This window comes from Gigantopelta aegis, chromosome 14 (genome assembly GCF_016097555.1).
Source record: "Gigantopelta aegis isolate Gae_Host chromosome 14, Gae_host_genome, whole genome shotgun sequence".
NCBI classification, from domain to species: Eukaryota; Metazoa; Mollusca; class Gastropoda; order Neomphalida; family Peltospiridae; genus Gigantopelta; species Gigantopelta aegis.
The window spans coordinates 1017478-1079722 of record NC_054712.1 but is presented as its reverse complement, the minus strand read 5'-3'; the positions used below and the strand labels follow the sequence as shown (position 1 = coordinate 1079722).

The 62245-nt window shown below is 38.1% G+C and overlaps 3 protein-coding genes and 1 non-coding gene across 4 annotated transcripts in view; 2 read left to right on the top strand and 2 right to left on the bottom strand.

Moving 5' to 3' along the window:
* Positions 1–5347: 5347 nt before the first annotated feature.
* Positions 5348–12157, bottom strand: LOC121388597 (transmembrane protein 42-like). Its single transcript, XM_041520000.1, has 3 exons — positions 11870–12157; positions 8363–8509; positions 5348–6257 (listed from the first exon to the last, which is right to left on the bottom strand). Exons 1-3 carry the CDS (start codon positions 12059–12061, stop codon positions 6114–6116), a joined length of 483 nt encoding a protein of 160 aa, XP_041375934.1. The 5' UTR covers positions 12062–12157; the 3' UTR covers positions 5348–6113.
* Positions 12158–12166: 9 nt separating this feature from the next.
* Trnak-uuu lies at positions 12167–12239 on the top strand. Its single transcript has one exon. It is a non-coding gene; the product is annotated as a tRNA-Lys (tRNA).
* Positions 12240–13651: 1412 nt separating this feature from the next.
* Positions 13652–30022, top strand: LOC121389537 (ER membrane protein complex subunit 8-like). Its single transcript, XM_041521203.1, has 5 exons — positions 13652–13855; positions 22021–22097; positions 22953–23022; positions 24103–24194; positions 27400–30022. Exons 1-5 carry the CDS (start codon positions 13652–13654, stop codon positions 27551–27553), a joined length of 597 nt encoding a protein of 198 aa, XP_041377137.1. The 3' UTR covers positions 27554–30022.
* Positions 30023–43916: 13894 nt separating this feature from the next.
* Positions 43917–62245, bottom strand: part of LOC121388356 — a 25455-nt gene continuing 7126 nt past the window's right edge. Inside the window, exons 3-9 of the mRNA XM_041519653.1 lie at positions 59531–59710; positions 56708–56905; positions 55079–55312; positions 53909–54154; positions 52825–53076; positions 52061–52282; positions 43917–46957 (exon numbers count right to left, since the gene is read on the bottom strand). Coding sequence (XP_041375587.1) covers positions 46173–46957; positions 52061–52282; positions 52825–53076; positions 53909–54154; positions 55079–55312; positions 56708–56905; positions 59531–59710 — 2117 coding nt within the window. The 3' untranslated portion in view covers positions 43917–46172. The remainder of the gene's footprint in view (positions 46958–52060; positions 52283–52824; positions 53077–53908; positions 54155–55078; positions 55313–56707; positions 56906–59530; positions 59711–62245) is intronic.

Sequence of the window (62245 nt, the reverse complement as noted above, 5' to 3'; positions counted from 1 at the left end):
TTTCATTGGTTTTCTTAACCACGTTCAAACATGTGATAAAAAGAAAAGAAGGATCAAACTTTAGCTATAGTATACCAAAGTAAACATGATTTAAAAACATAAACTTTAATCATATATTTTATTTTGTTACATGCCTCTCTTTTGAGAGTCTGACTCCTACGAATACTTATATACCCCCTTCCCCCCATACACACCACTCCCCACCCCCCCCCCACCCCCCACCCCCCAATATTCTATATTTGCCCGTCACTCCATAACACAACTCATAGACAGTTGGATTTTCCCACTCCGATGTGAATGGTTCTCCAATATAAAACCTGGGCACTCCAATACCGTAAGCCCCACCTCCTAGTTCAACGGTACTGATAAAAAAAAAAAAAAAAAACCCGAACAAAAAACACTTACCTCTATTGATAGAGACCCTGTCTTCTCAACTCTTGCAGACACCAATGCAACAGAACAGTTGCCTTTAGGTAGCATTATATCCATTGACAGTTTACATTTATACACATTTAAAACTAATATACTTATAAATATATCAAATATATCACATAGCGATTCTGTTCGCACAATTCTGAAGTATATCCAGAAGAACGTACTATCGCTTTGATATCAGTAAGCATATTAAAACGACGTCAAACCATTGTTGACGTCACGACAAAGGAATGTCGAAATTAACAGGCCCAAAACATACGTCGAATGTGGTTTGTATCTAGCGACTCTGGCGCTGGCAAAATATGTTAGTGAGGTAGAGTTATGGTATAATAGTGAAACATTTGATACTAACATGCCACTTCGCATACAATTAGGCCATCACGTGTAGAGTAAAACTTGATATTGGACCAACCTGGCAGTGACCCCTATTGGCCAGGTGACGTTACAATTCAAAATGGCCGCCAACTCACTATTTCTCACTCTGTATCACATTTCAAAGTGTAAGGTATAAAATATTAGCTCCAATGACACATTTCAGACAATATTATTACTCTTTGTGTTGCTATTGTATATTGGGGCTTTTTGAAAAAAATATGAATATGCTGAACAATAAAAGAAACGCGTCTGATAAAAAAAAGAAAAACAATTATGGCTAAAGCCTAAATATCACTTTTTAGAAAAGTATCAAACTTAACACAAATCTTCTATTGCTTAGTGGTGTCAATTAAAAAAACCTCACAGATATTAATATTTCCCCCTGTGACTGCCATTTTGAATTACAATTTGTACTGAAAATCTCGGATTCTAAGGCACGTAGAACCATGATTCCAAAACCTTTTCTCATGTTTTAATGAGCTGCGAATCAACTAGTGGATGTAAAAAGTAGGTAATGTGTTCGTCATATTGGATTTTATATTTTAAAGATGGCCGCCATATGTAAAAGTTTTCAGTGAAAATCTCGAAGTCTAAAGCAGATAGGACTGTGATTCTAAAGCATATATACATATTCTACAAACCATAAATCTGCTAATGCATGTAAATATTTGCATACATATTTATGAACATAAAATTACAATAAAGCAAAATTGATGAAGATGCATCATGTTGAAATTATATTCAACTGTCACCTTTTTTCAGGTGTTGAAAGTGTGCTTATAGCAAGACGCCAAAGTATTTCAAATTGAGATTTATGTATACTGTAAACTCATGTTTGGTTGTGGTGGTCAACTGTTCGTGTAATCCCCACTAGTGCAGTCAACGAATTTACAATGACATTTACAAGAACACAATGAAAATATAATACACCTATTAATATAATACGAACTTACCTTTTACATCCACAAATTTAAGTACTCGACTAAATGTGTGTGTGTGTGTGTGCGCGCGCGCGCGCGCGCGTGTGTGTGTGTGTGTGTGTGTGTGTTTAGGAACATCATGAACGTTTAAACCAACTGAAATAAAGGATATCACAGTTGTTTATTAAAAGAACTCATCTGAATCATAATTGGTAAAGGGTGAAATGTGTTTAATGTGCATGCATCCGATTAAGTTTGACGCACACCGACCCTGCACATGGCCTCTGATATTGCCAACGACTCGTTCTAGTACAAACGTGTCTGTGTATTTGACTAAAGTTGTTGGACCAGGACTACATACTAGAGTTTTGGACCCAATGAATCAGTTTGTCTCTTACTACTACACGTATCTACTGCACTTATGTCATAAACCTTTTTTGAGTTTTTGCATTGCACCATTCACAGCTGCACATGCTGACACAGAAACGGCCATTGTTTGTTGCATTTAGGACATATCTCGATCTCCTGATGATCTTCTTATAACCTACACTCACCAACAAACCCTGTTTATTGCCTTTAATATATACATGTGTACTATGCTTTAAAAACAGTCAAATGTACACGTGTACTATAATCTGAAAGCAGTCAAAAGGACATTGGATATGGTTATACTGCCACCATGAAGCAGTCATGTGCATTGTCTATAGGTAGTCTGCCACTCACGAGGACGATGTATCCTTCTTGACTGGTTAAACCTGCACAAGACAGAACTCCGCGGGTATATTTATAGACAGTTCTGATAGCATGCACTTGTAATATCTTCACGTATGTTTTTTCCTATGCCAATTAAAGGATTAGTTTTAAGAACAAAGGGAGTAATATAATGTTGAATTATATGGTCGATGACAGGTATTCAAGTAAATGTTTTTTTTCATTTTCAGTCATGCTTACTCTCATTGTAATTCTTGATTCATATATTGTATGTGTTAATGGCAAATCATTGAATTGACATTTTGTCCACAAGATGGTTTATAGGATTATGCCATCATTTTTCAATAGTAAAGAGGTAAATTCGTGTTTTGATATTACACATGACGTAAAAATTGTTCACACAAGTTGCATGCTGACATAATAGTGAAATACCATGATAACCTATATAGGAAAAATCATATTTTAGAGCACAAAATGTAGGGAAGACCTCTTTATGATGTCTATGCTATCTAAAAGTGTCATTGTCGTCCTGTGCGATCCACAGAACCCATACATTGATATATTACATGAGAGTGTTTGATCTAAAAGCGACAAAACGTGGACGCCATTTTGTAAATTAAAGTTCCTGTCTTAAACAGTGGTCGTAAACAAAACATTCCACCAGATTCGTGTTTATTGATCACAAATGCCATAAAATAAAACTGACGGGGCATAATTATCTAATGTAAAACAACATATTTATTTACCCAAACTTTTCATCAGTGGGACAACTTAAGTTGATACAATCCAAAGCTAATGGTGGACTTAATATATCATTTATTTCACTTTTGTAACTAAATAATTAGTTTATATTTACAGCCTTCTTTGGCAATATTAGTAACACTAACAAAAGTACACTGTTTGTATATATTTACATTTATGTGCGATTTGGGGAATATTGGTACCCATTTTCAACAAAGGCGGCCATTTTGAATATCCTTTTCATCCATATGTCTCTGAATGAATTTTAAAGAATATGTGTGAATACATTTAAGTCATCTCACTGATAATTCCATGTATTTGTACCATAGTGTGCCATTGTGTTTGCATATATGAGTTATGGCGGCCATTTTGAAATTATGCAAATTAAAATATTTGCCCCACCTACATCAATGTACATTTTTGATATGTTGTTCAGGTATGGTTCAGGGAACACTTGCAATAAAAAATAATTTCTGTTGCAATTTGTTCAAACCTTATTTTGACTGGACTATTTACAATATGTTGTTCAAAGTACACGTACATCAAAAAATAGATCATAAATAGCACAAGGCCGTGTGTTTCCCTTAGATCTCCCTCGAGGCTAGAAACCTTTAATCACAGCGACAAGTAAACTGGTTCTGTGCTCGGCAGTAGTACATCTGTCATAATGATCGCTGTAGGGAGAAAACAAGTAAACATTAACCGTGTTATTCCTGCTGAAGCATTTTACTTCGGACTTCGTTTTGGGGGTCATCAAAATTACAAGTCAAAAAACCAAAAACACCTTTTAGCTTTAAAAAAAACATGAATGAATGAATGAATGAATTTATTTATCTATTTATTTTAAACATCTGGTCGTGTACTTTCTGAGTGTATAATCACTTCACATTTCATTTTAACTTACTTTCGTGCTTATATCCAATTAAGGTTCAAGCATGCTAGTTGGTTAGTGGTTAGTGAGAGAGAAGAGGATGTAATGGCCTTACACCTACCCACTGAGCCCTTAAGAACTCGCTCCGGGTTGGAGCCGGTATTGGGCTGCGAACCCTGTACCTACCAGCCTGTAGTCCGATGGCTTAACCACTGCGCCACCGAGGCCGGTTCACTCCACAAGTTAAAATATTCAAACATTATCTAGTATCGAATGAATATTTACGTCCTTAATCAATTGAAAAGTTCTTAACTGTCGTACATCCCTACCAGTCGCTAAAATGGTTTCTAAAAGATAAGTTACAAACACACAATGTTGTCAAAATTGTGCCGCGCGCCAGGCACAGAGCGATCCAGTCTTGAGTTTAGTTCCTGTAGACGTCAAAAGAACAAAGAACATACCGAGTACACAGACATTATTATCATAAGTATGAAACTGTAAAATATAACCATAAATAAAAGTATTGGGAATCGATTGGTTACAGTTTCATGATCGATCATCGGTTATAATCGATTTGCACCAACCGATCAAATTTTGATTACAAAATCGTTTAGAATTATATTGGAATAGCAAGGACGATGCGCATATTGTCCAGAGTCCCGCTCCATGAACCGATCTTAGCGCTAACATTACATAGCGCATAGGCTAGTTATAGCCCGAGTATTCTTCCATTCGAGGGCTGGACAGACTTTTTGTATTGTTATGATCGCGCTCTGCCGTCAGAGATCACTCTATAGCGGAAATGCGGAATCGCTGACTACCACACGGTAGACAAAGATTCCTGCTCTAATACAACAAAAATTCTAACTTTGACACTAAGTACATTTAAACTAATAATTTTCAAGTTCGCCGATAACAAATATTTTACATAGTAACCACTAATACACACACAGCAGGAAGAAACCCGACAGCACCCCCTTTCAATAATGTTCCGGTTAAATATGTACTCGGGCTAGGTAGTTAGGTACTTAAGGTGATCTCAGCAGGCCTGTAGGAACCTGGAGACCGAGTGGGGTGGGAGGTCTGTGACCCATAAGCGAGGACGAAAATGTACGTGTTTGTTCCTACTCTATACAAATAAAGGTAAAAGTATTGATTGTGCCCCCTTACTTTAGAGGCTGTGACCCGCCACTAGAGGTTGTTCCCCCACCTCCACCCCTCCAGGTACCGTTCTTATTGGCCCGTTTCGTGGAACGGGAGCCTGTTCTGCGGGATAGACTCTACAAATAGTTAATTATTCTTTAATACTTCTTTTTATTGCATTATGTACACCTGGAAATAAACATCAATCACAACACAGTTACAGCATCCCGGAGACTAAACTGGATAAAACATTACATGTAGTTATAATGTTCCGTGACAATCGGTTATGGAGTTTTAAGAATCAATTATCACATTGGTCGATCCCAATCGATTAATATTTGATTATACTCCATCAGTGGAACATCTCCAAGACGTACCATACAATACAGTGTCTTTTAGAGGAGTTTCACTTTGGTGTCGATAAACACACAAACTTCAACTATTAAGCGCATGGTACATTTATGACAGAGACGTCTTGATTGGTCGAAACTGGAATGTCGTCTGGGCACGGAACAGCGTTGTTTTAGTTCAGATCTAGTAACGGAAACACGGTGGAAAAAAACAACTTCTCTGGCTTCCACACTTTAACGTTGGCCTCCATGTCTTTTTGATGTTCTTAACAGCTTACAACAGTGGTGTCGTAGGATCGAAACCTGCTTTTGTGTTTTTGTTGTTGGGTTTTTAAAATTATTTGTAGTTTTTTTGGTGGGTTGTGTTGTTTTTTTTTGTGTTTTTTTTTTGGGGGGGTCTTCTTTTTTGTTGGTGTTTTTTGTTTGTTTATTTTTTGTAGTTTTTTTTGTAGTTTTTTTTTTACTGTTTTTGTTATTGTTGTTGCTTGTTTGTTTGTTGTTTTGTTTTTCACTTTCATTTCACTTTCAGAGTATGAACTCATTTGAAGCAGATTTTTTCTCGTCCTGTTATGACACCTTCTCTCTGGTCTGTTCAGCCTGAGCCCGGTTACCTCCCCTGTGTATAAAGACTAATCCGGTGAGGATGAGGGACGCACCCAGCCACCATAGAAGAGGCAGACGATCTCCAAACAGCGCCAGACTCGCCACGGCCTGTAAATAAAACACAATACACATGTAACATACACGTCGATACCCAGCCACCACACCTGAAAATAAAACACAATACACAATGTAACATACACGTCGATACCCAGCCTCCACACCTGAAAATAAAACACAATACACAATGTGACAAACACGTCGATACCCAGCCACCAGACCTATAAATAAAACACAATACACAATGTGACATATACGTCGACACCCAGCCTCCACACCTGTAAATAAAACACAATACACAATGTAACATATACGTCGACACCCAGCCTCCACACCTGTAAATAAAACACAATACACAATGTGACATACACGTCGATACCCAGCCTCCACACCTATAAATAAAACACAATACACAATGTAACATACACGTCGACACCCAGCCTCCACACCTGTAAATAAAACACAATACACAATGTAACATACACGTCGATACCCAGCCTCCACACCTGTAAATAAAACACAATACACAATGTGACATACACGTCGATACCCAGCCTCCACACCTGTAAATAAAACACAATACACAATGTAACATACACGTCGACACCCAGCCTCCACACCTGTAAATAAAACACAATACACAATGTAACATACACGTCGATACCCAGCCACCTCACCTGTAAATAAAACACAATACACAATGTAACATACACGTCGATACCCAGCCTCCACACCTATAAATAAAACACAATACACAATGTAACATACACGTCGATACCCAGCCACCTCACAAATTGTATTTTAGACACAGTAGCTTGCGACCATTTGGTTATCGACAATTGCCAAAGCTGGAGTGGCTCTAGCTACGGTGCAGCATGCATCAGCATTCAGTAACAAGTATCAAAAGGCATTTCCAGCAGAAGTCGGAGACGATATTGATCAATAACGGGCCATCCCTTACATGGGTGGGTAAGACATCGGAGCGTTAAACAGCTTCAACCGTTACACCTTACAACATCTTGCATACATTATCACTACTGACAAATTCAACGAGTTTCTGATCGCACTGGTGTTTGCAGAAGATCCAAATAGCATTTTATGCGAAACAAAATTAGGTATAGGCCTACCGTACGTGGGCTAATAAAGACTTTAGGACATCCAGAAACACACTGAATATACGGATTCTGATATATCACTGAATGTTATTAACCTCGATTTTGAAGCGTTTACAATCATATTTAAAAAGAAAGAAAGAAATGTTTTATTTAACGACGCACTCAACACATTGTATTTACGGTTATATGGCGCCAGACATAGGTTAAGGACCACACAGATATTGAGAGAGGAAACCCGCTGTCGCCACTTCATGGGCTACTGTTTTCGATTAGCAGCAAGGGATCTTTTATATGCACCACCCCACAGACAGGGTAGTACATACTACGGCCTTTGATATACCAGTCGTGGTGCACTGGCTGGAACGAGAAGTAGCCCAATGGGCCCACCGACGGGGATCTATCCCACACCGACCGCGCATCGATTTCACTGGGCTACGTCCCGCCTCTCAGTCATATTCAACGTTTGTTCTAAAGCTCACTTTGTGGATAATAAATAAATTATAACATTCGCGGGAGTACCATACGAGATTTATGAAGCTCGTTTGAAAACCGTTTTATACCCCTGGCTCGCTCGAGGAATGTATTTATAATGTAATATGGGAGGTTAAAATTACTTTAAAGACACTGTCCCGAGTTTGTTGTTACCAAGTAACCAGCCTCTTTAATGGCTAAAATTACTTGCTAATACGCTGCCTTGTTTAGATCAGTGTATGTGTATATATCCAGTATCCAGTGATCCAGATATACGTCCCAGTAATTCTACATGTACCCAAACGCACGGGGTATTCATACACACGCACTGATATTCTAAACAAGATAATGCATTTAATGTGTACTTTTAGCCATTAAAAAGGCTGTATTAGTCTGAAACATCGTTCAGTAACAGCGAGCTCAAAACTGTCTCACTAAAGACGACGCCATACGGTACGAGTGCCGACTGTCAGAGGAGAACATTACGGTTTCACCGGTTGCTGTACGTTCGGCTGTTCTCGTACGAGAAACTCGTGTCGTGTAGTGTTGCCTTAAAAGCTTGTTGCTCACCGTGACGATGAAGTTGGCTGCAGTGTTGGTGACTGTCGCCTCTACGGACGACGGACACAGCTGGAGAGACTTGGAGAACAGAGTCAGCATGAGCCCGTTACAGAGGAACATAGAACACACACCGCAAACCCGCACAGCCGTGATAACCTGGAAATATTACACATTGAAAACAATAACTGTAGAACAGTCAGCATGAGCCCATTACAGAGGAACATAGAACACACACCGCAAAAAGACAGACAGACAGACAGACAGACACAGAAAAGAAAAAAAACTACAGAAAAAACAACAACCAAGTGTTACATTTCAAAATAGGATATTAGTTATCTAAGGGCAATAACTCCAAGGGCAATATTAAAATATACAGGATATATCGAGTTATTCACCATTTTAGAATGATTTTTTTTTTTTTTTTTTTTAATATGTAACAAAAATATCCCTCAGCATTAACAGGGCCGTAGCTAGCGGGGGGAGGGGGGGGGGGGGCAAGAGGTGAAATCCCCCCCCCCCGAAAAAATCCGGAAAGCATTATAGAAACTTAAAGAAAATTATCTTCTTAACTGTTTAAGGAGTTTTAGACTATTAACTACTCAGTTGCCCCCACCCCCACCCCAACAAAAAATCCTAGCTACGGCCCTGATTAACAAGTAATAATAATAATAATAATAATAATAGCAATAAAATAAAATGAAATTAAAAATAAAATAACAGCAAAAAATAAAATATAAAACGTATCAATAAAAAGCAGTGACAATACGAAATAAATAAATATAATTATAGAAATAGAAATAATAAATCGGAAATTAATTATATAAGGGCAATAACTCTTAAACATTGATACCCACCATTTTACAATAGCAAGATTTACCGTTGACCATGCAGCAAATTGCCCTGCAAATCAAACAGTCTGACGGCCGAACAGGTCGTGTCTTAGTTTGAATAGTCATCATACTCACCCACGACTCATGAAAATTGTTTTGTGCAGAAAATTAAATTTTTCAAACTTTTCATTTTAAATCTCTCTCTCTCTCTCTCTCTCTCTCTCTCTCTCTCTCTCTCTCTCTCTCTCTCTCTCTCTCTCTCTCTCTCTCTCTCTCTCTCTCTCTCTCTCTCTCTCTCTCTCTCTCTCTCTCTCTCTCTTGCTCATCTTAACATTTCAAATAAGCTATTTCTTTGAAGTAATGTATTCGTGTCTGTAGGGCTATATTGCAATTGCCGCTTGTAGTAACTGAAACTAGCGGTGTGTGTGTGTGTGTGTGTGTGTGTGTCTGCCCTCTCTCTCTCTCTCTCTCTCTCTCTCTCTCTCTCTCTCTCTCTCTCTCTCTCTCTCTCTCTCTCTCTCTCTCTCTCTCTCTCTCTCTCTCTCTCTCTCTCTCTTGCTCATCTTAACATTTCAAATAAGCTATTTCTTTGAAGTAATGTATTCGTGTCTGTAGGCCTATATTGCAAGTGTCGCTTGTAGTAACTCAAACTAGCGGGTTTCCTCTAAGACTATACATATGTTAAAAATGATCGGACATGAATAAATTAATTGGCTCTGGTAGTGGCGTTAAACAAAACATAAATAAATGCTTTACATCCCTTGCGCTTGCGGTTAGTTATAACTTATGCGTCACAGAGTAGTCGGTTCAGTCTAACTTGCTCATCGTAGAGCAATTAATTTCGATGTTTCATCACCTACGATTACATATCAAAATTACCAAATGTTTGACATCCAATAGCCGATGATAAATAAATGAATGTGCTCTAGTGGTATCGTTAGACAAAACAAACTAACCACTTACGAGCTATCAGTTGAATGTATTATTATCAACGGGTGGGTAAATATGTGTGCAGTTATTTACGGTTATATGGCTTCGGACATATGGTTACTAGTAAGGACCACACAGATATTAAGAAAGGAAACCCGCTGTCGCCACTTCGTGGGCTACTCTTTTCGATTAGCAGGAAGGGCTCTTTTATATGCACCATTCCAACAGGATAACACATACCACAGCCTTTAATATACCAGTCGTGGTGCACTGGCTGGAACGAGAAACAGCCCAATGGCTACAGGTGGGTAAGAAAAATATGTTGTATTTATATAATTAAACACGTGACAGCAAACTCAGTATATTTAATTGTTTTGGGGGTGATGGTGGTGGAATGATGGTGGTGGTGGTGGTGGGGGGGGGGGTGGTCAGTGATCAGTGACATTTATATATCCAATACAACCAAGGATCGGCGATTTCAAAAATGATGGACATACCACAGGAATATGTCTGCATGGTCACAAAACACATTTTATTATTATTATTAGGTTCCTGGTAACTTATTGTCTGTGCTGGGATTACTATTAGTATTTATTTTTATTTTATGCTGGCTATTTTGTCATTTTCTGAGAAATGTTCCGGACCGATTTCGTGGAAATGTGGCAGGTAATTAGTAGGGCCACGACACTTACACTAGATGATAATGAGACTAAGGAATAAAGTAAAATAATATTATGTATCTTAATTTCAACGCTGAACATGGATGCCAAATCATGCCACTGTATTGCATTGCACACATTCTCATAGCACTGTGATGTAACCGGCTCCATATATGGCAAAATGACGTAAAAAAATTAATTAAATGAGAATGCTCTTCCTTGCACGGTACTTAAACCTTAATTGGAAATAGGTACGTTAAAATGTTATCCAGTCCTATTCCTTGCACGGGTACTCGAGTCCTGTGAACGGACTCGAGTCTTGCTAGACTCGACCCGTGCCCGAGTACCCGTGTGTGTGTGTGTGTGTGTGTGTGTGTTGAATGTATTAAAACATTGTGTATATAGGTTATGTGTATTGGCCTCTTTCGCGAATTATTTGAAATTATTTATTTAAAACATTCTTCAGCCGTCTGTTGTCATTTTGTAAAGAAACAAAAACGTTCTAGGCCCATATAGCTGAAATTTGGTACGTAGTAAGGCCCACCATGGTGTATTGATTGCAATGAAATATATTTATAGGATATGTGTATTGGCCTCTATCGCGAATTTTGTATCGTATATCAGTTTCAATGAAACTTACAGGTAAAATTTCTTGAAATGAATTAATCCTCAGCTTCCTTCCGGGGCAATTGGAATTTCTAATGTCAAGTCCGGCCCCGTTCAGGCGGTTTTTCATTATTAATTATTATTATTAATTATTATTATTATTATTATTATTATTATTATTACTACTACTACGGTACGGTACTATAATAATAATTATTATTACCATTACTACTACTACTACTACTACTAGGCCCTTACTACTACTACTACTACTACTACTACTACTACTACTACTACTACTACTACTACTACTACTAGGCTACTACTACTACTACTAGTCTAGGGCCTACTACTATTATTATTATTATTACTACTACTATATAATATTAATTTTAATTTGGTACCTAAAATAATGTAAAATAGTAATTTTAAACAAACAAACAGACAAGCATAAACACTAAAAATAAAAATTTAAAAGGAGAAGTATTTACCGTAGACATAAATGGTGAGCCTTCTTCGAAAATGGACCATAACAACAGGGACTGCAAAAATCTTTGACACCGGTAGCATATTGACGACGTGTCCTCATAACTTGTAGCAATTTTGGCGCTGATAGAAGCTAATGCCGCCATACATCCGGCTAAAGCAGCAAACGTTAAACCTTTTCTAGTCGAAAAAAACATCGCACAAGTCGGAACTCTACTTTATCCATGAAAAAAGTGCGCGATTACGTTGAAGAATTAAAACATTTTGTACTTGATAGCTTATTGTAAAAACGGCGGTCGTCAGCCCGCGTAGCTCAGTCGGTAGAGCATCAGACTTTTAATCTGAGGGTCTAGGGTTCGAGTCCCTACGTGGGCGCTCACATTTTTATTTTATTTATGTTACCTTTTTAGGTTTTTTTTTTTCTCTCATTTTATAAATACTAGGTATTTTACTGTAAATTAGAACTACACATTTATGAATATTTTACCACTTAAACAAGATTAGGCCAGTGTTAGGATATTTTATATGAGATGGTATGTTGCAAAATTAGTTTGCGGATCCCGTGTAGCTCAGTCGTTTGTTTTAACGACACCATTAGAGCACACTGATTTGTTAATCATCGGCTATTGGATGTTAAACATTTGGTAATTTTGACATTTTAGTCTTAGCTAAAGAGGAAACCCGCTACGTTTTTCCATTAGTAGCAAGGCATATTTTATATCCACTATCCCACAGAGAGGAGAGCACATGCCACGGCCTTTGATATACCAGTCGTTGTGCACTGGATGGAACGAGAAATAGCTCATGGGCCCACCGACGGGGATCGATCTTAGACCGACCACGCATCAGGTGAGCGCTTTACCACTGGCTATGTCCCACCCCTAGTCGGTAGAGCATCAGGGTTTTATTATGAGGGACTAGTGTTTGAGTCCCGTCGGCGCTTTCGTATTATTATTAACACACACACACACACACACACACACACACACACACATTGTTCTCCAGAAACATTGTACATATATCTTTCATTGCCCCACGATGGTGTATGTGCTGTCCTGTTTGTGGGGCAGTGAATAAAAAAACACAGACTTAGGAAGATGCCGCAGTGTGTGCAGGTTGAGAAAAGGAAAACTGGAGAATTATAAGGAAGAAAGGAAATGTTTTACTTAACGACGCACTCATCACATTTTATTTACGGTTATATGGCGTCGGATGAAGCTACATCATTGACAACTGTCGGAGATGGGGTGGAGGGATGGGGGGGGGCGGAGCCCAGTGGTAAAGCGCTCATGAACGGTCGGTGTGGGATCGATCCCCGTCGGTGAGCCCATCGGTCTATTTCTCGTTCCAGCCAGCGCACCACGACTGGTATATCAAAGGCCGTGGTGTGTGATATCCTGTCAGTGGGATTTAGCATATATATATAAAAAATCCCTTGCTGTTAATGGAAAAAAATATAGCGGGGTTCCTGTCTAAGACTATATGTCAAAATTACCAAATGTTTGACATCCAATAGCCGATGATTAATAAATCAATGTGCTCTAGTAGTGTCGTTAAACAAAACAAACTTTAACTGATTAAAAAAACAAATCCAGATTGAAATGAGCTCAGCGACGGGGATCGACCCTAAACCGACTACGCATCAGTCCATCGGAGTTTCACTTAGGCTACATCAGACTTGCACACAGGGGTGAGTTGGAGTTGGGGCGAGTTAACAGAAAGTCATATTTGTGGGTCATTCCGGTTATTGGACATTTTTGACCCGGAAGCGAAATCTGTTACACAAAATGGCGGAGTTGTCGGTGAGCATGCGGGCATATTGTAAATTACTTCTCCACGCAGCCAAGTATCCTCACTGTGCGGTCAATGGAGTCCTTCTAGCAGAAGACACAAAAGGCAAAGAACACAAGAGTCTCAAAATCGTAGACTGTATTCCGCTTTTCCATATAACGCTTGGTCTGGCGCCCATGCTTGAAGTCGCCTTGCTTCAGGTATAAAATCAAAATGATGAATGGCATCGCATTCGTGCTCTCTGCGTTTATCTTTTAAATATTTGTTTATTATATTGTTATATATTTTACGGTGTAATTAATGGTTTAATTACCAGGACAAAATTTTCCACCCCACACCATCAATTTGTATTTATTTTATTATGCTTATAAGCGTAGGTAGTGGAGAGGCTAATTTCTGATTATTTTAAAGGTGCAATATCTTGTCCGATACATCAACATCACTTTCATAGTACGGGCCTAACTCTGGATGAGCAGGAAAATTTGCCAAATTATCTAATGCTTTAAATATTGCAAAATCCCAGTTATTTTCTAACAAAATATCAATTAGGCCTACATTGTATTTTGTTCATGTGTACAGTACAACCGTGTCCGGTGTATCGGTGCGTCCGGTGATTCGGCGCACTTGGTATTTTGCTTGAGTATGCTTAGGAAGTTGTCATGTTGTCGGAGTTTTTAACGAACTAAAGTTAAATTCCTTTTTCAATGGTTAATCAAGTATCAACATATTTATTGTTAAGGGTGCAATTAATTTTTTTTTTTGAATTATCAATAACTATATAATAATTTCAAAATAAATCATTCACCTGTTTTGGTGTTTATAAATGCGAAGTAGGTCATCCTTATTGATATTAAGAATGTTAAAACCAGTCTAAAACCACCTTTCCCACATTTAAAAAATTATAGAAAACAGTCTAAATGTAATTATTTTTGTTTTAAACCGAAAAAGAAAACACAGGCAAATACAAACAAAACGAAAATTTTACACCTTAATTGACAGTCATTCCAGTTCACAATTGTCACATTGTTATAAAAAATAAAAGTGATACGTGCATAATCTACCCGAGAAAAATAAAATCCATGTAGGCATCTTAGCCATGCATGACAATGAACATGTATGCATCTGCAGTACTGTGCCACTCAAGAAAACGATTCCGAAACTGATCATGAGATGGGTCATATGTGATCGTTCATTTTCATAGTAATAGTTTTAACAAGACAACACAAAAAAGTACTAAAATAATTCTGGGACAATAGTGTAGCGTTTATGGGCTAAAAGTGAGGTCATGGGTGGTTTATAAATAGCGGGGCCAATGATCTACATCTACTGCGCCGAATCACCGGACATGCAAATCGTTTTGGATACAAGGGGGTGTCTATATTTATGCACCATTTGAAAATGTTTATTTACTACAGACATAAAACAGTTTGTAGTGTATTTCAGATTATGCACTTCTTCATTGGTGAGAGACGCATTTTATTAAATATTTTACAATGTTCACATAGACAATAGTCCTTGAAAGCTTAGGTGCGCCGATACACCGGACAGCACTGTATATATTATTATATATTCAGTGATTATAGTGATAGAAATAAGAAAACAAATTCACTTGTCCGCTGGACAAGTATACCACAAAATCTGCTTGTCCATCTATGTAGGGCAGGAGGTGGATGCAGAAGGAAAAGTTAAACCCCTTTTACCTTTTCTTTTTAAACCAACTTCAGCAATGAAAACCAGTTGAATTGTTCTCGAGCACATTCCATTCAAAACACATCACTGCCATGGTTTTCAACTTTCACTTTTAGCTGAAGGTTTGGAACTAGTAATGTTTATAGTTTAGCGGTGCTTGACGAAATGACCTGTTATAAATGAAAATGTGCCTGTCGCCAAATGTTAAATAATGTTACTGTTGTCCTTTGTTATTATTCATGTGGGCAATTCCATATATTGGAGAGCTAGGACTTGATGCCAAAAAATAATCTTCATAATTTAATGAAATAAATGATTGAAATCTATAGATTAATTACCCAATTTAACTAACAAAATAGTTTTCCCTAAAACAAGTTTTCTTTTTGTACTACACGCCACTGGCAAACATTTCATATTTTAAGTTTAAAAGTTGACAAAAATATGGGTAAATTAGGCCTATCTATATTCCCTGAATGTAAAGCAATATTCTGCATATTTCATTAGATTTGTAATGTCACTACCCTGACTCTCAAACACCAAATAGTTAGAAACAGTCAACAAAAAGCATAGAGACTGAAATATAATTCATAGAAAAATGTTTTGCCACTGTAACGTCAGTCACAAAAGAGTAACATTTTTTGTGTAGAAAAAAAAATCTGAGGGTATTCCAACATGTCATTCATAATTTTCTTACTGCTTGCCAAGGCAAACCTTAAAAACATCCCATCAGTCCTTGATATTATATGAATGTAGCGTGAGAGTGGAATAAAATTGGTAACGTCAGTCACATGTAACGTCAGTCACGGGAAAACAGGAGCTGTAACGTCAGTCACTTTTCAACCAGTGAGCTATAACTAGGTCTTACTGAATTCTTTCTACATATCTTTAACCCTTTCCCTAGATTTCCTCACATTTTAAATTAAACTTAATAAAAAGCATACACTATTGGTTCAAACAACGAGTAAACAAACTGAAATAGTAAAAACATTCTGCAAAAATAGCCACCAAAAGTCGCCATTCACACTGTTTTTTCTTCTCCAGTTAGGCTAAACTATTGGTCAATAGATTGACCCCCCTATAGGAGGCCTATTGTATTCTAAATAAGGTAAAACGTTCCTTACACATGAATATTCATGATTTTTCTCCCACAATGCACAGTACTTTCTGATATCAGCAATTGAAGCAAAGAAACTAATGCTCCTTCCTTCGCCGAGGCAGCAAAGGATATGCCAAGCATAATAGTTACAGAACTGTCGACAACAGACATTGAATGGCGTAATAATTCCCTCAAGTTGAATGAGGTGTTTGCTGATGCCCCGGCCATCAAAGGTATAGCTCGGTTCCACCACCTCCGTGTTAAACAGGGCAAGGTTGAGACATTCACTCTTGACTAATGATGTTGCCAATTCTTCCGACAAGACAGATGTGATCGAAATACCTGCTCAACATGCTGAAGCGATGGAGGCACCAATTGCAATAGATGATTGGTGGGCTGTCGAATACGATGGTGAACTCTTCCCTGGAGTAGTCAAGAATATTCAGAACAATAACTTTGAGGTCTCTGTTGTGAAAAAAGTTGGTGCCTCATGGCAATGGCGATCCAAGGAGGATCAAATTTTCTATCACAAGTATCAAATGAAGAAGAAGCTGCAACCTCCAGTGATGATCAATGCCAGAAATCATAGGGGTGCCACTTTCCTTGATTTTGATTAATTGGCGGATGGCAGTGGTACATATCATTCGCTAGTGAGCAATGTAACTTTGAAAATGTTTTCAATATAGTTTTAACGTAACATTGGAACTAATGCAAGACTTCTAATATGTCTAATGGCATGCTTCTGTTATGAATGAACTGTGAAATACTTACATATATCGAAATTGGTAACACTTTTCCAGTTACTGAATTAATATTCAACTGTAACATCAGTCACAGTAACGTCAGTCACACACTGTCAAGTGACTATTCTGTAATTATCCTAATTAATGCACTTGTGTTTTCAACTTTTTTGTCATGTTTAACTTTCAGTGTTAAATTGTCTTGTTCCCCAGGATGAAAACTAATGTGTACCATGTTTTAAATGAAGCTCCATTTTGAAATTTTCACACCACCATTAGTTGTGCATCTGTAATGAAACTAGCTTGCAGCTACCACAAACAAGACAAACCTGCTTATTACCTCTAACTTGTTGTAAAAGATGTATGTAATTGAAATGGTGGGCATTTCACCTCATTATATTAGTACAAATCCAATTATAAAACATTGAAGTGTTCTGGACAAACTGTAACGTCAGTTATGTAATCATTCTTTTAATGTTGTGGTTTTCCAATTTAGTAATGGTTTCTAGAAATGTAGTTTCATGTTGCCATGTTACCTAGGACAGAAACATTTGTTAACATTTCACGGTTTGAAGACAAATTTAAAATAAAGTTGACGTAATTTTTTATCTGTTTTTTTTCGTGTAACGTCAGTCACGCAAATATTTTTCATCCCCATTCAGCGATACAAAAGAATATGAAACATTTTTTAATGTCACCAAATAGACTTGGACCCCAGTATGCTTGATGCAAAATATAAAGAACTAGGAGGTACAGGTTTGATAGCCACACCACTGGATATGACCTCCAACCTCTCTGAATGTAACGTCAGTCACAGTGGAATTGCCTATGTACTGTTACATATCAGGGAACATTTTGTTCAGTATCATGTCACCTTTCGCTACACAATTTTAAAACATTAAACAGTAGTTGCTAATCAATTTTTAGTTGAGTACAAATATCGCTAATCAAGATTTTGAAAACAAAATTTTCCCTACATATATACTAGTAGGCCCTACGTACAAGTTTACATGATGCAGTGAATCTCTAAACAGTAGCCTACCCCATGTGCAAAAATGGGCCCAAGTAAGTTCGATGGGAATCCAGTTTACAGGGGGATTGACATAAAACTAATTGCTGTATTCTGTTTACTATTAAATAAGGAAAAAGTAATAAAACTGTCAAATAAAAACCACAATCAAATGTGGGTAAAATTCTGCAACTTATAAGCACTTAACTGGGGAGGTGGGGGTGCATTTTTACCATCAAACAAGTTGAAAATCTGTCCACGAGTCCAAGCCGAAGAATTTACTTTGTTAAAGACACGTTTAAAAACTTAACAACTAAAACATAAAATTCATGATTGTCCGGTCAGTGCGGAAAGGCCTACGAGATGTAAACAAATTTAAATCACGTTCGCAACTCAAATAACTTTATAATAACAAAGCTAGTGATAAATATAGTGAATAAAAAATAAGGTGTACTTTACTTACTTTAAAATAAAGTTTCTATTTAACCTTGGTTGTTTAATTGACATTTGTCAAAAATGCAACACAAGCTGAAGTGAAGGTACCTTGGTAACAACTATTAAACTAACTCAGAGACTCATCCAAGGTAATATTCTGCCATAAATGAGGACTGCTACCTGCGGAACCATATGGTTTCAGACGTACAATTTACATTAAATAAACACAATAGAACTAGATGATTCGTCTACTGTTCAGTTTAGAAGGATGGACCAAATCATTCATTTAATGGATGCATTGGTCGTTGAGCCATTCACAATGCATAGGGCTTCCTCGGGTCTGTTAATAGACATGGTAAAATCTTTTCTACTGAAAACTTGAAGGTGTTCTAGTAACAGTTCAAGTATAAGCACGTGCATGATATGGTAAAAACAAAAACAAAAAACCCTTTAAATATGCATTTTAAAACTTACTACATCGCACTGCTTCAACACAAAAATACTTACTCTTAATATTAATTAAGTTTCTGTTTATCAAAGCTTGGCATATGACACATTTGTACCGGGCAAAGTCCATGACTAGACCCATATGTAGGCCCGTATGAACGATAGATCTAGAGTGGGAGATGGTAACAACCTCTATGGTGGGGAGACAAGCCATATTTTAACTTTTATTTATACAGAAAGGACCCGTTATTTCCAGACTTGTTCTGATAACACAAGAAACCACGTGATCGGGCTTATCCCGCCTTTCCACGGGTTTGTTGATCGATCATAATTTTGTTTTGTCATCCACCAGTACTTTTAAGTAAATTATTTAATAAAATTCACTTCAGAGATATATGTAAATTTTATATAACTTACACCTAAATAATAAGATGATGAATGTTAGCTAATATGTCGTTTTAATCGTAGATTAATCTGTCTTTAGAACAGGTTTTCGTTTTAACACATTACCGATGATGTAATCAGTAATTCACATAAATCGAAGAAAAACCGACTTGTAAAGAGACAACTATTTTGTTTTAAACTTAAACAACAAAACAAGATAAAAAATAAAATTGTTTTCAAATACAAATGGTATCTAATATAATTTGTTGATCAAATAAATTATTTATATCAGCTGAGACGTTCCGAGTGGAGAATTCGGAACTCAATCGCAGCTCCAAGGTATTCCGAATATTCACGAGCTAAGACTTATTGTGTTATCAAGACCATGTTTATATAACTCTCAAACCACAATATTTGTATAACATTTTGCAATGAGACACTGCTGATTTCGTTTTTTGTTTTTCTAAGTGCAACCATTGCTAAAAATTATGATACCGTTTTTAAACAAATTAATTTTTACTTGTCCGCCGGATAACCGCTAAGGTAAAATATGCTTGTCCGAGTAAATTTTCACTTGTCAATACAAACTAGACAAGTGCTTATTTTGTACGCTGGTATTATTGCTAAAGTCTGAACCAAATTGTTAACAACTACGATAAATTACTCTCCTACCTTTATTTACCGTTAGATTTCCCCAAACGTTTGTCTGGACACAAATCATGAAACAACGATTACAGTTACACAGATTCCACATATGAGACTAATAATTTCACCAGTATTGACTTCACTGAGATTGCATATAGGGCAAAATACATGCAGTTTTCTACCGTCTACCATTTTGCTTGTTTGTGGAATACTTTTTAAGAGGGGTGGGTCGATTTGACGTAATCTAATAACGTCATGACATGCGCTAAGGTTACCAGTAAATAACACACTCATCATGATGTCAGATTAATTACGTCAAATACTTAGAAGGAGTTGTTGAAAAACATCTTAGCTCGAAAACCATCCTATTCTAAAATGGGACATTTTATGAACAAAGCCGCACATTGTAGACGGTTGACGTAACAACATATTTGTTTAGGGGGCTCTTTTTTAATAAATTATAATATAAACATATATATTATATTTATAAACAAGACTTCTACATCATTACATGATACATGTAACTATTGTATCCGAATCAATTCTGCTAATAAATACATTTATAAATAGACTGGTCTGATTAATTTAGTTAAAAGTAATGTGATTTACTTCCATAACTACATAGTACGGTTTTCGGGAGAGGGTAACAAAATGACATACTCTTACTACATTTACTTAAACATTGGAATGTTTTACAGTAAACAAAAACAACAAGTGATTATATGGAAAACATTTCATACATTTTATTAAGTACTAAAATGAAAAGGTACATGTCAGGGACATTTTGTTTGAAAGTATCACATCGCGATTTGCTACGCAAGTATCAGAGATCACTACACAATTTTAAAACATTAACCAGTAGTTGCTAATCAATTTTCAGTTGATACCGCTAATCAAGATTTTGAAGAAAAAAAATATCTGCCTGCGTGTAAACACTGATGTACACTACAGTAAAGTGCTGTGTGCAAATTGAAAAATAGTGCATCAAACCATGGCGAATATTGTGAACGAGATTTGATTGTTGCACCCTTAGTATTTGGTTGTAAGTTTTTTTTATGGGCAAAGAGGGAAAAGTGGGAAGCACCATTATGCTACTCGAGATGTGTGTACATTGACTGGTATATATAATTTGATTGTATACATAGCAATGAAATATGTAGATCTATGGAAACCATAAAAGTGATATCTGGTGAAAAGTCATATTTTCACTGTATTTTACCTACAGTGAAAATATAGAAATCATATTTACTTTTTTGTAAAAGTGCATGATTAAATTATCTCCTTTCCACTTGTTTCTTCGTATTTAATTTTGATGATGATCAATCCATCTGATCGTATTTGAAATAAAAATGTAATTTAAACAACTGTACCTGTAAAAAACAAAAAAAAAAAAAGGGATATGAAGTGCAATTACGATATAATATCTAAAACAGATTGAATACGAAGCTACATGTACATAATGACGACACAGTGTTGTGTCATTGAGTATAAGTATAACAATTTAACGGTGTTCGATTCATTTTGTTTTTGGAGGATCACTTTGTCAGGTATTTTTGCACAGCAGTATTATTAAATAAATGTTAATTTAATAATTAAATAAAGATAACTTTTATTCAAATTTATTTTAAAATGTCTATGGTCAAGTACATTTTGTGGAAAAGTTCCATAGGAAGAAATATATCATGGCGTTACGTCTTTTCGATAGGATAAGTAAAAGATATAAACAAAAAGCGAAAGATATTGTCAAAAATTAGGAAAGCTGTATATAATAAATATACTCGTGATGTGTGAAAACCATATTTTCATTCATTGCTTCGCAATTCATGAAAATATGGTTTTCACAGTCATTACTCGTTGACATAAAAATTGTATTTGAAAAAACCCGTGAAATAGTCTCTGTATATTCTTTGTTTATTTCAGATTGATGCATTTTGTCGCAGTAAAGGCTACGTTATAGGAGGGTACTATCAAGCCAATGAAAATTACGATGATCTTCAGTAAGTCATGTTTAACGTTCAGACTACGAGATTCCCACCAGTCACATGTTTAACATTCAGACTACGAGATTCCCACCAGTCACATGTTTAACATCCAGACTACGAGATTCCCACCAGTCACATGTACAACAGCCCTCTATGTTAACGTTTCTGTCAGGAGCCAGGTGGCGCCTACTTCTAGTTTTTTTATGTGCCAAATAACAAATTTAGAAGCTATGTTTATATATATATATATATATACGCAGAATTTCACCAGACAAGTACATCTACAAATCTACTTGTCCAGATAAGTTGTCAGTTTTATTCAAGAGCAAGGACAATGGTTTTGACTGCTCAAAATGAAACAGCATTATAACTTTTACTTGTCCATGGGACAACCACTAAGCTTTATCACTTGTCAGGACAAATGGATAAGTCCTTATTTTGAACACATGTGCACACACACACACACACACACAGATCTATAAACTAATTATATTGTTATTATAACTTATATTGTACCGATATATGTTTGTGTGTGTGTGTATGCATATGTGTGTACTCTGTGATTAGCATACATGTCACAGTACATACATGTATCTATAATTGCCTATTTGATAATAATTTATATCTTTAAATCTATTACAATTTATGTAATTCAATAATTTAAATAATTTATATAAATGTGTACAAATTATTAATATAATTTTAATTATTTTCCTCTCAGCTTTTTAATTACTACGTGCATGCATTAATGATTTTATTTGATACAAATCAAGACTGTAAGGAAAAGAAAGTTCCATAAAAAAGGAAAAAACAAACCTGTGTTTTATAGTCGTAAAATTGTCCATTGTTTCTTGATGTTTGTTTTTGCAGGTTAAACCACATAGCCAGAACGATTGGAAGAAAAGTTAATCAAAATTTCCCTGAAGCCTGCTTGTTTATGGTAATTTGATTATCTTTGATATTTAGTGAGCCTGAGATATCTGTACATACTGCTGTAATATGGAGCCTGAGATATCTGTACGTACTGCTGTAATATGGAGCCTGAGATATCTGTACATACTGCTGTAATATGGAGCCTGAGATATCTGTACATACTGCTGTAATATGGAGCCTGAGATATCTGTACATACTGCTGTAATATGGAGCCTGACATATCTGTACATACTGCTGTAATATGGAGCCTGAGATATCTGTACATACTGCTGTAATATGGAGCCTGACATATCTGTACATACTGCTGTAATATGGAGCCTGAGATATCTGTACATACTGCTGTAATATGGAGCCTGAGATATCTGTACATACTGGTACATACTGCTGTAATATGGAGCCTGAGATATCTGTACATACTGGTACATACTGCTGTAATACGAAGCCTGATATACCTGTACGTACTACTAATACTATATATACTGCTGTAATATAATATTACATATATGGACCAGTGATCTCCCTTAGACAGGTCAGTAGGTGTGACAACCTTTGATGTAGCAGTGTGGTGGGACAAGGAGAAACCCAAGTCCACCAAGGGCAATTGATCCAGCGACCCTCAGCACGCTAGGTTTTCACTCTAATACTGAGTACAGATTTGTCAATCAGAACTGCTGCCTACAGCACAAAATATTAATCATCACATGAAATTATTTCACCAACTTAAAATAAAATTCATCAATTGTTTTCAAAATTGTTTTGCCAAGTTAAAGTAAAATTCACCAGTTGTTTTTAATGTCTGCATCTGGAAAGTGACAGAATTATCCGTGGGTGAAAATTACACTTGCGAGTAGAATTTTCATAATGCTCAAGTGGGGGTGGAGGAGGAGTTGAACTTGTTCCCCACTTGAGCAGATTTTCTTTTTCTGTGGGAACGTGACTTGACTCGACCCCTCTCTAATTAATCTTCACTTGACACAATCTAGATTCCACCCCACACCCCCTGCTAAAATTCCTATGTGTGCTCTATGCTAATAATCTGGGCCAGGAGATCTAGAAGTACATGTTCTTCTCTCTTCTCATTTCACAGATAGATAACAGACGAGTGAGTCCAGATGCCGTGTCAGAAGTTTATAAAGTTTACTCACTGCAGAAAAACAACTGGAAGGAGCTCGATAACAAGTAGGTATTTCACACGAAGATATGACATACCTCTCATAATGAGCGAGAGTGATAGTTTCATTAGCGTATCGTTCACACAAGTCGTATTTCACACGAAGATATGACATACCTCGCATAATGAGCAAGAGTGATAGTTTCATTAGCGTATTGCTCACACAAGTCGTATTTCACACGAAGATATGACATACCTCGCATAATGTGCGAGAGTGATAGTTTCATTAGCGTATCGTTCACACAAGTCGTATTGCACACAAAGATATGACATACCTCGCATAATGAGCGAGAGTGATAGTTTCATTAGTGTATCGTTCACACAAGTCGTATTGCACACAAAGATATGACATACCTCGCATAATGAGCGAGAGTGATAGTTTCATTAGCGTATCATTCACACAAGTCGTATTACACACAAAGATATGACATACCTCGCATAATGAGCGAGAGTGATAGTTTCATTAGCGTATCGTTCACACAAGTCGTATTGCACACAAAGATATGACATACCTCGCATAATGAGCGAGAGTGATAGTTTCATTAGCGTATCATTCACACAAGTCGTATTACACACGAAGATATGACATACCTCGCATAATGAGTGAGAGTGATAGTTTCATTAGCGTATCGTTCACACAAGTCGTATTTCACACGAAGATATGACATACCTCGCATAATGAGCCAGAGTGATAGTTTCATTAGCGTATCGTTCACACAAGTCGTATTACACACGAAGATATGACATACGTCAGATAATGAGCGAGAGTGATAGTTTCATTAGCGTATCGTTCACACAAGTCATATTACACACGAAGATATGACATACCTCAGATAATGAGCGAGAGTGATAGTTTCATTAGCGTATCGTTCACACAAGTCGTATTACACACGAAGATATGACATACCTCAGATAATGAGCGAGAGTGATAGTTTCGTTAACGTATCGTTCACACAAGTCGTATTTCACACGAAGATATGACATACCTCGCATAATGAGCGAGAGTGATAGTTTCATTAGCGTATCGTTCACACAAGTCGTATTTCACACGAAGATATGACATACGTCAGATAATGAGTGAGAGTGATAGTTTCATTAGCGTATCGTTCACACAAGTCGTATTTCACACAAAGATATGACATACGTCAGATAATGAGCGAGAGTGATAGTTTCATTAGCGTATCGTTCACACAAGTCGTATTTCACACGAAGATATGACATACCTCAGATAATGAGCGCGAGTGATAGTTTCATTAGCGTATCGTTCACACAAGTCGTATTACACACGAAGGTATGACATACGTCAGATAATGAGCGAGATTGATAGTTTCATTAGTGTATCGTTCACACAAGTCATATTACACACGAAGATATGACATACCTCGCATAATGAGAGAGTGATAGTTTCATTAGCGTATCGTTCACCCAAGTCGTATTACATACGAAGATATGACATACCTCAGATAATGAGCGAGAGTGATAGTTTCATTAGCGTATCGTTCACACGAAGATATGACATGCGTCAGATAATGAGCGAGAGTGATAGTTTCATTAGCGTATCGTTCACACAAGTCGTATTACACACGAAGATATGACATACGTCAGATAATGAGCGAGAGTGATAGTTTCATTAGCGTATCGTTCACACAAGTCGTATTACACACGAAGATATGACATACCTCGCATAATGAGCGAGAGTGATAGTTTCATTAGCGTATCGTTCACACAAGTCGTATTACACACGAAGATATGACATACCTCAGATAATTAGCGAGAGTGATAGTTCCATTAGCGTATCGTTCACACAAGTCGTATTACACACGAAGATATGACATACCTCAGATAATGAGCGAGAGTGATAGTTTCATTAGCGTATAGCTCACACAAGTCGTATTACACACGAAGATATGACATACCTCAGATAATGAGCGAGAGTGATAGTGTCATTAGCGTATTGTTCACACAAGTCGTATTACACACGAAGATATGACATACCTCAGATAATGAGCGACAGTGATAGTTTCATTAGCGTATCGTTCACACAAGTGTTCCATGGTCTGTTACAATTTCTTTGTCATATGCATTAAATTTAAGACATCATTTACACGATCTTGACGGGTTACACAAAGAACAAGTGGGTTACCTAAATTCTAAATTTGTTTTTTATTTAACAAATTCCATACAACAGACTTGGGTAAAGATCCAATCAGATTTGCTGTTACAAGTGAGTCAAATTAGTATTTGCTAGTTTTTCCGGTGATCAGTCCTACATCAGTGTTTGTAAGGAGTGGTATTCTCCTCCACACTCACCTGGAAACGTTTTAGAGTCACAGATTGACCGCATTGCAATAAACGTTTAACACATTTTATTTGAAACTTCCTGTGATTTCTCGCCTAGCACCATTTGAGAAGAGTGATCTACAGCTTGCTTTGATTTTGTTCATGGCAAAGACTGAATCATGATCAAATTTTTATTGGGCTCAAGTGATGTGATGATTGATTATAAAAACTAATTGTACCTACAGTTTTGATAATGGAATTCATATACCCGTACAGGTTTTGGAATTTGTGTTTGCTTTCATGTCAAAATAAAACCAATATTAAATAGATATCAAAGATAAAAACTAACAATCTATCTATAGGGTGTATCCTGTTGAACACGACAATAGGTGCATTGTTCTTATCATTCAAATCCTTTATTAATTTATATAAGTCTAACCAATTTTATAATCCAAACTTGATGAGTTTGTGCAAACCAAGTTCTACCTGAACACAGTTAATTAGGGCCTCCATGATTCCAAAATATTGGACTCGAGTACTTGAGGGTCAAAGTCGACTCAGACCCGAGTACCCGACACTTACACTAGATGATGATGATGAGATTAAGGAATAAAGTTAAATAGCATTATGCATCTTAATTCCAGCGGTGAACATGGATGCCAAATCATGCCATTGTATTGCATCTAGAAACCGGTTGATTTGTTTAGTGTTGTGAAAGATGGAAGGCCAGTTAAAAAAGAGAAACTCTTGCATTATCATATAATTATTGTGTAACTTATATCATTGATTATCTACTGCTGAAATTACTGTTCTACATTGTCAATTGTATTATAATTGATCATTGTATTCCACCTTGCACGGGTACTCGAGTCCTGTTAATACAGATGTCTGCTGCTTGCCTATGTGTAGTTCACTGTTAAATTGGTGTTTCAGGCGCACCGTCGACGAAGACACTCTGATGGCTGCGTGCACGCTGCTCAAGTCGGAGGCGTTCCGCAAACTGCTGGACTACGACAACCACCTGGATGACATCAAACACGACTGGCGCAACCCCGAGGTCAACGACGAAATCACGCGATGTACATAATGTCACTGTATTTCTAGGACGTGTGTGTGTATGTGAGTGTTATGTACTCAACGACGAAATCACGCGCTGTACATAATGTCACTGTATTTCTAGGACATGTGTGTGTGTGAGTGTTGTGTACTGAAAATTAAGAAAGAAATTGGCCAGTGTACATAACGTTTCTGTGTCTCCAGGACGTGTGTGTGTTGTGCATGGGAAATTTACAAAGTGTGTGTGGTCTTACTGGAAATTTACAAAGAAATTGGTCGGTGTACAGAAAGTGTCTGTATCTCTTGAATGTGTGTGTGTTGTTTCTATACTGAACATTTACAAGGAAATTGATCGGGGTATCTCTATGACACTTGCCTGTGTATTCTGGGGCCTAATTCTCTAATACTGTTAGCTCAATGAATGAACAAAGTACAAGCTACGTGTTCTGGGTAGGCTTACTGTCACAACCCAGTCTCGTCCCAACCAACCTGGGTCCGTCTTGTCACTGGAAATAACCAAAGAGAGATGAGGTGACCACATGGTTTTGTATGGGTAATGTTTTTTGTAGTAAAATAAAAGGGATTTTGTCACACAATAAAATCCATTTTGTTTACTAAAATGTTCACAGAAGCACGCACAAAGTAAAAACCTTGGAAAGAGAGAAAGTGGGGAATCGTTTGGGGTGTTCGGTGTGTTTCTTAACAGACCACCCATTGGCTAAATAACTACATGTAGGTCTGTGACTGGTATATCAAAAAGCTGGGTATTTGCAGTCCTGTCTGTAGGAAAGTGCATGTTTATAGGATATTAAACAAGCCTCCATTTTGTATCCTGTTTATGTCCCAAGTGAAATTGTTTTGAATTATCTTTAGCTTTAGTAAGTGACAAACAAAACTATTTCACGAGGAACATAAACATGATACAAATGGCAGCAAGTTTAATATCCTATTTATTACCCATAAGGTTGTCACGAAGGGTTAGGGTTAGATGGCGTCACGAAGTGTTACGTTCCACTTAGTGTTCTAATGGGACGTATCACTTTGATTTGTACCAAGATATTTTTAACCATATGTGTAATGAACCCAGTTCCTGCTGCTGTTGAAGGTAACGTGGTGGCAATGATTTGATTCTCAGTCTTACATTTTTGATTATAGACCTGAAACATGCAGGGCTCGAAATTAACAGCTAGCAAGAGGCAGTTGCCATTTAAAACGCTTTCTGAAACGGAACATTTTATTTTCATCATTTCGAGTAGCAATTGCTTTCAGTTTAAAAAATAATTAGCAAATAGTATTTAACATTTTAGAAAAAAATTTCAAACTTGCATAGGAAAACACTACACGCTGCGGAACAAAATGTTACTTTTGATAACAAATTTCACAAACAATTTTTTTCTTCCATCTTATAGCATTGTACAGTTATTCAGATATAAAGATATTACTCTCAATATTAGAACGGCCCATATTAAATCAGAATCGTAATAACGAAAATAAATAAAAAACAAAATGATTGCAATAGTTTAAATGTTTTTTGAGTCTTGATAAATTCTAGAGTGTTAACCATTGGCCATGTACTTAGTAGTTCAGGAAACAAAAATATATTACCACTAAGGCTGGGTTTCCATAGAAGTTCACTTTTCACATGTCATGATTAAACTTTCACAATTCACTTTTATGACGCTGTCCACTAAGTTCACGTAGACCGAGTTCATTTGTCTCTCTTGTTTTGCATACTATACCATAATTTCCATATCATAAATACCATAATTTCCATATCATACATACCATAATCTCATCATATCGTATCATTTCCACCCAGTTAGCAACCAAACATTAATCAAAGATTTGTGTAAAGATTAACCCAAAATCCGTACAGGAAGAAATTACAGTATTTACATGTTCAATATAATGCAATAGTTTGTGTATTATGTACTTTCATTTCACTGTACTTCACTGTTCATGTCACAAAAAAACAAGCATGTTCGTTTCTTTATTAACGTGTGACCCCTGACATAAAAGTGTAAAGTGACACGTGAACATCTATAGGGCCTGTACTTTGAACATGACTTGTTTGTTCTTCGGTTCATGCGTGAATGGTGAAGAGTAAATCATGACACATGAAAAGTGAACTTCTATAGAAACTCAGCCTTAAAGAAGACTTTTCTTTAGAGCAGTGTCCGACAATATTTTTTTTTAATAATACAAAAAACCAGGTGTTTAAATATTTTAATTATTATTATTATTTTAATTTTTAATAAATAAGTTGTGTAATATGTACATTATTATGGATACATGTGTAAATATCTATTATTAAACAAGAGGATGTAATTGTTTATGTAAATATATTGAAGCTCTGTTAATTTCTCATTCATATTTAATTCAAACATTTGCATGTCCTGTTAGTAGTGTTCGATAATAACTGGTAGTCATTTTGTATTGATGCAAAACATACATGTAAACACAAACACAACTAGATGTACAATAAACATTCACAACAGTGCGTATTGTCAGCTGTCGTCATATACATATAATTATGTCATAATTACCGTTAAATTCATTACAGTATGACGTCATCCCATTGGTCCAGCTGTAGCAATGCGAGTTCGTTCATTTCTTGATGAACATAAAAATTACATCGTTAAGGAACATCATTTTATATTGGTGCTTTGTCTTATTAATTGTTAAAATATGAACTTTTAGTATTAGTATTAGTAAGTATGCTTCAATTTTAGTATTAGTATTGTAAGTATGCTTCAATTTTAGTATTAGTATTAGTAAGTATGCTTCAATTTTAGTTATAAGGTTGGTTTGTTGGCTTTTTGTTTTACATTCATCTGGAAATTAAAAAAACAAAGTCATCCACAAACTTATATGAGAATGGCATCGTTGATCAATTCACACAGTTTGCAGACGATTGTTGTTTTTCATACCCCGTTGAATGTAAAAGAAATAACAGACATAGTGTTTTCCCTAGAAATTTGGCAAGGCATGGTAGAAACAACACTTTGGGGCATTTTCAGGGCACTTTTTTTGCATTAAAGACAAAACAAATAATTGAAATAAACATAAATGTAATTAATGTTCTTGCTTTAATAAATGAATGGCAAAATATATAACAGATATTTTTATTAATTAATAATACATTTTTTTAGTGTTTCATCAAGGCAATTTTAGAATTAATTATTGAAAAAGGATCTTTTCAATCTCAGTGCAGCATGGCACTGATTACGGCAAGATGACACTAGACTGTTGAGGCATTGTGTTGCACCATCATCTCTGAGATAAGCTAGGGAAAACACTAAGACAATCCTTAAATATTAATTAATCTATGTTTAGTGGTAAACAGACTTTCAACTTTCATATACATTTAATCATTTTATAAGATTGTTTTAATAATGTGCAACCAATCAAGTCACATTTCTCCCATTATCAGTGTTGTTTGGGTGTTTTCTTTTTGTCCCAAATGTGATGAGAAAATGTGCAAATGTTATTATCATCTACCCTAACTGTTATTTCCATTGTTTTGACTTGTATTGTGTTTTCTTTTTGTCCCAAATGTGATGAGAAAATGTGCAAATGTTATTATCATCTACCCTAACTGATATTTCCATTGTTTTGACTTGTATTGTGTTTTCTTTACACATGGGAAATTTGCATTCCTGTGAGACTGAAGTTTGCATATTAAATTATTTAAGAGTTCCACCAAAATGCTTACAGTCGAATAGGTAGTCCATTTCATTTTGCATAATCTATCCTAAATTTAATAAAGCAAGCAAAAAAAAAAGAAGATAAAAAATGAAAAACTAGACAAGTTTGTCAAGTTCCAAGCAAACAAAACTATTGTTCTCAGTTTCCATAGAGATTCTTCATGATGTACTCACAGTCAGAACTTGGGAGAGAAACCAAAATAATCATGTTTAAATTAAGTATAAACATGCTGACCTCAAAACCTTTCATCTCAAAACCACTTCAGTGTTAAAGGGACATTCCCGAGTTTGCTGTATTGTAAGATGTTTTCGACTAATAAATATTTCTACGATTAAACTTGCATATTAAATATATTTTCTTGTTTAGAATATCATTGTCTGTATATTCAATGTGTTTCTGGTCGTCTTAATATTTGTAAGAAGCCCAAACTGGATTTTGTTTTCAAATAATTCTGTACGTATGAAAAAACATATTTTAGGAAATACAAATGTAGCATAAAATTTAACTTAGTACAAATACTAGAACGATCAGAAACACGTTTAATATACAGCTGCTAATATTTTATGCAGAAAAATATATTTGATATGTAATTACAATACATCTGTTAGTTGATAACATCTTAAAAATTGCAGCAAACTCAGGATTGTCCCTTTAAGTTTTAATTAAATTAAAATTACTGTGTAAAAGACTCTGCTGTACAAAATAATCTAATTATGTGCAAATGATTGAGGTGTAAAGGCCAGGACCCCGTTGGACGAAGCGATCTTAGTATTAAGATCATCAAGTGCGTAAATACCTTTTGTCATCCACTAAAGGCGTTTGTAGGAAATCTTGCTGGCAGTATGATTTGTGATATCTCCTGCAATATTCTCGTAGGAGATATCTGGTTCTTTTGTGACGTCACTGTGTATATTTCAGTGCTAAACCTATCGTTAGTGATGTCACGCCACTGTTGTGCTAGTTACCGAGTCTACCGCTGCCAAATATAGTGACATTCAACCCACATTACTGACATTGTTCACAATTGTCGCAATTGAAAAGAATGATAATGGATAATAAAAAGAATACCCCCATCCCCCCTGTGTCTTGTGATATCATAATTTATCAAAACTCCTAGGCAAGCCTCGGATTTCATACTTTTATCAACTCGTGGTGATAAACTATGATATCACAAGACACTCGGGGAGTATCCTCTATGTGCACTTAAGGTGATCTTAATGTAACATCGCTATGTGAAACAGGGCCCTGGACCACTTACAAACCATCCGAAATCCGACTGTTTTATTTCCATATGAAATGTTGTTTGCTGGTTTCTTTGTTGAAGTTTCCACATAAGCATACAAGTGGTTATTGCACACTTGTGATGTTTTGTCTGACAGCTGATAGTCCCAGCTGTGGCAGCACAAGAATCTATTTGCTGGTATTCAAAACATCAAAGTGTTCAAATAACCAAGCATCCCACCAGTAAGATGATGCAGTAACTGACTTGTGCCACGCCCCTAAGTGGACTGGCACGATGAGAGGAGGAAGTTGGCCTCAGTAAGAGGTGGGTTTTAAAAAAGTCTGCAGTTATACAGAGTTATTGCACACTTTGGTCAAATGGTTTGGGTTTCTTTTCTTTCTTTCTTCTTTTGTATTTTTTCTTTTTCTTTTTTTTAAAAAATATTTCCATGATACATGGGCATTTTGAATACATGAAACCTCTGAAAACCCAACCCTTTGTAAACCAGAATTTCCTCAAAACACTAAATGTTTCAGTCCTTTTAAAAAATGTGTACAGAACATAACCTCTCTAAACCAGACACCTCTTAAAATCAGACTTTTTACTTTGTTTGAGTGTCCGGTTTCGAGAGGTTTCTGTGTGTGAGGTGTATACAAGACGAGTCTGTGAATGATGTGTTATTGGTTCCTACTAGTCACATACTTAATGCTTAATAAGAGCAACAAACTTAAACTCATTAGTTTTAACTTACTAATTTATTTTTAAAATGACATTGCATTGTGAATGATGAATATCGCCTAACAGCATTATGAGGTGGTGCTCTGGCTTAAAAGGTGGGGAATTCAACATTTCTACACGGTCAACTTCTATTGATTTTTTGCATGGTAGTGTCAAAGCAACAGTTCTTCCTCAAATAGCAGTCGTGTATTCTTCACAGAATATATTGTGACAGAAATTGTATTGAAATACGTACACCTGCAAAAAGTGAATGCCTGTGTGCAAACTTAAAGTGAATATTATTTTCATTCCTGTTCCAGTATTAGACTAAACGGAACTTTGTAGTCCACGTGTCTAAGGTTTTTGAATGTGTTATTATCTCACCTTCACAGAATAAACAGGTTAGATATAGGTAATACTTTTTCGATGGCCACAGAGGCAACTTTAGCATTAAAGTTTTGTCAAAATGTTCATCTTTAGATAGTTTCTCGCAAACATTCTAGGTCAGTGAAACTTGGTTTACAGTTGCACCTGTGGATGTTCATAAAGTGCTCACCTGACGTGAAGTCAGTCTAGGATCAATCCCCGTTGGTGGGCCCATTGAGCTATTTCTCATTCCAGCCAGTGCACCACAACTGGTATGTCAAAGGTTGTGGTATGTGCTATCCTGTCTGTGGGATGACACTGTTGGAAAAATATAGTAGGTTTCCTCTAAGATGGTATGTCAAAATTACCAAATGTTTAATATCCCATAACCGATGATTAATAGATCAGTGTGCTCTAGTGGTGTTGTTAAACATAACAAACTTTAACTATGTGTTCGTCGCAGTGCACCGCAAACATTTCTGGTAGGCGAGACGTTTAATGCCGCAGAATTCTTGTTAGACATTCCTTTCTTTTGTATTGCTGTTTTCATGTAAATTCAGTCACAGGATCCACTGTATAGATGCAGTCAGTGCACAGATGTACACAAACACGTATTGTACAGATACTGTCATTGTACAGGTGTCACTATTTAAATGTTATTACCATGTCAAGTTCAGAAGGGCATTTTTATTGTGCAATTAATTGTGTAAATGTTGAACACTTATCTTGGATTTTTGTCAAGTGTTTAGAATTACATGCATATTGGACAAGATGAAGATTTCCACTTTTCTGTCAATAGATGTATGATATCTTGCCTTTATGACTTCTATTATGATTATTATGATTCAAGAAGTAAAATAATTTAATCAGAATTCAACTAGTGTTTGTGTCTTTCACGAAATGTAGTGGGCGGGATTTAGCTCAGTGGGTTGAGTGCTCGCTTGAGGTGCTAGCATAGCAGGATCGAACCACCTCGGTGGATCCATTCATCTGACTGGATTTTTTCTCGTTCAGTCCAGTGAACCACAACTGGTCAAAGGCCGTGGTATGTGCTTTCCTGTCTGTGGAAAAGTGCATATAAAAGATCCCTTGCTGCAAATGGAAAAATGTAGCAGGTTTCTTTTGATGACTATGAGTCAGAATTACCAAATGTTTTATATCCAATAGCCGATGATTAATTAATCAATGTGCTCTAGTGGTGTTGTTAAACAAAACTACTACTTCACAGAATGTAGCTCATTAGTCCGGTTTGAATCACCTGGGTGGACCCAATCTCTCTCTCTCTCTCCCTCTCTCTCTCCCCTCTCTCCCCCTCCTCTCCCACTTTCTCTCTCCCTCCTCTCTCTCTCCTCTGTGTGTGTGTGTCTCTCTCTCTCCCCCCCCCCCCCCCCCCCCCCCCCCCCGCCTGCCTGTTTCTGCCACAAATTAAGCCAGCTGATGTCACGAACTACTAGTATTTGATTGATTCAACGTGGTCATTCGGTTTACCGTGAAGCGCAATAACAAGTCTAGCGGAGATTTCTTCTGCTTGGTCTGGTTCAACTCGGGGCAGGTTAGGTCAACTTTGTGTCGATGGTTCCTCCAGTATGATGGAGTCTCCGTTTTCTGTTCCATTGATAGAACACTTGCCTCGAGTGCTAGCATCGTAGGATCGACCCCCTTGATGGACCCATGCTCTCTATCCCCCCTCTCCACCTGTGTCAGCCATTGCCCCACAACTGGTATCTTAAAGTATGTGGTATGTACTGTCTTGTCTGTGGGGAAAATGCATGTAAAACACAATGCTGCAAATGGAAAACTAAGTTTTCTTATCAACCCAGTAGCCTTTGATTAATTAATCCGTTTCTTCTAGCGGTGTTAACCAAACTAACTTTGATGTGTGAATAGGGGTAGTATCAATTCCCATTAGTTGACCCCCCCCCCCCCCATTATAGCATGTACTCCACGACTTGTATATCAAAGGCTGTGACCTGTGAGCTTAATGTATATTGATCCTCTCCAGTTATCACTGGTCCTTAACCATGTGTCCGACGCCATATAACCGTAGTTACAATGTGTTGAGTGCGTCTTTAAATAAAATAATTCTTTGAAGACGATGTGTTGCTAATTGATAGCAATCGAAGGCCGTAGGTAGCGGTAAGACCGGTTACTCTTTGCCCTGGCTAAGAATTGGCCTAGTTTTTATGCAATAAGAATAAGAATAAGAATAGTTTTTATGCTACCTAAAAACATGTTGTCGAGCACAGAAGTTGTGTTAGGTAGAAAGTGTAGGCACACGTTAAATGGCTATGACGTGGACGTATGAAGAGAATATAAGCAAACTATTGTGAAAATATACTCTTCAAAAAAAGTAGGGGAACTCTAATAAAATTTTACAATTGCCAAAATTGTAAGGTATATTAGCTGTGGGGAATGGTTATATGATAATAGTGAATTAATTGGGCAAACATTACAACTGGTAGTTCAGTATTACAGTAGGTTTATGACCACCAAAGATCTTGAAGGACGATTGGGGTCAGAAGTGAAATTTGAAAGTTGACGTTTTTCTTTTCTCAGTAAATCGCAAATTCAAACAATAAAAATGACTAAAAACAAAACAATAACAACTGTATGGTCAACAGAACGGTGGGGTGGGATGATTGTAGATTGTGGCGAGCGCAAGTTCTAGGGGGAATCAGGTCATGCTTCGCCGAAAAATAAATGCTTTGAACAGAGGGACAACTCCCACCCCACCCCTGCACACACCCCTGCACACACACCTGCACTGTGGCATAGTCATGCACTGTCCCGAAACATGCTGACACAATGAAATGACGTTTGTGTGTTGTCTTGGCTCAAAACACACCAACGCCGGGTCTAGGTCAGGTGAGTATAGTACCAGTTAAAAAAAGAAACTTTCTGATTAAAAAAAACCCACCCCAGAAACCCCGCACAACAAAAACAACCCTCCCTCAAAAAAAGGGAAAAAAACAAAACAAGCAGAGTTATGTGCTGACGCGAACTGTGTACATATCGCATGGGCGTCAATCCGGCTTTAAAAAGGGGGGGGGGGGGGGGGGGGTACGTGTTAGTGTGTGTGATTAAGGAATGTGAATGAAAATCATAAAGCGACACATTAGTGGTTAACCATTTTGCCATTTTAAATAAAATAATTAATACAGTAATTAAATTAGTTGTTTTGTTTGTTTTTGTTGGTGGTGGTGTTGTTGTTGCTTTTGTTAAACGAAAAAGTGGGGGACGGGGGACATTTATATAGATTGTCCCCAGGTGTTGGAAAAATGATGGGACGCGTCCCCCCTGTCCCCCACCGATCGACGCCCATGACATATCGGCTGACAGAAGATGACATAGAACATACGCTATATTCAGACAGCACCAAACCCGATAGATTTAGACCCAGAATTAACCCAGCTTCGGTGTATTTCGGGCCTTATTTTGACGTGTACCTGCCAGATTACAACATTATAATGGAATTTCGACATTCTCCGTTAAGTTACGAAAATTGCCGAAAACTCAGGAATGTTCCTTTAAGAGGTGGGGCTTGCCTAGGCGTTGGCGTAACCAGGTTTGTATGTTACCCACACTATCAATGGGTCGTGTTTTAGGAAATATAATTTAAGGTGGTGGTGAGAAAAGCGCTGTGACTGGACCCCCCACCGCCCCCTCCCCGCCCCAGGACTCTGATTCAGTTCTTTTAACCCTAACAATTGACCTAGAGGCATTGTAAGCGTGGATCCAAGGGGGAGAGGGTGGGGTAGTGAGAGGTACGCATTCCCCCTCTGTAATTGCTCTGAAACGTCTTGAGTAACAGTGTTTATTGTTTTTTGTTGTTTTGTTTGTTTCGTTTGTTTTTGTTTTTTGTTGTCTTGTTTATTTTTGTAATTGGTCAGCTTGATACTTCAGTGGAAGATTACCGCATATGTACTCTTAATTAATATGATAGGTGTCCCTTTTAAGTGTTCCGCCCCTTCTCCAGAAAACATCTTGCATTCGGCTCCGTCTCCTGTGACCCCTACCCACACCCCACCCCACCCCACCCCCAACCAAACAAATAAATAAAATAATAATAATAATAAAATGAAATAAAATAAAATAAATCTACAGACTGCTATTTCCCTACGCCAGATTGACATCTTCGTTATGACCCCCTGTCTAATTCTGGAACCGCCACTGGCTTACTGAAGTAGACGCGCTTCAAACAGTGACCAATGTGGCAGAAAGTTATCATTTATTAACGGTGTGTTAAAGTCACTGTGGGTAATTTGATACACCAGGACAGCTCCGTACAGATAAAATAAAGAAAACCATATATTTAATACGTGTCTAGAGGCGGGGTCGATCACCCTCAAGGAGGTTGTGTATAAATGTAAAACTACAAACTATCAAACCGGTAAGGAAGCATTATAATTTATTTAGTGATATGAAATTACAGGAGGAAACTAAAACAAACATACAAACACACGCCGTCATCATTTATTTAGTCCATTGATTAAATTGATGGGAATATAATGTGTCGAAAAACTGCTCTATCTTTTAACGTAGAATTTATTTTTATGAATATTAGTTAGACGCGAAAATAAAGCATTTAAAGTATTTTGTGTTCTTTTTTCATGTTTTTTTTTAAATTTAATTTTTTAATTTGCCAATGACCTTTTTTAATGCACCGCGGGGGGGGGGGGGGGGGTCAAACATTCTTCCTTCAAGGTAGATTTCCTTCTTTTTTTTCTTTTATTAAATAACTCCTCTAAAAAATGCGTTCGTACTGGTCTTTACCAAACTGCATACTTTTCTTTCGTGTTTTCTACCAAAAAATTAAATGAGTTAATTGGAACTCTTAAGGGCATATTATTGAAGGTATAGTGTTTACAAAGCCATTGCGACCACCCGCCATAATGCAATTTTGAGATAGTACCTTTAAAAAAAAATTGCAGCCATTCAGGTGAGCATCTTTAACCTTGCACTAACAGTATTCTGTCTGTTTCCAGCTCGGTTATCACTTAGACAATAGACAGACAATTGGAATGAAACACTTCTATACTGACGTCCATAACAAACTGTACAAGACTTGAAATTGTATTATAAAAACCAACAAATGTAATTCTAGATATAAAAGTACGATGAAGTGCAACACCTCACCATCACAATGCACTTCGTGATACATTCAAAGTGTTTGTAACTATGGTTTCTAAACTGTATTATTTTATTTACGATCAGCAATAATATTTATCAAAGTATTCACATCGTATGCATGTAAAGTTTCTGGTGGACGTTAGTATAGAAGGTTGACAAGCATCAGAAGTCCCATTGATATCAGCGACAGTAGGTGGTGTTAGTGCGTCAGGCTACTCCGTGTCCTTAGAATGGAATAAACTAACCGGGATCATTCTAGTCATGATTGTTTTGGAGTGGACGTTGATGTAAATGGATGTCCGTGTCTGTTGAAAAGGTCAGATAATGAACTTGTACAGTGGACAACAATCATACAGTTCGCTCCGTATTTCTGTGAAGTAGGCCTACAAGTGTTTATACAGCTTTTGTGTTTTTCTTTGCAACACACGTGTATATGGTTCAGGGCCGTAGCGGTAGGGGGGGGGGGGGGGGGGGGGGGGGGCACTCCGGAAAAAAATGCTCGATGCATGGTCGGTCTGGGATCGATCCCCATCGGTGGGCCCATTGGGCTATTTCTCGTTTCAGCCAGTCCACCACAACTGGCATATCGAAGACCGTGGTATGTACTACCCTATCTGTGAGATGGTGCATATAAAAGATCCCTTGCTGCTAATCGAAAAGAGTAGCCGATGAAGTGGCGACAGCGGGTTTCCTCTCAATATGTGTGTGGTCCTTAACCATATGTCTGACGCCATATAACCGTAAATTGTATCGATCATTCTATCACATTAATTGTATCAAATAGAAAACATATATAATTAAGAAATCAGTTTTAAGCATTTAGTAGTGAAAGAAAAAAATGTTTTATTTAACGACGCACTCAACACATTTTATTTACGGTTATATGGCGTCTGATATATGGTTAAGGACCACACAGATTTTGAGAGGAAACCCGATGTCGCCACTACATGGGCTACTCTTTCCGATTAGCAGCGAGGGATCTTTTATTTGCGCTTCCCACAGGCAGGATAGCACAAACCATGGCCTTTCTTGAACCAGTTATGGATCACTGGTCGGTGCAAGTGGTTTACACCTACCCATTGAGCCTTGCGGAGCACTCACTCAGGGTTTGGAGTCGGTATCTGGATTAAAAATCCCATGCCTCGACTGGGATCCGAAACCAGTACCTACCAGCCTGTAGACCGATGGCCTACCACGATGTCACCGAGGCCGGTCATTTAGTAGAGAAGTCATAAGATGGAACAAAACAGTGATAATAAGTTTGTGTGCCAGAAATAAATAACACTTACACATTCTCACCTTTTCTATCACGCACACGCACCTACACACACACACACAGACATACACGCAGACACACACACACGCACACGCGCACACGCGCACACACACGGTAACTTACGAATGATGTGCCTGCATATAGTTATTTGCAAACTTTCAATGTTTTTATTGACAGACAGCAGGACAGAAACGTTTGATGGCTGAACTTGGGGCAAGGATTTATTGCATACTGTTGCTATTGGAAACAACCTAAGCTTGGTACAGCTATACATAGGCATTTGTTTACGGGGTGGGGGTGGGTGGGTTGGGTAGTGGTGAAACAAAAACATAGTGCTCGTATATGACTAATCATACTGAAAAAAAGAAGACGTTCTATTCCATCAGGCTGCAGCACAAGCTGCGTTCATACAAGTTTACACTTTAAACTGGTTTATTTGTACCAGTTTTGTTAAATGTAAGTGTGAACGCGATTTGTTTTCACTAAACCGGTGTAGATAAACCGGTATAGCTAAAACACTTCCGTATGTGGTTTAGTTAAACTGGTTTAACAACACTGGTACAAATAAGCCAGTTTAAAATGTAAGTGTGAACGCGATTTGTTTTCACTAAACCGGTGTAGATAAACCGGTATAGCTAAAACACTTCGGTATGTGGTTTAGTTAAACTGGTAAGTATAAGACAGAAGTGACAGTGACGTCATAGCCAGAATAAACTGTAAGTGCGTTAGCAACGACCTAACAAACTCCTAACAAACTCGTAGTCTATTGTTGTTTTGATGTCTTGCACAAGTGTGGATAACTACACTTCCGCTTTGTACCAGTATAACTGGCCACAGACCACACTTAATATGTTTCTATATAGCGTTAGTGGCTATAACAGTTTTATTAATATCAGCAGGCCCGTGGATTTTTGTATGTACCTTTGCCTGCCTAGGAGAAACATACCCCGAAAAGGACAACCCCTGTTGTCCAGCTCTTTCTCCCAGGATATTGGTTTAAACAAATACACCCACTAAACCTGGCCGGAGTAATAGTAGTTTATTTACTTTAAGCCGTGTGGCTCATAAGAATACAAGTATATACAATATTATAAATCATATATAAACAATCATCAGCATAAACATAAACAAATGGATGTGTATTTGGAGGATGGACAGTTATACATGTTGCGATCTTAAATGTAGTGCATGTTTTAAATATTTTCCAAAGTTACAAAGTTGTTTTCTATTCTGAACAGACTGTAATTGTATTAATTTAAAAACAGACGGTCTTAACCAGTAGTATTTGTTTACATACAATATGCGAATATGCAAAATACAATGGACATATTAAAGTAAAATGAAATTCATCTTCAATGTTATCCAGATTACACATACGACATTTTCTCTGTGATCGTTCAGTTCCACAATACCTTCCTTGTTCAGTGAGTAATTGGTGCGATGAAACACGAAATTTTGTGATAAGAGATGAATAACAAATAGTTAATTGTATCCTCCGATAATATTGTAAACAAAAAATATCTGTTAAATACATTAAAATAATACATTTTGTTAAATTGTTCAACAATTTGTCTATTTCTTGAATACAGTGATCTGACAGGCGCATGTTAACTCTTTTTATAAATATTACATGATTATCAACTTGCTGATTAAACCATACATCTCCGAATCCTAAAGAAAATAATAAATGTTTTACATGGTGTAGCCAGTTAAAAGAATCCTGACTTTCTAACATATTATCATATATTGCTTTCAAGATACAATTCTTCGTCTCTAAAAGCCTCAACCAATATTTAACAATTCTTGCTTTACGTACTACAAATAGAGGCAATCTTCCTAATTCTGTTAACACAGCTGCATTCATTGTATTTTTTTTCACATTCAATATCATTTTACAAAAATCCATATGAACTTGTTCTACATCATGAGCTGGGTCAAAACCCCATACTTCACAACCATAATTTAACACACTAGATATATAAGTATTACATAGTCTGATAATATGACCCACGGTTTTTCTGCCTTGTAAAGCAGTTAATTTTTGAGTTTTTGTTAATTTACCATTGTAATTTAACGTTAATCCAAGATAATTAAAACTATCAACCACTTGAATTATATTATCATTGTAAGTCCATTTGTCTTTAGTGGTAATTTTCCCCCTGTTTCTGAATACAACAATTTTTGTTTTTTCTATATTTACATCAATATTCCATTTAGTACTATAAGTATATAACGAATCTAATATCTTCTGCAGACCATCAACAGACTCTGACAGCAGCACAGTATCGTCTGCGTACATTAAAAGAAACAGTGAAATATGTTGTATATACATCGGCTCACTAGAGCCTTTAATCATTTACATACAATGAAAATAAAAATGGTGACAAGGCTTCGCCTTGCACAAGTCCTGTGTTACTACTGAAAAAGTCACAAAAAACCAGATTGAAATTTTACACACGTCTTTAAGACCTCATACATAGATTTAATAATGATATGAATTTTCCCTGTGGTATCGTTTCGGGCTAATTTAAATAACAGTTTATATCTATTTATGCTGTCAAAGGCTTTCCTGTAATCAACAAAACAATACAGCTTCTTCTTACATCCCAACGTTTTCGAAATCACATAATGAAGAGCAAATATAGCATCAGTTGCACCATAACCAAGTTTAAAACCAAACTGTGCATCTGTCAAAATATTATTTTCAGCTGACCAATTAAGCAGTCTATGATTTAAAACTGAGGTGAAGATTTTCTCAAGACAACTGATCAGTGTTATTCCTCTATAACTATTCGGATTATTAGCATCGCCTTTTTTATGCAATGGAATAATTATACCTTCTGACCAGCTATGTGGAAAGTTTTCACTTTCAAATATGACATTAAACAAACGACATACAATAGGAACAAGAACATCTTGAAAAGTCATGAAAATATTCATTAAGTAAATTATCTTTTCCAAGAGATTTTTTTTTTACATTTCAAACTCTTTATAACATTCTTAATTTCTTCTTCAGTGAATGGGTTATCTAACTCGGGATAAATACAATCTGAATCATTACAGGTATATATATATATATATATATATATATATATATATATATATATATATATATATATATATATATATATATATATATATCAGAAGAGTCATCAATGTAACCACATAAATCTTTAAAATGTTTTGTAAAGTCATCAAGAGTTAATTCAGTTACTGGAGCACGTGTGCATTTCTTAAATAAACTAAAAAACTGACTAGGGTTACTTTTTCTTAAATAACCAATTATGTCACCTTCCAGACTAAGATAGTTTCTTTCTACATAGCGTTCGTATTTCTTATACTGACGTTTAGTATCAACGCAGTACAACCATTTAACACTACTTGTGCATGGGCCGGAATTACCACAAACAAGTCTTCAATGTCAACAAGTTACACATGTTTACAAACTACATGCTCCCCCCTGTCAGTTTGCCAGGTCAAAGCTGTCTGCCATGAAATAATCAGTCAAACAGCAGACTACTTACGAGGACAAATTTCCGGACAACCAAATGGGAAGATAACTGTGCTCTGTGGCCAACTATTACCCGTGTGAACGTTTGTCATTTCCAACCAAAAGTGTTTCAGCTAAGCCAATGTAGAGAAACCGGTTTAACTTGTGTCAGTGTGAATGCGAGTGCGAGTGCGAATAATTTTTACATGCTCATATACCACTAGAGTTTCGAGCATGTCCGTCCCGGGGCCTGTCTCTGAATAGCCAGGGGCTTGTCCCGGGGCCTGTCTCTGGATAGCCAGGGGCTTGTCCCGGGGCCTGTCTCTGGATAGCCAGGGGCTTGTCCCGGGGTCTGTCTCTGGATAGCCAGGGGCTTGTCCCGGGGCCTGTCTCTGGATAGCCAGGGGCTTGTCCCGGGGTCTGTCTCTGGATAGCCAGGGGCTTGTCCCGGGGCCTGTCTCTGGATAGCCAGGGGCTTGTCCCGGGGTCTGTCTCTGGATAGCCAGGGGCTTGTCCCGGGGCCTGTCTCTGGATAGCCAGGGGCTTGTCCCGGGGCCTGTCTCTGGATAGCCAGGGGCTTGTCCCGGGACAGATGTGTGAATGCAGCTACAGACTAGAGTGCACCTATACGGCTAGTTGTCACCAACAGATCAAGTCGACAACTGTGATGCAAATACTGGAGACTAGACCTCGGTCACTTTGAATTTCCAGGTCTTTGGTCATGACAACGATTAAATTGTGAGAAATTACAAAACTCATTGACAGTATGGTGTGTAACGTTTCACATAAGAGTCGGAAACTGGGGGATGAAGTGGGGGAGGTGTCACTGTCACTTCCACCTCAGAAGACTGGGTCCTGTCCCGAGCTCATGACATCAGTCACTTCCACCTCTGAAGACAGTGTCCTGTCCCGAGCTCATGACATCAGTCACTTCCACCTCAGAAGACTGGGTCCTGTCCCGAGCTCATGACATCTGTCACTTCCACGTCAGAAGACTGGGTCCTGTCCCGAGCTCATGACATCTGTCACTTCCACCTCAGAAGACTGGGTCCTGTCCCGAGCTCATGACATCTGTCACTTCCACGTCAGAAGACTGGGTCCTGTCCCGAGCTCATGACATCTGTCACTTCCACCTCTGAAGACTGGGTCCTGTCCCGAGCTCATGACATCTGTCACTTCCACCTCAGAAGACTGGGTCCTGTCCCGAGCTCATGACATCTGTCACTTCCACATCAGAAGACTGAGTCCTGTCCCGAGCTCATGACATCAGTCACTTCCACCTCAGAAGACTGGGTCCTGTCCCGAGCTCATGACATCAGTCACTTCCACCTCAGAAGACTGGGTCCTGTCCCGAGCTCATGATATCTGTCACTTCCACATGATATCTGTCACTTCCACCTCAGAAGACCGGGCCTTGTCCGGAGCTCATGATATCTGTCACTACCACCTCTGAAGACTGGGTCCTGTCCCGAGCTCATGATAGCTGTCACTTCCACCTCTGAAGACCGGGCCTTGTCCGGAGCTCATGATATCTGTCACTTCCACCTCTGAAGACTGGGCCCTGTCCGGAGCTCATGATATCTGTCACTTCCACCTCTGAAGACTGGGCCCTGTCCGGAGCTCATGATATCTGTCACTTCCACCTCTGAAGACTGGGCCCTGTCCCGAGCTCATGATATCTGTAAAGTTTAAACTCAATTCTCTATTAGGGGCTGGACGTAGCTCAATAGCGCAGTGCTCGCCTGATGTGCGATCGATCTAGGATCGATTCTCGTCGATGATCCCGTTGGGCTATTTCTCATTCTAGCTAGTGCTCCACAACTAGTGTAACAAAAGCCGTGGTATTTGCTATCCTGTCTGTGGGATGGTGCATATAAAAGATTCCTTGCTGCTAATCGAAAAGAGTAGCCCATGAAGTGGCGACAGCGTTTTTTATCTATCGACATATAGGCGGTCCTTAGCCATATGCCCGACGCCATATCCGTAAATAAAATGTGCGTCGTTAAATAAAATGTTTCTTTCCTTCCTATTAGAGCCTGGAACGTGAAGTCATGGCAACGGTTACAATTTGTCTGCGACGCCATTAAAGATCCGAATCAAGACTCCAAAGAATTCGCGTTGTCCCTCTGCGGCCCCCTCCACCATATGAAAGACCGGATTTTGTTTTTGTATGGGGGTGCCTACATTTCATTACTTACAGTGAAATTGTATATTAGTAGTGAATGCAGTTTAAATTAGACCCCCCCCCCCCAAAAAAAAAAAACCCCCACAAAAAAACAAAAAACAAAACAAAAACAAACCACAAACAAACCACAAACAAAAAACAACCAAAACAAAAAAACAAAAACAACTCTTTGTCGTGAACTGGGGAGGTCTAGGACCCATCCTCTAGATTCACGCATGATTCTAATATTGTTATTGTGCTTCGTATAACTTTCTGAAAAATTCACAACAATATTGACCATAATTCATTGCAATTCTATCAGGACATAGTTTTCGTAGGACCGGTCTGTATTCTCGTTTAACAAATTCACCGGGGGAGGGTATGGAAACCCATCCCTGTTTGCTGCCATCGTTCTCGCCTATGTTCCTGGGAGCAGATTTTGGAAGCTACGTTAACGCTACGATATCGTACAACCACAGTAGGCTATGGCATGAGTCTTAGTGACGTCATAGCTTGCGACGATTGTTACGATATCGTAGTGCTAAAGTAGCTTTGAAAATATGTAGCCAGACTCATTTCAGTTTAAAATATTTAAATGACTCTCCTTGGCCCTCTCGCTCTCTCCTCCAGTCATTGCACCGATTGCTGCCGGTGACATAATTTTTTTTTTTTTTATGACGCTTTCATACACCCACACCGATACGCGAATCACATCAGAGAGAGACAGGAAAGCTGCCACACCAATAATTATGATTATGGAGGACGCCCCGAACGTTATTGAAAGAGGTCTGTTATCGGCGACGCTGTAGAACTGTCGTTTGTATTTCGTCAGGTTTCTCTTGTCCAGTATCAACGAATCCCAGACATGTTCTATCCATTGTTTTATCGCGGCCACCTCTTCCGGCGTGTATCTGCGCCGACACCTACACAAAGACGCAATCCCATTGGTCAGAAGCGTCGAAATAAACGGCAATACGAGACACGTGTCCCCATTGGTTGAATCCGGCGTTGAAGTAGCGATAGTCGCCGTGGTTGATGGTGAAGTAGTTGTTGATGATGTCAAAGTCGTGGTTGGCTTGGTTGTAGTAGTAGTAGAGGGTGTTGATGGGATTGTTGTAGATGTTGTCACTGTTGTGGTTGATTGGGTTGTAGGGCTAGTTGTTGGAGGGGTTGTTGTAGATGTTGTCACTGTTGTGGTTGACTGGGTTGTAGTGCTAGTTGTTGGAGGGGTTGTTGTGGTTGTTGTTGGTGTTGTGGTTGATTGGGTAGTAGTAGAAGGTGCTGTTGTCGTCGGCTGATTTGTAGAAGTTGTGGTCGGTTGTGTTGTAGTTGTAGTAGTTGTCGTAGTTGTAGTTGGTATATCTGGAAAATAAAATATTAATTTAAAATACTAGTATACATTTCGCTTCAGTGTTACTTCCCCTGCGCGTGCTGTAACCTCATCGTGGTGCAGGGGTTTAACATTCTCTTTGAGAATGGCCAATACAGCACAAATTGAAATTTTGAGTAAAAGTCAGTATCTATCTGTGATATTTGTATTGTTGCACAGTTATTTACACTGTTTTTATTTAAATCTTGAATTTTTATATTGATGTTGATCATCACCTTATTTGTTTGCATTACCATAGTTTGACACCCAATAGCCGATGTATTTTTTGTGCTGGGGTGTCGTTAAACATTCATTAAAACAAGAAAGAAAGAAAGAAATGTTTTATTTAACGACGCAAACAACACATTTTATTTACGGTTATATGGTGTCAGATATATGGTTAAGGACCACACATATTTTGAGAGGAAACCCGCTGTCGCCACTACATGGGCTACTCTTTCCGATTGGCAGCGAGGGATCTTTTATTTGCGCTTCCCACAGGCAGAATAGCACAAACCATGACCTTTGTTGAACCAGTTATGGATCTTTGGTCGGTGCAAGTGGTTTACACTTACCCATCGAGCCTTGCGAAGCACTCACTCAGGGTTTGGAGTAGGTATCTGGATTAATTAAACATTCATTAAGTCATTCATTCATTCAGTTTTACTATCAAAATTAGGCTTTCACTAAATGAAACAAACTGGCTGAAATTATTTAGTATTGTAGCCAATGAAAAATGACTTTCATACAGGGACACCGCAGTGTATTTTAAACTGACTACAAAAGAAAGTCTGTTTTGTTTAACGAATAAACTAATTAATCATCGGCAACTGGAGGTCAAATATTTAATCATTTCGACACGCAGTGTTCAAAGGAAACCTCTCAATGGACCCATTTTGGGTGTTTTTTCCCATCCCAACCAGTGACCGACAACCGGTATATCAAAGGCTGTGGTATGTTCTGTCTTGTCTGTGATAAAAAGGGCATATACATGATCCACTGCTACTAAAAGAAATATGCAGTGGGTTTCCCCTCAAAAATTATGTCAGAATTATCAGATGTTTTTCATCCAATAGCCGATGATTAATAAATCAATGTGCTCTAGTGGCGTCGTTAAACAAAACACAGTTTAAAAAACCCCACCTAGTTTTATAATAGATCCACTGCTGCTAACTGAAAACTGTACCCAATGACTAATAAACCAATGTGATCTAGTGAAGTCGTTAAACAAAACACAGTTTAACAGCAAGGCCATATAAAATATTTATCAATATTTGGCTTACAAATACAAGAGATATATAAACTGTCGGTTTCACTCTTTTGTCAACCGACATCTGAAAGTTACATATAAACTAGACAATGCCACAAAAATACGTTGGTATTGTGAATGTAAAATATTAATTCCACCGGAGACCTGTGTATTTGTCACTCGGTACACAATGTGCGGATCTTTTGATTTGAGAAATTAGGATGATGCGTTCATTGTTGAACACGCTATTATTTTTTCCCTTCCCACATGACTGATCGTGGGATGTTTGTTACGCCTAAGTGCGTATCGTTCTGTATCGACCGATGACAATGCGCCACCGATCGACTACTCCTCGGCTGGTAATCTAATTGCACATTGTTAGGTCAAAAACTAATTAATTAAAAAATATATATATTAAAAAAATAAAATAAAGGGTCACACGATCCGAGTGCGTCGTACGACAATAGCCGATAGTGACGAGACAAACAGTACGATTTCATCGGCTGCTGTGCAATCGGCAATTATTGTACAACGCACTCGGATCGTGTGACACCGCTTTAATTATGATTCAAGTTTGCATTAAGTAAAATGTTTTAGGGAACACAATGGGAAAAGTAGGACGTTGTGAAAGGAGGTTACAATTTTGTTTTGTTATTTATTTATTTATTTATTTAATTTGTTATTTATTTATTTATTTATTTATTTATTTCAATTTCAATTATATTGTTTTACCATTCTAAATATGGAAACCTTTTCACCATTAAAGGTTAAAATATATTTTCCAGCTAAAAGCTTATGCGTCAGTTCATATGAAGTGCAAGGTACTAAACTCAGTCGCTATCAATTCGCTGATTATATGCAGTGTTTCATGTATTTATATGAAATGTAAACTAATGAAATTAACACGAATGTAATTTACTGTAATGCTTAATCGACTGAAGATATGCAAAATTCTTACTACACGTTTTAAGACAGTGAACATTTCAACAAACACCGTGTCAATGACGGCATTCAGTGTGTTAGATGTGGGATGTAAGATAGCGATTTACATGAATAATTACAACAAGTATCAAATTATTCATTTTAAGCAATGTATCAGAATTCCATTTGTATTAATCTAAATCATAATAACAATGCCCATTCCACTGACGGTCTGTAAGAAACCTGATATGCAATGAAGCAGTGGCGTAGCGTGGGTATCACAATTACCAACTGTCTGACATCCAACAACAATGATTAATTAATCAGAAAAAAGCAACACCTTACAGTATTGAATATACAATAATTTAGATTATGGTGGTTTCCTTTCTACTGGGACTACGCCATGTATCAACCCGGCTATTTCATCTAATGCAGTATAAGGACCGACAATATTCAGTGCCATCGACCGCAACGTGGTGTTACACAGCAGAAGTGTTATTGTCAAATCCATTAACTATCCCCATAGGGCCATTTTTAAAATCGTCATATATAATCAAACTTTTTCTGGCATTGGAAGGAAGTATCTCTGGGGGATGTAAACCTAATAAAATATTGCTGAGTGTTATTTACATGTTTGGTATACAACACTTCAAAACCATTCCACAAACTGATTTCTAAACACGTGAAAAAGAGCCAAACTTCATACCTTATCCATGAGATTCTAGTAAAGCCTGACGTTTTTATTTTATACCATTAAAGAATGGTTATTTTTGCTACTTTATCATGAGAACATTTTATTAATGTCAGTAATTTACGGGTGTTTTTTTTAATAAAATTTGACCATAAATATGTAGCCCGACCAATGTAACACCCGTAACGGAAAAAGAAGACACGTTGTGTTATATTATTTAGTTTTGATGGTAGAAACACAATATTTTATTTCTTCTTTATTTTCTTGATTACTATTAATATGAAATGAGTTCAGGAATTATCAAATTGAATTGATTTTCCAGCGTTACGGGTGTTACATATTTGAAACGTTACGGGTGTTACACATTATGTCATTTTAAGTTTTTACTTAAGTAAAATCATGAAAATTAATTTTAATTCATATTATGTATAAATGTATATAGTTGTTTGCATTATTGTAGCTTACTATCAACAATGGCGTTTGGAAGAAAAAAATAAACTAATATATATGAAATTATTGTGTGCAAAAGTCCATACTGATCTACTACAAAACATTAGCATGATCCGAAATGAATTTGTTATACAAATTTTATAATTCTAAGCAAGAACATGTAAGTAGAGTACAATATAATAATTATGAAAGGTTATATTGGTCGAAATTTTCATGTGCAATGTGCCACGTCAAAATGTACACAAGTTGGAGTTCGTTTTCTTTAAAGACCCCTCACCACCCGACCCCCACCCGCACTAGATTATGATGATTTATTATTCATCGGGTTATTGCATGTCAAACATTTGGTAATTCTGAAACATTATCATTTTCAGTAGAAATCCTCAACATTTTGCCAATACTAGCAAGAGATCTTTATAAGCACATTCCCAAAGACAGGCCAGCACACACACCGTCCTTTGATATACCAGTCATGGGGAACTGGTTGGAAAGAGGGCAGCACACACACTGTCCTTTGATATACCAATCATGGGGAACTGGTTGGAAAGAGGGCAGCACACACACCGTCCTTTGATATACCAGTCATGGGGAACTGGTTGGAAAGAGGGCAGCACACACCCCGTCCTTTGATATACCAGTCATGGGGAACTGGTTGGAAAGAGGGCAGCACACACACACCGTCCTTTGATATACCAGTCATGGGGAACTGGTTGGAAAGAGGGCAGCACACAGACACCGTCCTTTGATATACCAGTCATGGGGAACTGGTTGGAAAGAGGGCAGCACACACACACCGTCCTTTGATATACCAGTCATGGGGAACTGGTTGGAAAGGGGGAAACAACAATCAAACCGAGGAAAGTCGACCCTACAACCCAAACACCCCAGATTGAGCTATGTCGCCCCCCCCCCCCCCCCCCCCCCCAAAGATGTACACGACTAAAACGTATAACCACGTTCCAGCTAATGTACCACAACTGGCATATCAAAGGCCGGTGTATGTGAGTAGTATGGGTGCCTGTATAGCGTCATGACCTACTTTCTCGTGACCTTGACCTACTTTCCGGTGACCTTGATGACGTCACGGCTTTGTCACGTGATCCGACCCCGTCCTACTTATACCGGCTCCGTCCTACTGGCACCGACCTACTTAGGCCGGCCCCCAACCTACTTAAATCGGTCCCGACCTACTTAGACTAGTCCTGACCTGCTATCCTGTGGGAAGTGTAGGATCCCTTGCTACTAATGGGAAAGTGTAGCGGGTTTCCTCTCTAAAACTTTCAAAAGTATGTTTGACATCCAATAGCCGATTATTGATACATCAAGGTGCTCTAGTGGTGTCGTTAAACAAAACCACTTCTAAGGACTCAGCCATTAGTAGCAAGGGATCCGGTCATTGCTAAGTACGACGGATCGGGACCAGACTAAGTATGTCAGGACTAGTCTAAGTTGGTCGGAACCGGTCTAGGTAGGTTGGGGGCCGGCCTAAGTAGGTCGGTGCCAATAGGACGGGGCCGGGTCATGTAACAAAGCCGTGACGTCATCATGGTCACCGGAAAGTAGGTCAAGGTCACGAGAAAGTAGGTCATGACGCTATACAGGCCCCCATACTACTTATGTGCTGTCTCTATTTTGGTGCATATAAAAGATCCCTTGCTACTAATTGAAAAATGTAGCGGGTTTTCTCGATTACCAAATGTTTGACATCCAAAAGCCGATGATTAATAAAATTAATGTGCTCTAGTGGTGTCGTTAAACAACACAAACTTTAACTTCGAAACTTACAGCAGTCGAGCACGATATATTTCCACTGAAACGTGTTTCCAACCTTCTCACTACAGAGCGTTACCGCCGTGCTTCTCGACCGGCAGATACTGGACGAATCGTCAGTGTTCATTGGTTGAGCCGATAACGAGGTCGCCCAATAAAAACACTGCTCCTGGTTTTCAAAATGTTCAAGGCCGCTTGAGTTGTGAATCCGGGCCGTGAAAACATCAAACTCTGTATCTGAAATGAGTAATACCAACAACAACAACAATAATAATAATAATAATAATAATAATAATAATAATAATAATAATAATAATAATCTATAGGGATGTGTTTAAGACAGAGGCCCAGTTCTAGAAGTCAACCAACACAGAAACAAGGATGAAGTGTTGGTTGTGAAGCACCAGGGTTTGGGATACTAGAGGGTTACGACAGTGAGTCTGGTTGGCTATTTAGTTAAAACACAATGAAACTGTTTTTATACACTTACGACAAGTTGGCACGTTGCACGGCTCGTATCGCAGTGAAGTGTTGGTTGTGAAGCACCAGGGTCTGGGATGATAGAGGGTTAAAACAGTGAGTCTGGTTGACTATTTAGTTGAAACACAATGAAACTGTTTTTATACACTTACGACAAGTTGGCACGTTGCACGGCTCGTATCGCAGTGAAGTGTTGGTTGCGAAGCACCAGGGTCTGGTCTGGGATGATAGAGGATTACGACAGTGAGCCTGGTTGACTATTTAGTTAAAACACAATGGAACTGTTTGTATATACTTACGACAAGCTGGCACGTTGCACGCCTCGTATCTCAGTGAAGTTTTGGTTGTGAAACACCAGGGTGTGGTCTGGGACGCTAGAGGGTTTCGACAGTAAGCCTGGTAGACGTTCAGATCAGGAAACTGAGCTTTCAACTTAAACCTGTGTCGATGCGGCTCGTTCCTGTGCCACTCCTGACACTGTTGTCCTGACTTGGATTTACTCATTCTGCCTGCATACTGGTCTCCGGACTTGCCAAACGAGCAGATAGATTCTACGCAAAATGAAAAAAGATTGCTATTAAACGAATATCAAATGTGTATGTTTTTTAAATTGTGAGCTAAATCAGGTTCCGCGGGGATTCGATCCTTCGACCTAAGAACCTAGATATGGTGGGGGGGGGGGGGGGGGGGGGGGGGGGGCGACTGAAGTCGAAGGTGCAAAACAATGTTTTTAGGGGCTTCGGAGGTATACTTCCTTGTTATATTTTGAAAACTAGATGTCCTGAAATGCAATTTCCTGCATTCTACAATTACAATTCATCTCTGCCTTAAGATTAACTACCAGTAATATTTTTGATTCATAATTATTGAGGGGGTAGAACTCCACGCCCTCACACCCACACACACACGCTCCGCCGTGTCTGCAAGGAGTAGCACTTCCTACGGCGATACTTCATACATAGTCCAGGAGTAATAGCTTATAATAGCCGAAACCTATTGTTAACAAGCTGACATTTTCTGAATACTTGCCCCAGAGTTCCCAGAACACACACCAAACGTCCCGTAACTCGGGAATTCAAGAGTTAACTCTTCGTGGGTTTGCGGGGAATTTTGGTATGTGTTTTATCATACACCTGGGCAACCTTTCTCAAACTTCATCTTATAACCAATTTGTTAGAAGGTTTGACATAATGCTCCTGGCCTAACATGAATGGCACACTCGAGATTGGTTTCACGGTGCTAAGGCTGCACAGAGCTCAAAAGACATCTGTAAGCATGCTATAGACACAAATGGACTACAGACACGAACCCACCACCACCCACCCCCACCCCCACCCCCAAAAGAAAAAAAAGGACCACAGACACGACATATAAGACACTTACTGCAGTAGACAAGAGGGCAGTATTGCCAGCTCTTACTGAGAGATGTGTAGCACCACGGGTTGCTGCCCTCTACCCACGGATTGCGACACTTGTTGCCCGCCTCCTGTAGACTGTAGTCGGGGAAGTCGTCACTGCTGTAATTCAGACCGTGTATGGCGTCCCACCTGACACAGCTCTGCCCGTTCGACGTGAAGTTCACACCGCCCTTGTATTCGCGCCCTCGGTATCGCTCTATGCACTCCAGTGCTGCAACAATAAGGAGAGGGAAACAACAAGAAAGAAAAGTTGAAGTCTGCTTTGTTTAACAACACCACACGAACACATTGATTTTTTAATCGTCGGCTACTGGATGTCAAACATTTGGTAATTTTGACATATATAGTCTTAGTAGCAAGGGATCTTTTATATGCACCGTCCAATTGACAGGATAGTACATACCACGGCATTTGATATACCAGTCGTGGTGCACTGGCTGGGATGTAAATTAGCCCTCTAGAACTAGAACTCTGTGTCAAAGTTAGAGGTTGTGTCCACGACGGGAGAACTCCGTGTCAAATTAGACCTTGTGTCTACGACGGGAGAACTTCGTGTCAAAATTAGAGGTTGTGTCCACGACAGGAGAACTCTGTGTCAAAGTTAGAGGTTGTGTCCACGACGGGAGAACTTCGTGTCAAAGTTAGAGGTTGTGTCCACGACGGGAGAACTCTGTGTCAAAGTTAGAGGTTGTGTCCACGACGGGAGTGATTGAGCAGATCTGTGGTGGAAGCATACCGAACATTACCCACAAACCCAAAGGAAATAATTAGTGTAACAAGAGACGGTCATGATAAATGTTAAGCGTTTTACACCGCGCCTGTAAAGCGCCTCGGTTGGTGTAACAGTTATTATGACCAGGTTGCCATTACAGCGTCTATTAGTCCACCGCAGCAATAGAAAATGAAGCATTCCAGTCCGTTTCACGCGACATATTTCCATTGTTCATATTTAGTACCACCTCTTTAATGTTGAACGCCCCTTTTTGATATCACATGTGTCACACTCAACCCCCAAACCTCCACCCTACCATCCCATATTCTCCCACCATTACTACTACCACCACCACCACCACCACCATCATGTTCAGTTACTCACACCATCAATATCATAATTTCGAGAAGGTTCAGTTCTTACGTCTGTCAGTCTGACGTCTTCCAAATGCTCTCACTTCACAAAGTTTCACTCTCGCCGGGTTGTCAAGGGCGACGGACATCGTGACGTATCTTCCATAGGGGTTGCCATAGCAATGGAAGGCGACCGTCCTGATGCCGTTTAATACATATAAGTTGTCACTGGTCTCCTGGTAGCAAGTCTTAGTTGATGATTCAATGGCGCTGCTGACTGTCATCTTGAACTCGTCTGCCGATGCTGTGAAATAGTTTATAAAAATATACCTTTTACGTTAAAGCCGCAATCTCGAGCATGTTTTAAAATAGTATATATCGCCCCCCCACCACACACCACACACGCACCTAAAACGATCCCACGATAACCCAACTGAATATATATATATATATATATATATATATATATATATATATATATATATATACAAACACAGTGGACTCTGTTTAAACCGGATTCTATGTAATCCGGATCTCTGCTTAAACCGGTCCATTTCTAAAGCCCCATCCAGCTACCGTTTATCTCTTAGGTATAAATCTTAGCCTAATCCGTATTCTGTCTACTCCTGACTCCGGATCAAAAATCAAGAACGAAAGAACTGGTCATGCATTAATTACCTCTGTCTACACCGGATTGGGATTTGACTGAACGGCAGGCTGCTTAATTAAATGAAGAATGATCGTCTCTTGCCGAGTAACCAGGACGCCGTCGCAATATCAAATACAAAATGTAATCGCACTCATATGAAGTTTGCTTTTAATGCGGTAGACCGTTAGATCTGGATTTTGTATTCAAATAATTTCGTAAGTACGAATAAATAATGTTATAGGAAATAAAATGAAATTTAACCTAGTACAAATATTAGAACGACCAGAAACACGTTTAATATGCAGCCACTAATATTTTATGCAGAAAAAAAATAAATATTTGATATAAACCAGATTCAGGAAGAGATAGTGTAAATGTTCGTATTTCTAAAACTACAAACCAGATTCAGAAAGAGATAATGTAACTCTTCCTATTTCTGGAACTACAAACCAGATTCAGCAAGAGATACTGAAATTGTACGTATTTCTAAAACTACAAACCAGATTCAGGAAGAGATACTGTAAATGTTCGTATTTCTAAAATTACAAACCAGATTCAGGAAGAGATACTGTAATTGTTCTTATTTCTAAAACTACAAACCAGATTCAGAAAGAGATAATGTAACTCTTCTTATTTCTGGAACTACAAACCAGATTCAGCAAGAGATACTGAAATTGTACGTATTTCTAAAACTACAAACCAGATTCAGGAAGAGATACTGTAAATGTTCGTATTTCTAAAATTACAAACCAGATTCAGTAAGAGATATTGTAATTGTTCTTATTTCTAAAACTACAAACCAGATTCAGAAAGAGATACTGTAACTCTTCTTATTTCTGGAACTACAAACCAGATTCAGGAAGAGATACTGTAACTGTTCGTATTTCTAAAATTACAAACCAGATTCAGGAAGAGATACTGTAATTGTTCGTATTTCTAAAACTACAAACCAGATTCAGTAAGAGATATTGTAATTGTTCTTATTTCTAAAACTACAAACCAGATTCAGAAAGATATAATGTAACTGTTCTTATTTCTAAAACTACAAACCAGATTCAGGAAGAGATAATGTAACTGTTCTTATTTCATAAATGTCTCCTAAGTCCAAGAGCCAAGTGTGCCCAGTCAAATTTGACATCTCCACACAGGTGTTAGGATCGTCATCTACGACGTCACCAGTATTCACACCATTAAAGATGGGGAGAGTACGGACTGTAACTGTTTTGCTCTTTGCTATATTTTCGTCATCTGAAAAAAAAGCATCACCAATACTTCCACTACTATCACTACCACGATGATCATGATCATAATCATAATAAAGAAAGAAAGAAATGTTTTATTTAACGACACACTCAATACATTTTATTTACGGTTATATGGCGTCAGACATATGGTTAAGGACCACACATATTTTTGAGAGGAAACCCGCTGTCGCCACTACATGGGCTACTCTTTCCGATTAGCAGCAAGAGATCTTTTATTTGCGCGTCCCACAGGCAGGATAGCACAAACCATGGCCTTTGTTGAACCAGTTATGGATCACTGGTCGGTGCAAGTGGTTTACACCTACCCATTGAGCCTTGCGGAGCACTCACTCGGGGTTTGGAGTCGGTATCTGGATTAAAAATCCCATGCCTCGACTGGGATCCGAACCTAGTAGCTACCAGCCGGTAGACGGATGGCTTAACCACTACGCCACCGAGGCTGGTATAATCATAATAATATTAATAACATAATAATATTAATAACAATCATCATCATCATCATCATCATTACCGCCACTATTAGGCCTACTAACATGACAATGGTAATAATAATAATAATAATAATAATAATAATAATAATAATAGTAATAGTAATAGTAATAATAAATAGAGGTTTATTATACGAGCTTGTGTGTCGTACTGATTTTACGAAATGAGTGTCGGGATTATTGTATTGCCCGAGCGAGAGCCAAGGCAATAGGCCTACATGAATCCTGGCATGAGTTTCGTCAAATCAGTACGATTTACACGCGAGTGTAATGATTTCTTTATTATCCATATTATTATTGTTGTTGTCTTTATGAGTAACAGGATCCAACTCAAAATGTTTCAGATACAACTAGAAAGAGAAATGCACAATCTGAGCTAGGACTTGACGTCGCTTCCCAAAATTACATCATTACACTTGTTACTACACGTTTTTCGTATGATTATTATTAACTCGGTTATGTTGAACCATATGGATAATAATAATAATAATAATAATAATAATAATCATCATCATCATAGCCCAATTTTCTTAACATAGATTACATCAAATACCCTTACATATTAATTAAATAACAAAACGAAAAAGGAAAGACAAAAACAGACACGTAAGTAAAATAAAAACACAAAATGCATACTGCCATACGTATACGGACAGAGCTGTAGACAAACAGAGATATAGAGAGAGACAGACAGGCAGACAGAGATAGACAAATATATAAAGGCAGACAGAGATAGAAAGACAGACAGAAATAGAAAGACAGACAGAAATAGAGAGACAGAGATAGAAATAGAGAAAGAGATAGAAAGACATACTGTCAGTCAGGAAGACAGGCAGACATACAGTCAAACGGAGATATACATACCTGTAGACAGCAAATAAATATAGACATACAGACAGCTACACACACACACACACACACACACAACATACATACAGAGAGAGAGAGAGAGAGAGAGAGAGAGAGAGAGAGAGAGAGAGAGAGAGAGAGAGAGAGAGAGAGAGAGAGAGAGAGAGAGAGAGATGTATGTATGTGCAAAAGTTATTGTGACACATGGATTGTTTAGAGTATTATATTTGTAAATGAATTTATGGATGTAAACCAGAAAAAAAGTGCATTAAACAGCTCAAAGAAATGCAACCAAGCAGTTGTTGCAGCGATTGCATGCTTTATGAAAGAAACATGGAATATTCGGGAGAAATGCTGTCCAGTGTTCACCATATAAGGCCAGACATTCAGTCGCAAATCATTGCCACTGTGCAGCCTTCAGAAGTCCAGAAGTCAGAAAAGCACCATTATTGAACTGTTTGACGCAATTTCGTCATGCCACGCCTCAGTGAAAATGACAGATGGCGAGTCATAGGGATGGTTGAATCTGGGACCTCGCAGCGTGACGTCGCACGTCAATTCAACGTCCACAGAAACACAATATGGCATTTATGGCAACGATATCAACAAAACAACCAGGTCAGGGACCGTCCCCGTAGTGGCCGACCACCCGTGACAACAGCTCGCCAACACACATGGATCCGAACCACGCATCTGCGAAACAGGTTCCAGCCAGCAAGCCTCACAGCACATACCATCCCTTTCTCCAACGTTTAGTGGTCTCAATGAGACGACGGTGCCAGGACTAGCAATGCTCTAGGTGGACACACTCGCTACTGACTGTGAACTTCGTTCTGGAACCCCTCTAGTGATGTGGCTCATTTGCATATGACAGGTGCACCCTTTTCATGGACTATTGCTCGTTTCTATAGCTTCGGACATTTCTCTTTCCATGTTATAATGTTTCATACACGGCAGTAAAAACTAATCATCAATTATCTTTGTCTTTTGTGTGTCACAATAACGTTTGCCTTTTAGTATATATGTGTGTGTGTGTGTGCGTGTGCGTGTGTGTGTTTGTGTGTATATATACACACACATATACATACATACACACATACATACACACACACATACATACACACATATACATACACACATACATACACACACACATACACACACATACATACACACATACATACATTTCATACATACATACATACATACACACATACACACATACACACATACACACACATATACATGTATATTAAAATGAGAGGTCTTACTTCCACATATGGTTGACATATAACTCCACCTACTACCATACGAGCACTGCCCCTTATAGTTTCCGCCCTGGTAGTAGTAGCCGCCCTTCATGTCGCAGTGTTCCCTTAACACGGCCTTATAGCTGGTCGAGTTGTACTGGCGACGTTTACCGACTACCACTGTAGGGGTGTCACAGCCAGCTGTCGATAAAAAAATCAATCAATCAGTCAGTCAGTCAGTCAGTCAGTCAGTAAGTAAAGTAGGACGGTAACTAACTACACAAATTAATAAATAAATGCTAAATCAACCAACAGACCCGATTGGTAGTTAGTCAGTCTGTCCGTTGGTCAGTTAGTGAGTTACTGAGTCAGTTACATGTAGTCAAGAGTTTGACTTAGATAGTTTTTTAACGTGCTCTTATACCTCTATGGTTTCGGACACGCCTAAACCGAGTCTGGCCTCTGATATGATCGGTGGTCTGACTCGGGGCAAGAAAACCCTAAATATTAGGACAATTTGGAAATGTAGACAATTACTACCAAAAATACATAACATAATGAACGGGGAGGTTAATAAATTTTGACTGCGTCCTTATACATATATGTACTTACTCTAAAATTAATTAAAAAATAATTAACTTGACGCAATTTTAGATGGGGTGATCTAAATATAAATAAATTAACAGCAATAATCTTATTAGACCCCAGAGGTGTGGAGGAAGGGTAGGAGGGTCAGTCCCAGCCCACAGACAAGTTATATTAAATTAATAACAATTAAAACCCCAGAGGTGTGGAGGAAGGGTAGGAGAGTCAATAATCAATTCTTATTAGACCCCAGAGGTGTGGAGGAAGGGTAGGAGGGTCAGTCCCAGCCCACAGACAAGTTATATTAAATTAATAACAATAATCTTATTAGATCCCAGAGGTGTGGAGGAAGGGTAGGAGGGTCAGTCCCAGCCCACAGACAAGTTATATTAAATTAATAACAATAATCTTATTAGATCCCCGAGGTGTGGAGGAAGGGTAGGAGGGTCAGTCCCAGCCCACAGACAAATATTAAATTAATAACAATAATCTTATTAGACTCCAGAGGTGTGGAGGAAGGGTAGGAGAGTCAGTCCCAGCCCACAGACAAGTTATATTAAATTAATAACAATAATCTTATTAGACCCCAGAGGTGTGGAGGAAGGGTAGGAGGGTCAGTCCCAGCCCACAGACAAGTTATATTAAATTAATAACAATAATCTTATTAGACCCCAGAGGTGTGGAGGAAGGGTAGGAGGGTCAGTCCCAGCCCACAGACAAGTTATATTAAATTAATAACAATAATCTTATTAGACCCCAGAGGTGTGGAGGAAGGGTAGGAGAGTCAGTCCCAGCCCACAGACAAGTTATATTAAATTAATAACAATAATCTTATTAGACCCCAGAGGTGTGGAGGAAGGGTAAGAGAGTCAGCCCCAGCCCACAGACAAGTTATATTAAATTAATAACAATAATCTTATTAGATCCCAGAGGTGTGGAGGAAGGGTAGTAGGGTCAGTCCCAGCCCACAGACAAATATTAAATTAATAACAATAATCTTATTAGACCCCAGAGGTGTGGAGGAAGGGTAAGAGAGTCAGCCCCAGCCCACAGACAAGTTATATTAAATTAATAACAATAATCTTATTAGATCCCCGAGGTGTGGAGGAAGGGTAGTAGGGTCAGTCCCAGCCCACAGACAAATATTAAATTAATAACAATAATCTTATTAGACCCCAGAGGTGTGGAGGAAGGGTAAGAGAGTCAGCCCCAGCCCACAGACAAGTTATATTAAATTAATAACAATAATCTTATTAGATCCCCGAGGTGTGGAGGAAGGGTAGTAGGGTCAGTCCCAGCCCACAGACAAATATTAAATTAATAACAATAATCTTATTAGACCCCAGAGGTGTGGAGGAAGGGTAAGAGAGTCAGCCCCAGCCCACAGACAAGTTATATTAAATTAATAACAATAATCTTATTAGATCCCCGAGGTGTGGAGGAAGGGTAGTAGGGTCAGTCCCAGCCCACAGACAAATATTAAATTAATAACAATAATCTTATTAGACCCCAGAGGTGTGGAGGAAGGGTAAGAGAGTCAGTCCCAGCCCACAGACAAGTTATATTAAATTAATAACAATAATCTTATTAGATCCCCGAGGTGTGGAGGAAGGGTAGTAGGGTCAGTCCCAGCCCACAGACAAATATTAAATTAATAACAATAATCTTATTAGACCCCAGAGGTGTGGAGGAAGGGTAAGAGAGTCAGTCCCAGCCCACAGACAAGTTATATTAAATTAATAACAATAATCTTATTAGACCCCAGAGGTGTGGAGGAAGGGTAGGAGGGTCAGTCCCAGCCCACAGACAAGTTATATTAAATTAATAACAATAATCTTATTAGACCCCAGAGGTGTGGAGGAAGGGTAGGAGAGTCAGTCCCAGCCCACAGACAAGTTATATTAAATTAATAGCAATAATCTTATTTGACTCCAGAGGTGAGGAGGAAGGGTAGGAGAGTCAGTCCCAGCCCACAGACAAGTTATATTAAATTAATAACAATCTTATTAGATCCCCGAGGTGTGGAGGAAGGGTAGGAGGGTCAGTCCCAGCCCACAGACAAGTTATATTAAATTAATAGCAATAGTCTTATTTGACTCCAGAGGTGAGGAGGAAGGGTAGGAGAGTCAGTCCCAGCCCACAGACAAGTTA

Bases quoted from the DNA above. Each gene is read 5' to 3' on its own strand.
- LOC121389537 (XM_041521203.1), top strand. From the start codon at position 13,652: ATGGCGGAGTTGTCGGTGAGCATGCGGGCATATTGTAAATTACTTCTC. The intron at 22,098-22,952 runs GTAAGTCATGTT...TTGTTTTTGCAG, and splicing joins GAAAATTACGATGATCTTCA to GTTAAACCACATAGCCAGAA. The intron at 23,023-24,102 runs GTAATTTGATTA...CTCATTTCACAG, and splicing joins CTGAAGCCTGCTTGTTTATG to ATAGATAACAGACGAGTGAG.
- LOC121388597 (XM_041520000.1), bottom strand. From the start codon at position 12,061: ATGTTTTTTTCGACTAGAAAAGGTTTAACGTTTGCTGCTTTAGCCGGA. The intron at 8,510-11,869 runs GTAAATACTTCT...TAATATTTCCAG, and splicing joins GCTCACCATTTATGTCTACG to GTTATCACGGCTGTGCGGGT. The intron at 6,258-8,362 runs GTGAGCAACAAG...TTTTATTTACAG, and splicing joins CAGCCAACTTCATCGTCACG to GCCGTGGCGAGTCTGGCGCT.